General features: G+C 45.4%; 2 protein-coding genes across 2 annotated transcripts; one reads left to right on the forward strand and one right to left on the reverse strand.

The window, feature by feature from the left end:
* The first annotated feature begins 4,114 nt into the window (after positions 1 to 4,114).
* Positions 4,115 to 43,434, forward strand: LOC311223407 (uncharacterized protein). Its single transcript, XM_084308195.1, has 16 exons — positions 4,115 to 4,898; positions 10,424 to 10,575; positions 12,553 to 12,644; positions 14,588 to 14,879; positions 18,310 to 18,484; positions 18,770 to 18,897; positions 20,750 to 21,043; positions 22,320 to 22,760; positions 24,615 to 28,529; positions 29,296 to 29,412; positions 30,753 to 30,866; positions 32,294 to 32,452; positions 34,403 to 34,485; positions 36,890 to 37,034; positions 38,597 to 38,779; positions 41,068 to 43,434. The coding sequence occupies exons 2-16, from the start codon at positions 10,431 to 10,433 to the stop codon at positions 41,139 to 41,141; spliced, it is 6,357 nt and encodes a 2,118-aa protein (XP_084164321.1). The 5' UTR covers positions 4,115 to 4,898; positions 10,424 to 10,430; the 3' UTR covers positions 41,142 to 43,434.
* An 8,042-nt stretch (positions 43,435 to 51,476) lies between these two features.
* LOC311223408 (uncharacterized protein) lies at positions 51,477 to 56,465 on the reverse strand (the record flags this gene model as incomplete). The annotated part of the gene is made up of 2 exons (XM_084308196.1): positions 51,477 to 54,141; positions 56,136 to 56,465. The coding sequence occupies 2 exons, from the start codon at positions 56,463 to 56,465 to the stop codon at positions 53,800 to 53,802; spliced, it is 672 nt and encodes a 223-aa protein (XP_084164322.1). The 3' UTR covers positions 51,477 to 53,799.
* Between the last annotated feature and the right edge of the window lie 15,624 nt (positions 56,466 to 72,089).

Below are 72,089 nucleotides of genomic sequence, written 5' to 3' on the forward strand. Positions count from 1 at the left end.
TTCCCTGGTGTGTTGGAGCAGTGTCAACTCCCGGGTTCACCGGTTGAGGGTGCCCCTGCACGTTCATGACGTCTGCCAATCGTGTCAGCCTTCTCTGCCTCGACCCCTCTGGGTGGGGGTTGTTAAATGGAGGCTTGGTCATGCAACACCGCCAGCTTACGCTCCTTCCGCCGGGGCGGCTGTGTTCAGCTGTCCCCTCTGGCGCCTGTCTCGTCCGCAGTCTCCAGGCTAGGGTTAACAGCCTGTTGCCTGGTTTTTCCCCGGTGCGCTGCCTGCTTCCGTTGGTTAACCTTTTTTGTGTGCTTACGGCCATGCTGACTGCCTATTCTGCAGGGTCAGTGTGCCAGGCGGTGTACTATTGGGGGGACGGGACCCGCTCGGCTTACTGGCCTGGTTGGTTCCGCCTGGGAATACCAGGTGCAGTAACTGAGGGGCCTTTTGTCCGAATACGCTGGCGATGTGGGGGGCGGGGCACTACGTGCCCACCTGGTGGGGTCTTGATGCTGGCATCATGGACTTCTCCGGGCCCCCATTCCAGGGAGTCCAGTCCTTTTGGTGGGTCTGGGTCTTCCTTCGTGCTCCGCTGCTACGGCCTTGCCACGGGGTTGGGTTTGCCCTTGACCCCGTGATTCTGGGGGCAGTAACGAGGTTGTTCCTCCGTTCGTTCCCGGGTGGCATGCGGGTTGTGCGTGTGTGTAGTCGTGGGTCAAGCCACGGTCTGCTCACCCTGTGCGTTAAGTTGCTTGAGAGCTCTTCGCACGGTCGGGTCCGTCGCCTTCCCGTGAAGCCTCTAATAGGGGGGATACCCTCCATTAGGGGGGGTCGGGGGGGCTCGGCCCTCCCTGTTCTGATGGTTTTGGGGGGCTGTCAGCGGGGTGTATTTGTCAGCCAAGTGGCTCCGCTTGGCCTCCCTTGTGCAGAAGGCGAAGCCAAGCTAAGCCACTAACGATACAGAACGTTAGGTTATGACTATAACCAAGTTCTGTTAGTTAGGGGCGATGCTTGGCTTCGGACGGCCGCTGCAGCCCTTGACCTCACCTTGTGGTGAAAGCTTGGGAAGGAGGAGAGCAGGTGACCACACACCTGCTTATGAAGGTAAGCTGATGAGGGGTGTGGTCAGACTAATACTGGTATTAGAGGTACATTTGTGGTTTATTCAGTACGCGTGCACGTACGCGAGATAGTGCAGAAGGCGAAGCCAAGCATCGCCCCTAACTAACAGAACTTGGTTATAGTCATAACCTAACGTTCTACTCTGTTCAGTTCTACTCTGTTCTGTTTGATTGATTGATTGACTTTATTTGACATAATAAAATACAATGTGAATACACCGGTGCATACAGTATAAAAATACATCAGGATAGCGCAAGAAAGTCCTTAGATTTAATTCCATTGTGGTCCCAGGATAAGGCAGGCAGAGCAAAAGAGGGACGTGCACAGTATGCTACTCCTCCTACTTGACAACCCGGAGTCAATCACACACCTCCTCAATTAACCATAACAATTACAATAATAATATAAAAAGTACATAAAAAACACATCATCTTAATATCAGACTCAAAGATATAGGCTACACTACCCTAAGTTGCTCAGCAACGATTTTTTTCAGTTGGCTTTTGAACCCATTCAAGGACTGGGCAGATTTGATTTCACTGTGGGATTTTGAATACAGAGTGCCACCAAGCCCCTTCAACTCATCCGCCTGATCTCAAACCTACCGAAGTCGGTCCATGTCACCCCACTTCTCAGGGACCTGCACTGGCTCCCCATTGCCGCACAAATCCGCTTCAAGGCCCTCGACCTGGCATATCATGCGGCAAAGGGAACCGCTCCCGCCTACCTCCGGTCAATGGTCTCTAACTACACACCCTCAAGACCCCTACGCTCTGCATCTTCTGGCCGCCTCAGACCTACTCCTATCCGAGCTCCGGGAGGGTCATCAAGGAGAAGCCGCCTATTCTCAGTCCTTGCCCCACAATGGTGGAACGAACTTCCCACCACAGTTAGGACAGCCGAAACACGTCCAATCTTTCGCCGTCGACTAAAGACACACTTCTTCAACCATTATCTGAAATGAAAAAATAAATAATAATAAAAAAAATTAAAAAAAATTAAGAAAAGTCTAACCCTAAGTAACTAACCTTACTGTCATGCACTTGTCCTAATAAACTAACCTACACTGTAGCACTCAACACTTTGATGAACATTGTTACTCAGCTGATTTGTGCCCTTCCTGATGACTTGTTGTACAAAACTTGTAAGCCGCTTTGGATAAAAGCGTCAGCTAAATGACAAAATGTAAAATGAGTACAAACACTGGAGCAGTCGAGGGGTTAAGTGCCTTGCTCAAGGGCCCTTCAGCGGTTGGGACTGAGGGACTGCGGTTGTACTGGCAGCTCCAGGTGTGAATGTGTGTAGCTGTGTCAGGCAGGGGGGCGTCGCCGGGAGGCAGACAGTAGCTCAGTGTTTCCTGGAGGAAGAAAAGGTAGAAACCAACCAACCAGTGACGTCACGGTTTGGAAAACAGGATGAGGTGTCTGAATGGCTGCTTCTATTCCCGCTCAACGGCTGTGTGGGCGTCGGCGATGGAATGATGTAACTTCCTGTAGAATCTGAAGGCTCATAGAGACGGGATTCTTGGTAGTAAACAGCTAAAGGGTTAAACTCCCATCCATCCTGGAACAGTTTGATCTGTTGATGGGAAAACACGCTTTCTGGAACTTTCTTTACCCAATCAGAGCGCAGATTGCTTTCACATGTAAACAAGCCTTTTAACAGCCACAGAAAATATATTTAGTAGGGCTGTCAAAGTTAATGCTTTAACTTTGGAGATTAATTTAAATTATTTAAAGCATTATTTAAAATAAATTAATCTAGATTAATCTATGGAGTGAAAAATCTTCAACGTTCGGAACTTTCAGCAGTATATTTGCTTGTTTTTTTTTTTGCATCGACTCATGCACCTTTTTGAAAATCATCTGGCATGAAGATGGAACACATTTTTGTTGTTAATATGATTTATATTGCTGGTAGTTCATACAAGACATTATCGTCCTCTAAGCCAATCTGCACTTTAACATAGGCCTGGGTTGTTTTTATTTCTGTTAGCGCCGTGGATATAAGAAAGAGGTCTAGCTGAGTCAATGTTGATGGTTTTGTTGAACATTTGTATTTCACAGGAGAGAAACTGTATTCAAAGAAAGTTTGAAAGTTAAAATAGTATTTGAATCTAAATATACTTTCTTTGTGTTGATTTTACATTAATTCCATGATTTTACTCAAGTAAATATCTGTTACAAGCTTCGGTCTTAAGTAGAAAAATGCTATCTTTAATCTAGATTAATCTAGATTAATTACAGAAAATTGTGAGATTAATTAGTTAATTATTTTGTATCTATTGACAGCACTACTATTGTATCTAGAGCTCAGTCAGTCAACTAGAGAATGACAGCATGTTGTCTAGTGTTAGTTCTTGTATCTAGAGCTCAGTCAGTCAACTAGAGAATGACAGCATTGTTGTCTAGTGTTAGTCCTTGTATCTGGAACTCAGTGAATCACCTAGAGATTTTTGGAGCCACCCAGTATGTTTATTTCTGGATTACAAACGAGGTCTTTTAGAAGCCAGTCATGTTGACGATGATGTTCCGGCTGCAATTCAGGAAACGTCTCACGAAGACGGAGTTGAAAAAGAGCTGAAACACGAGTCTCCGTTTTTCCACACAGGGCATATTCCATACTAATACAGTGCTATTATGTTATATATCCGTCTATAGTTGAATATGAAGAATAATATCTTTCTATATCTTTATTAACAGAATATTTATTGTTATCCTATTTAAGGTGTTTTCTTTACTGAGCAGTATGGCCTGCTGCTCTACTCTTGTATTTGAACAGTACAGTGGGGTCACAGGGGGGTCACACACATACACGTCCCCCTCTGCCCTGTTTCAGTAACATTACAGCCCTCCTCTCTGGACCAGCCAGGAGTCCCCAGTGTCCCCCCCCCCCCACCCCTCAGGAGGGTCTGACAGCCAGCACCCCCCCCCCCACCCCTCTGACAGCCAGCTAAACGCTCTCTCCTACTAAAATACTTCCAGTTGAGCTGTGAGGAGGAGTGAACAGGCTGCCTGGGATTTAAACACGTTACCAGAAGAAAACAGAAGTGAGAGACTGTTGCTCACGGGTCCAGAACCCAGACTCACAGAAACAGAAGGTTCTGAAGGAGAGAGAACAGAGGAACAGAAGGTTCTGGAGGAGAGAGAACAGAAGGTTCTGAAGGAGAGAGAACAGAGGAACAGAAGGTTCTGAAGGAGAGAGAACAGAGGAACAGAAGGTTCTGGAGGAGAGAGAACAGAGGAACAGAGGCTCTGAAGGAGAGAGAACAGAAACACAGGTTCTGAAGGAGAGAGAACAGAGGAACAGAAGGTTCTGGAGGAGAGAGAACAGAGGAACAGAAGGTTCTGAAGGAGAGAGAACAGAGGAACAGAAGGTTCTGAAGGAGAGAGAACAGAGGAACAGAAGGTTCTGGAGGAGAGAGAACAGAGGAACAGAAGGTTCTGGAGGAGAGGGAACAGAGAAACAGAGGCTCTGAAGGAGAGAGAACAGAGGAACAGAAACACAGGTTCTGAAGGAGAGAGAACAGAGGAACAGAAGGTTCTGAAGGAGAGAGAACAGAGGAACAGGTTCTGAAGGAGAGAGAACCCAGAGGAACAGAAGGTTCTGGAGGAGAGAGAACAGATGAACAGGTTCTGAAGGAGAGAGAACCCAGAGGAACCCAAACACAGGTTCTGAAGGAGAGAGAACAGAGGAACAGAAGGTTCTGAAGGAGAGAGAACAGAGGAACAGAAACACAGGTTCTGAAAGAGAGAGAACCCAGAGGAACAGAGGCTCTGAAACAGGTGGGAGAAACTTTACGCTTTAACCTTCCTAACGTTATGGTCTGTCTTTGTTTCAGTCTTTGTTTCTGCCCTGCGGTGTTGTTGTGTTTATTATATTATTATATATTATTATTTATTTATTGGATGACCAGTGGTGGATAAAGTATAAAGTGCTACCATACGTGAGTAAAAGTAAAGATATCTTATACCTACTTGAAAGTGACTGGATGACAGTAGAACAGAGGATGGCATGTAGCCTGGTAACTTTTTTGTTTAATGTCTGGAATACTGAGAAACTGGAGGGTTTGCACTCACAACTGTACCCAACTAATATGAGACATGGATATACCACACTAGACATTAGATTCATGCTTTACTTTCTGAAAACAAATGCTCTGAAGTCTCAAGAGTATTAATCTGGTGTTAAAGTAGCTGACATTAAATAAAGTATCAAGAGTATTAATCTGGTGTTAAAGTAGCTGACATTAAATAAAGTATCAAGAGTATTAATCTGGTGTTAAAGTAGCTGACATTAAATAAAGTATCAAGAGTATTAATCTGGTGTTAAAGTAGCTGACATTAAATAAAGTATCAAGAGTATTAATCTGGTGTTAAAATGTACTGATGCAGTATTTATACCTACCTACCTGTCTGTACATATCTGCATATAATCCTTTTTACATATCTGTAGATACTATATCTATATCTTATATCCCTTACCTACTCTTCCTAGTTACACTGCTGGCCAGTATGATTTATTACCATAGTGTCTTTATACCTGTTTTTATATATTAATATATTGTATACCCAGTTTAATCACCTGTACACTGTATATTACTATTGCACATTACTGTTACATGTGCACGCTGGTTGGATGCCAAACCTCTTTTCGTTGTACTGTACTTGTGCTGTATAATGACAATACATTTTAATGTAATGTAATGTAATGTAATCTACTGTAGTCTAGTCTAGTCTAGGCTAATCTAATCTAATGTAATCTAATGTAATCTAATCTAATGTATTGTAATCTAATCTAATCAAATGTAATCTAAACATAACTTGATGCACTAACAAAACAAACATTTCGGGCGGCTGATTGGCGCAGTGGGCAATGCGCTCGCCTCTAGCGCAGGAGACGCTGGGTTCGAGCCCAGCCCTCGGCGTTGCTACCGGCTGGCCGGTCGTTCATACTAACACAATTGGCAAGTGTTAGAGGGTGGGAAAGCCGGTGGGTGGGGATTGGACGTTGTGGACAGCGACTCCTACAGGCCGCTTTGGTGACGCCGGTGCGGCGGAAGCAGGAAGTAGCGGGGGCAGCGTGAGCCTCCCACGCGTTACTCCTCGCCACTGAGAGTTTGAGCTGCTGCGGTGAAAAGATGCGACAGGCTGCCTCCTCGTGTACCGGAGGGGACACGTGATGCAAGGCTTCTATCCTCACTACAGCCGACCAGTGGGAGGCATAGTCTAGCAACGTTCAAGACAGGGGAGGGAAGAATTGGATATACGAAATTCGGATGGGAGAAAAATAGAAAATGGGGAGAAAAAGTGGATAAAAAAATTTAATAAATAAATAAATCAAACCATGTCATCATCCTAACCAACAGTTTTTATACAGGATACAATAGTGATCTATAGGAACGTCTGTTTCCCACCACAGTAACTGTATGTGTGATGTGTGTGACGTAGCATTAAGACCATGTGATGTAAGGGTTAGGGTTAGGGTGTCAGGTCTCCTCTCCTCCTGTATGTGTGATGTAAGGCTGTGTGGACGTAGCATCAAGACCATGTGACCTGAGGTTTCCTCTCCTCCTGTGTGGCTCTCTTCTAAAGGAGAGAAGAGTCTGAATGTGAGTGTATTTGGAAATTGAAAGTTACTGTAGCTTCTGTTTAATTTTTGTGAAAAGGGTTGTGTCACTTTCTCTGTGTAGCTCAATGGGTAGAGCATGACACAAATGCTTTGTCTCCACTAGCCAGGGTTTAGCCGTGCTGTGTGGCCTCGTCTCCACTAGCCAGGGTTTAGCCGTGCTGTGGCCTCGTCTCCACTAGCCAGGGTTTAGCCGTGCTGTGGCCTTGTCTCCACTAGCCAGGGTTTAGCCGTGCTGTGGCCTTTTCTCCACTAACCAGGGTTTAGCCGTGCTCTGGCCTTGTCTCCACTAGCCAGGGTTTAGCCGTGCTGTGTGGCCTCGTCTCCACTAGCCAGGGTTTAGCCGTGCTGTGTGGCCTCGTCTCCACTAGCCAGGGTTTAGCCGTGCTGTGTGGCCTCGTCTCCACTAGCCAGGGTTTAGCCGTGCTGTGGCCTCGTCTCCACTAGCCAGGGTTTAGCCGTGCTGTGGCCTCGTCTCCACTAGCCAGGGTTTAGCCGTGCTGTGGCCTTGTCTCCACTAGCCAGGGTTTAGCCGTGCTGTGGCCTTGTCTCCACTAGCCAGGGTTTAGCCGTGCTGTGGCCTCGTCTCCACTAGCCAGGGTTTAGCCATGCTGTGGCCTCGTCTCCACTAGCCAGGGTTTAGCCGTGCTGTGGCCTCGTCTCCACTAGCCAGGGTTTAGCCGTGCTGTGGCCTCGTCTCCACTAGCCAGGGTTTAGCCGTGCTGTGGCCTCGTCTCCACTAGCCAGGGTTTAGCCGTGCTGTGGCCTCATCTCCACTAGCCAGGGTTTAGCCATGCTGTGGCCTGTCTGGCATACAGTGAGTATCTCTATTGTCTTTAGAACCTGACTGAACAGAGAACAGAGAACAGAGAGCAGAGAGCAGAGAACAGAACAGAGAGCAGAGAACAGAGAGCAGAGAACAGACACACCACGCACAACACACGCACAACACACACACACACACACACACACACACACACACACACACACACACACACACACACACACACACACACACACACACACACACACACACACACACACACACACACACACACACACACACACACACACACACACACACACACACACACACACACACACACACACACACACACACACACACACACACACACACACACACACACACACACACACACACACACACACACACACACACACACACACACACACACACACACACACACACACACACACACACACACACACACACACACACACACACACACACACACACACACACACACACACACACACACACACACACACACACACACACACACACACACACACACACACACACACACACACACACACACACACACACACAGGCTGAATGGACACAGTGTGGAGCCGACTGCTCACTCAGCAGCTCCAAAACAACACTTTAGCCCCAAAGCACATATTCAGCCTTTAACCCTTCTCTCTCTGCTGGGTAGAACTACAGTACCCAGACACCATGCTAAGTAGCACTACACTACAGTACCCAGACACCCTGCTAGGTAGCACTACACTACAGTACCCAGACACCCTGCTAGGTAGCACTACACTACAGTACCCAGACACCCTGCTAGGTAGCACTACACTACAGTACCCAGACACCCTGCTAGGTAGCACTACACTACAGTACCCAGACACCATGCTAAGTAGCACTACACTACAGTACCCAGACACCCTGCTAAGTAGCACTACACTACAGTACCCAGACACCCTGCTAGGTAGCACTACAGTACCCAGACACCCTGCTAGGTAGCACTACAGTACCCAGACACCATGCTAAGTAGCACTACACTACAGTACCCAGACACCCTGCTAGGTAGCACTACAGTACCCAGACACCCTGCTAGGTAGCACTACAGTACCCAGACACCCTGCTAGGTAGCACTACAGTACCCATACACCCTGCTAGGTAGCACTACAGTAACCAGACACCCTGCTAGGTAGCACTACAGTACCCATACACCCTGCTAGGTAGCACTACAGTAACCAGACACCCTGCTAGGTAGCACTACAGTACCCAGACACCCTGCTAGGTAGCACTACACTACAGTACCCAGACACCCTGCTAGGTAGCACTACAGTACAGTACCCAGACACCCTGCTAGGTAGCACTACACTACAGTACAGTACCCAGACACCCTGCTAGGTAGCACTACACTACAGTACCCAGACACCCTGCTAGGTAGCACTACAGTACCCAGACACCCTGCTAGGTAGCACTACACTACAGTACCCAGACACCATGCTAGGTAGGACTACACTACAGTACCCAGACACCATGCTAGGTAGCACTACACTACAGTACCCAGACACCCTGCTAGGTAGCACTACACTACAGTACCCAGACACCCTGCTAGGTAGGACTACACTACAGTACCCAGACACCATGCTAGGTAGCACTACACTACAGTACCCAGACACCCTGCTAGGTAGGACTACACTACAGTACCCAGACACCATGCTAGGTAGCACTACACTACAGTACCCAGACACCCTGCTAGGTAGGACTACACTACAGTACCCAGACACCATGCTAGGTAGGACTACACTACAGTACCCAGACACCATGCTAGGTAGGACTACACTACAGTACCCAGACACCATGCTAGGTAGCACTACACTACAGTACCCAGACACCATGCTAGGTAGGACTACACTACAGTACCCAGACACCATGCTAGGTAGGACTACACTACAGTACCCAGACACCCTGCTAGGTAGGACTACACTACAGTACCCAGACACCATGCTAGGTAGGACTACACTACAGTACCCAGACACCATGCTAGGTAGCACTACACTACAGTACCCAGACACCCTGCTAGGTAGCACTACACTACAGTACCCAGACACCCTGCTAGGTAGCACTACACTACAGTACCCAGACACCCTGCTAGGTAGCACTACACTACAGTACCCAGACACCCTGCTAGGTAGCACTACACTACAGTACCCAGACACCCTGCTAGGTAGGACTACACTACAGTACCCAGACACCATGCTAGGTAGGACTACACTACAGTACCCAGACACCATGCTAGGTAGGACTACACTACAGTACCCAGACACCATGCTAAGTAGCACTACACTACAGTACCCAGACACCATGCTAGGTAGGACTACACTACAGTACCCAGACACCCTGCTAGGTAGGACTACACTACAGTACCCAGACACCATGCTAGGTAGGACTACACTACAGTACCCAGACACCCTGCTAGGTAGCACTACACTACAGTACCCAGACACCCTGCTAGGTAGCACTACAGTATGGGGGTGACAGTGGAGGTAGATCGGTCGTCTGGTATTCGGAAGGTTCCTGGTTTGATTCTGGCTCCTCCCGGGCAGCGTGTCAAAGTGTCCTTGAGCGAGACACTTAACCCCTACAACATACTCCTGATGAGGGTGTGTGAGCGAATGGGTGAATGTGAGGCATAAATTGTAAAGCGCTTTGGATACAAGTGTTACATGAATGCAGTCCATGTACCTATTACACCATTTAAAATGCATTTAAATGATATATTTCCCTTGACTGAGCTATAACGTCACGTCACGACTCGTGTATCGAGAATATTTCCCTGACTTTCCCCACGTGGTTTATCTGACTTGGTCGGTCCGCCGTTCGCTTGATGTACAGTAACTGATGTCCCTCTGTTTTCAGACAAACGATGAGCCGGAGGATCGTCTGGGTGTGTCTGTGGCTTCAGATGAGCTCTGCTCTGTCTGACTACATGTGTGAGGAGGACCACTCCTCCCTGGGTGAGTCACATGACCACGCCTTCCTGGGTGAGTCACATGACCACGCCTTCCTGGGTGAGTCACATGACACAGTCACCCCACTATACACGCCTTCCTGGGTGAGTCACATGACACAGTCACCCCACTATACACGCCTTCCTGGGTGAGTCACATGACACAGTCACCCCACTATACACGCCTCACTGGGTGAGTCACATGACACAGTCACCCCACTATACACGCCTTCCTGGGTGAGTCACATGACACAGACAGTCACCCCACTATACACGCCTCACTGGGTGAGTCACATGACACAGTCACCCCACTCTACACGCCTCACTGGGTGAGTCACATGACACAGTCACCCCACTCTACACGCCTCACTGGGTGAGTCACATGACACAGTCACCCCACTCTACACGCCTCACTGGGTGAGTCACATGACACAGTCACCCCACTCTACACGCCTCACTGGGTGAGTCACATGACACAGTCACCCCACTCTACACGCCTCACTGGGTGAGTCACATGACACAGTCACCCCACTCTACACGCCTCACTGGGTGAGTCACATGACACAGTCACCCCATTCTACACGCCTCACTGGGTGAGTCACATGACACAGTCACCCCACTATAGACCTGTTTCGTCCACGTCAGGTGTGGGCACGCTTCAAGGCGGCAAAAAGGAACGTAATCCTGGTCAGAACAACGGGGCAGACTACAATATATTTGCATTTGTTAGCCATGCTAGCGACCTAAACAATCAATCCATGCCAAAGCTAGACGTGTAAAAGGTGAAAGACTCGCACTCACAGCCATGTGCTGATTTTGGCTAAATGACATCCAGACGTTTTCATTTGAAACAACTTTTAGTCAGGGGAGTGTCATGGTTTCTCCATACTTTGTCAGGGGAGTGCCATGGTTTCTCCATAGAGCTCCATTATACTTTTAGTCAGGGGAGTGCCATGGTTTCTCCATAGAGCCCCGTTGTACTTTTTTTTGGCGCAGCAGCTGGCGCAGGTCCGAGGTGACTTAGCCACGTGACTCAGTTGGTATTGCTGATTGGCTCGACCGCGGTATGTTTATAAACAAGAAACAGGTCTATACACAATCCACTCTACATTGCCCTCAATTTTCCTATGTTTTCTTTTGTTCTTAGCTCTATTTATTTTAATAAAAAAAAAATGGTATGTACCTTAGATACTATGTATGTATGTATATGTGCTTCGTTACATGTATATATACATTCATTCCAATTATTCGCCTGTTATATTCTCCATCCATCTATCATCCATTGCAACACTATATTATTATCACGACATCCTGTTGGGGGATCCCCCTTAGAAGGGCCCATCTGAGGTGTCTCTCCTCCACGCCGCATGTGGTGCTTTTTTCCTATTGCTGGGTTTTTAGTGAGTCGTTCCTTATCTTCATTGGGGAAAGTCTGGGAGTGTTGCATATTTGGATTTTATGATTTAAAAAAAAAATTATTATCTATTGTGATGTTTCTTCTTGACTTGTACAAGACGACTTGTACAGCCCATGGGGGCTATTCCATTTGATCTCGGGCTATACAAGTACATTTGATTTGATTTGATATAGAGCCTGTACTACACACAGTGACATACCATCATAAAGTTAAGATACTGAACCTTTGTACTGAAGAGACTGTACTGCTACTAAACCATCATAAAGTTACTGAACCTCTGTACTGTAGAGACTGTACTGCTACTAAACCATCATGAAGTTAAGATACTGAACCTCCGTATTGTAGAGACTGTACTGCTACTAAACCATCATAAAGTTAAGTTACTGAACCTCTGTACTGTAGAGACTGTACTGTGGGGGTTCCAGACACAGTAAGAGTTAATGATTCTAGGTCATTCTGATTTAATGAAGGTCAGAATTTGGGCTGAGAGGGAGACACAGGAGAGAAAGTCCTGGTGGGATCTGATCTCAGGCCATAACCTGCTACTTCTCTCCAGGGTTAGGGTTAGATCTGATCGCAGGCAAGGGGTCTTAACACTGTATTCCTGCTTCTCCTCTCCAGACCCAGAGGACGTTTTGAGTGTCAGTATCCCTCTGGAGCAGCCACAGCGCCCCCTGCTGGGAGACACCCTGCTACTGCCATGCTACTTCCAGGTATGACTGACCGCTAAAGGACAATATCAGTCGGTTTTAAAATGTCTCTGTTATTCCTTTAATAATCTAGGATGATAATATAGGAATATGATGATGATGATGATGATGATGATTCTCATTATTATTATTGTTATTATTAGTGTGGGTGACCTGGCGAAGCCAGGTTGCCACCCACACTATAGTAATCTATACTATTTTTATTCTTCTTTATTCCGCCGATTTTGCAAACACAATTCCTGCCAGAGCGTTTGCGCCCCATACACGTGAAAGGTATCAAAACGACCGGCTTGCTCCAAGTCACAGCGCTATTGCTTTTCGGAAAGTTTCATCACACCGTTTGGCTACAAATCGACTTTAAACGGGAAAATGTAGGTCCCATTGGGAATGCATTGCAAATTAGAGTGGGGCAGCTGAAATAAAAAATGTTCCACTACCTTGGGTAAATTGCGACACTGATCTCAATTTTGGACGTAGATAAAAAAACAACACATCAAAACGATGACACGGCTGTCGGCTCGCTCACAAAAGAAAAATAAATGGAATTGGACATTTCTATCTCAACTGATTTGTTTGAAGGTTCTCCTCCCCATAAACACCAATGTGTTCGCACTCTAAGAATACAATGATTTTTGAGCTTTTCCCCCCTTGTGTTCCGATCGCCACCAAGGCCACAATTGTCGACGGAATGCCACAATATCGCACACAACCCTTCACATACTCCTTCAAGTGCTCATCTGAAAGTCACAACGCTTCATCTCTTATCGTTTGCTTTTAATCATCGTGACAATGCAGTCATGCGTCTGCCCTCATTGAAATACATTCAAAGTGAAAGTGCATAGTCATTCGTGATTGCATCAGCCTAACAGGTGTGTGGCTCATGGCTCAAGGGTACAGCTGACCTGCCAATGACCTCTCATGGAGTTAACCCTTAATCGCCCCTCTGTGTAGCAGTACTGAATTGCTTGACAGCGCCCTCTGTCTTGCGGGTTGTGTCATTGTACTCAGTAGGGATGTGCTCTTTCATGGGTCTATGTTGACCCATTGTACTCGGTAGGGATATCCTCTTTCATTGGTCGATGTTGACCACTCCCCCGATCATTAGAGATCATTAGACCACGCCCCTTAGGCCACACCCCCTTAGTCCAGAAAAAAATTTAAAACTCTGAAAAGTCCGAAATTTTTAAAAAACTCGGAAAAGTCAGAACATTTTTTTAAACTCGGAAAAGTCCGAAAAATGTAAAAAACACGGAAAAGTCAGACATTTTTTAAAAACTCTGAAATTTCTTTTAATACGTTTTTTTAATTTAAACTTTAAAATTTTAGCTCTGAAAAGTTTTTTAATACGTTTTTTTTGTTTGTCATAGAGACTCGCGAGAGACCCTCTCCCGTTGGCCGGCGGTGCACAGGATTCACCCACACTTTCACAATTTCCCCCGCACGGAATTGTCTAGTTATTATTATTATTATTATTATTATTATCATCTTCCCCCAGGCCATCAGAGCCCTGAACACTGAACTCTCCACACACAAGCACACATGAGCACACACACAACACACACACTAGCAGCCACTTTAACATGAGCAAGCACACACTCATGCTGCACACGCCCACACTTATGGCCACTAAGGAAAGGTCACTTTAAAAATAGTATAGTATAACCGGAGATTGTATAAATTAGCATGTAGAAAGACACTACCAAAGGACCTAGTATGTCCTCCATGCTCTGTAAATAACTTATGTACATATACCGATATGCCCTAACATGTTACTTGTTTATTGCACAATGTTACTTGTTTATTGCACAATGTTGATTCTATTATATGTTATTTGCATTGTATACTTGTATGCCGTGACAAATAAATCTCTTGACTTGACTTGACTTGATTATTGTTAATATTGTTATTATTATGATCATTATTATAGTTATTATCATGACCTCTAGGATCACACGGTCCCTGACCCCGGCGCCCCCACCATCCCCCCACTTTCCCACCGTATCAAGTGGAGTCATGTTACCGAAGAGCATGAGCTCACGGTGCTGGTTGCTATGGGGGGGCGGGTCAGAGTGGAGCAGTCCTTCCTGGACCGGGTGCAGCTGGTGGGCTACCCGGCCACACCCACCGACGCCAGCATCAAGATCAGTGAGCTGCGGTCCAATGACAGCGGAGTGTTCCGCTGTGAGGTTCAGCACGGCATCGAGGACAGCCATGACACCGTGCACGTCCACGTCCAAGGTGCGTTCTGGGAACTGTAGTTCTACATTTCACCTTAGTGTGAGAACACGAAGTAAGGGATAATGTATAGCTACGAGGTCATTGTCGCAAAATAATTGACCGACACAGAGTTTAGAATACCGAGCCGCGTCAGTTAAACGTCAGTGAAGGTCAATTATTTTGCGACAATGACCGAGTATAGCTATACATTATCCCGCTTATTACATGGCTAACTTACTAACAATATACCTAATTCATTTTACACCATCGACAAGACGAGATCGCAGTTGTTCTGTGGCTCTGTCAGCCCAAATAAAGTGATTATTATTATCGCCAGCAGCCGGCAGGTGTGTCTGATTGCACTGATGCAGTGTGTGTCAGTGGGCTTGATTGCTCCAGCTGCGAAAAGCAATAATCACTGGTGATTATTGCGCGTTGCCCATGGCAGCGGTCAGTTATCGAAAAATTATTCACCGCTGTCAGGCGCTATTGACCAATCACAATCAAGCATTTCGGCGAATGTTAAAACGCCATGTAATAAGGGAAGATAATTACTGCATAGAACACAAAATAGCAAATAAATAGTAATACAGATACATTTTTTATTATATAAACATATATTTTTATTATATAAACATATAATAAGACAAACAACAACCACAACCATCACACCAGGGATCATCAGCTGAGTGATACCAGAACAAATTTTGTGATTATTAGTTGCCCAATAACAGTATAAAACATTTGGTAGAGCGAGGCCCACACCCAATTTGCATTCTTGTTGTAAAACAGTACCACTAATTTGTTGATGTTTACCTGCCCAAATAAATATAGAAACCAGTTTAAAGACTGCATTTTTTAGTTGTTGACAAAAACAGTGGGATTGAGGGCGACCGGGTAGCGCAGCGGACTAAGCGTCTGTCTACCACCGCAGAGACACTGGTATCGAATCCGGCTGTCAGCGTTACCTCCGGCTTGGCCGGTCGTCATACTGACACAATTGGCAGTGTCAGCGGGTGGGAAGCCGGTGGGTGGTATTCTGGTCGTTGTAAACAGCGACTACAGGTCGGTCAGGGCGCCTGCACAGCGAGGGAAGGAACTGGGTAAGGTAGTGTGATCCTCCCACGCGTTACACTTCCCCAGTGAGAGTCCTCGCTGCCAGGTGAAAAGAGGCTGCTGGCTTTCTCCTATGTCTCAGAGGAAGCATGTGATAGACTTCAGGGCTCCCTAGACCGACCAGTGGGGGGCACATGCGCGCAACGACCAGGAAGGGGAGGGGGGAATTGGCATAACGACTAAATTGGGATGGGAGGAAAATCAGAGAAAAATAGGAGGAGAAAAAGTGGATATATAAAAAAAAATAAACAGTGGGATTGTTTGGAATAGGTAGAGACACGGGGCGGCTAGGTGGTGTAGTGGGCAAGGCGCTCGCCACCAATGCAGGAGACGCTGGGTTCGAGCCCAGCTCTCGGCATTGCTACCAGCTTGGCTGGTCGTTCATACTGACACAATTGGCAGTGTTAGAGGGTGGGAAAGCTGGTGGGTGGGTCCTGGTCGTTGTAAACAGCGACTCCTACAGTTCGGTCGGGGCGCCTGCTCAGCGAGGAAAGGATCTAAGGGGGGTAGTGTGATCCTTCCACACGTTACACCCTCTCAGTGAGAGTCCGCGCTGCCAGGTGAAAAGAAGCGGTTGATTGGCTACACGTGTGTCGGAGGAAGCACGTGATAGCCTCCACTCTCCCAGACCGACTGTGGGGGGTAAGTGCGCAGCGACCAGGAAAGGGATTGGGAATTGGCATAACGACTAACATTGGGATGGGAGAAAAACTGAGGAAAAAGGAGGGGGAGAAAGATAAAAAATAAAATAAAAAAGGAATAGGTAGAGACATTTTGAAAGTATGGTAATTTTTTTACGGTGAGAGGATCATGTGGCCAAGCGGTAGAAAAACGTAGTCGGAGACAGGTTGTCATCACCCGGTGGTTGGTTTTTATTCTTCTGTTTTCTTTTGTTCACCAGTGGAAAAACAGGCTGCAGCACAACTAATTACAATAACGTAGCATTTACAAATAAAGAAATGCCATTTGAAAATAAGAGCAAAAATACAAAACTATAAAATGTTTCATACAAACAAAATATCAAGTAACTAGGCCCTTGGCTATGGGAACTAGCTCCAGCACGGCTGTGTCTCTCTTCCAATCCTGCTTCTACTTCCCCTGAGAGGAGCTTCTATCCCAGGCTTTATCCTGGAAGCTCCTCCTACAGGGACAAACCAACATCACAACAATCAATTAAATATTACAGACATTATTTCACAGCTTAAAGACCTCTGTACCACATGGATACAGCACTACATACTGAGCTATCATCACAAAAACACTAAACAGTGTTCAGAGCACTGTATAGGTATATTCCCTTCGTATCATGACCCCCCCCCCCCCCTGTACTCTAGCACATTTGGTTCCTTCCAAATCTCCCCTCCAGAAAAGGCTTTTGACCTCTCTCAGTTCTGGTTGGGCAGCCAGAGATTCTACAAGGAACCAAGTGGGAGCACAGACAAACAGGGTATTTGTTAACACTTTACATCCACATCACATGTTATGATTTAACAGAAGGTGTTTGTCTTCTGTGCCTGGGTTTTACCAGTACTGTACCTACATACAAAATAAACAATGCCAAAAAATGCCAAGCTAAATCTTTGGTAGTATGACCACATGTGGGGACCAGGGCTAAACTAATTAAGACTCAGGCAACCATTATAGGGCATGGGATAGCCCCATGACATACGGTATTGATTCTGCCAGTTGGGGTCAAGGGTAAATTATTCCATCTCTGAAAATCTGATTTGGTTTGAGATACTAGGGGAGCTAAATTAGCAGAAATGCATCTAGAATCAAGATACTAGTGGGAATAGAAGCTGCAAGATCCATAACATAAAGGAAAATGTCATCAGCATCGATAGACAGTGTTCAATGTCCAAAATCAGGGACCATGATGGAAATAAGTACTTGCACTTTCTCATGTTTTTATCCCTTGGATGCTGTCTTTTACTCCACAATAAAAATCAATCATCAATCAATCAATGTGCCCTCTTGATGAATACCTTAGAATAAGGGGGAGGAGATCAACGGAATTTAAAGGGGTTTAATTGCCAAGACAAAGAGAGTTTGGGGACTCAAAGGGCAACCTTGGCAGGTACCACATGAAAGAGAAAAACAGTTGGATTTTATGTCATTAGCACCGATGAAAGCTTGGGGGTTTGCATACAAAAGACAAATCCAAGCAACAAAACAATCACCAAATTTCTTAAGTGTAAATGTCTTTGGTAAATGTTTTAGTCCAAACACTTTATGAGTGTGTCTGATCAACCACCGCTACTGGTCACTGTGAAAAATGTGACTTGTCAAAATGTTAAGTTCTTCTTTCTAACAGCTGTCCTGCCTTTGTGTCCAGGTATTGTGTTCCATTACCGGGCCATCAGCACCCGCTACAGCCTGACCTTTGAGAAGGCCAAGGCAGCCTGTGTCCAGAACAAAGCGATCATCGCTTCCCCCGAGCAGCTCCAAGCTGCCTATGATGATGGCTTCCACCAGTGTGACGCCGGCTGGCTCTCTGACCAAACCGTTAGGTACGTTTTCTTAGTGATGTTCTCTAAGTGCTAATAATATGTATTGTTACTATGGTTCCTCCAGGAGATAAACTAAAGGTATTATTATTATTGTTATGGTTTAAACACAAGCCAATAATATAATAATGTTGACACTGGCTGTTACTAACTGGCTTCTTACATTCTATGTTTTACACTTTTTGGCCACTTTTTGGAAGGAAAGAAGGATTAGGAGGCCTCCTGAGATTAGATCATTCCAGTATTATTTTACATCCATCATTAAATCTTGTTTTCTGTGAATGCCAGGTACCCGATCCACGACCCCCGTGAGAACTGCTATGGTGACAAAGAGCTGCTCCCCGGGGTTCGAACCTACGGAGTGAGAGACGTCAATGAGACGTATGACGTCTACTGTTTCGCTGAGAAGATGGCAGGTACTGACAAAGACAGACAAACCAATGGGAATGTCTGTTCATTGTTGTAATGTAGGTATTTAGGGGTGTCACTATTCATTGACTGAATCAAATTGATTAAATCGATTACAAAAAATAATTGATTCAAAATGACATTTCATTGGTGGTAGTTAAATCTTCCAAAGCGTCTCGTCAGTTAAATGTTCCAAAGCGTCTAGTCAGTTAAATGTTCCAGTGTCTAGTCAGATAAGTGTTTCAACGTGTCTAGTCAGTTAAATGTTCCAAGTGTCTAGTCTGATGGAAATACAAAAAAGCTTTAGCTTGGTTTAAAAAGAGCCTGTTAAAGTGCAGCTTTAGCTTGATTTCAGTTTGCATTCATGGGGAAAATTGTAATGAAAATTATTTGTATTAGTTAGTTAATTAACAATTAATTAATAATCAGATTTTATTTTATTACCTATATTTATGTCTTTCTTCTATTACCCTGCCCATACCTGGCTGTACCTCCCCTCCCCCATGCTGCTATGACGCCCGAATTCCCCCCAGGCATCAATAAAGGAATATTTTATCTAATCCTAACTCAATCAGCGCCAGACCTGATGATAGTCGGGTTATCTCGCCATGCGTTGAGCGCCAGGACTCCCGAAAACCCGAGTATAGTCGGGTTTTCATCGTTATTTCTTTTGTTCGATATTTCCATAAATTACAACACACAGACTCGGGGTTAACATGGGGAATCATCCTGAGAATGCCAAAGTGCAATACCGGCCGCATCCACCCAGGTGGCAGTATCGAGCACCCTATGAAACATTATATCTTGGCCTGTGCGTCGATCAAAAGTATCCGGTCGGGCTTTTATTTGTCGCGCAAGTGGACCGGTTGTCCCGATCGGATTGAGAAGCGTGAAATGCTCCCGGTGCATGATGTGTGGCGGATTATGTTGGCGACACGATCGACTGGGACTGGGATACTGGGACTCGTGATCAGATAATTGGAATATTCTTTTTGGGGTACATCCTAGTGAAGGTAAGGGCTATATGGTATCAATCCTGCTGTGATCCAACCATGACTTCACTTCTATCACAATATATGTGTGTATTTTACTCCACAACGTGTGCCGTTGGTGACTATACGTCGATTCCACTATAGACGTTGCCATTTCTTGCCTGTATACGCTATTATCCCGAAATCAAATCTATATCATAGCTATTATGTTCCATCATGAATGCATGAAAGGGGGGGGGGGGGGGGTTGTTTCTGATTATTTGATTGTCAGTAACGGCATTCGCATTGAACACTAAAAACGGTTATCAGCCCGATCGGTATGAAAGCATTGCAGCATCAAGCTAAAATTGACGTCAAATCGTCCTTACCTGTGATCGGGAGTATTCCAAAAATAATATTCCAATTGTTTGATCGCCATCTGGTATATCCAATGTCCATTTGGTCGACGGCATAATCCACCACAACATATGGATCGGAGATATTTGACGCTGGAACCGGCAGAACGGCTGCCCTCGCCCGACAAGGAAACATGAAACCGGAGACCTGTGGCCGTCCCACAGAGAAAGATGCAAGGGTATAAAGGGTGCTCGATGCCGCCGTCTAGCGGGATGCGGCCGGTATTGCACTTTTACATTCTCATGATGATTCCCCATGTTAACCCCGAGTCCGTGTGCCTGTAATGCATAGAAATATCGAATAAAAGAAATAACGATCAAATAACGAGTATACTCGTTGGCGTTCAACGATTGGCGCCCAATAACGAGTATACTCGTCGTTGGCAGTGAATGTGTTAATAATTATACATGTTTATCTGTCTCTCTGCAGGCAGTGTTTTAATAATTATACATGTTTATCTGTCTCTCTGCAGGCAGAGTTTTCCACGTTGGCTCCACAGAGAAGTTCTCCTACATGGAGGCTGAGCTGCAGTGCTCCCAGCAGGGGGCGCAGTTGGCCGCCACTGGGCAGCTGTATCTGGCCTGGCAGGCCGGCCTGGACGTCTGCAGCGCCGGCTGGCTGTCCGACCGCAGCGTCCGCTACCCCATCAACACCCGCCGGCCGCAGTGTGGAGGAGGCCTGCTGGGGGTCCGGACGGTCTACCTGCACCAGAACCAGATAGGATACCCTCTGGCCCAGTCTCGCTACGATGCCTTCTGTTATACTGGTAGGTCTCAATAATAATAATAACAATAATGATGATGTTGATAATAATAATAATAATAATAATAATACTGATGATAATAATAATGATGATTATAACAATAATAATAATAATAATAATAATGATGATAATAATAAATAATAGGTCTGATCATAATAATAACAATAATAATACCAACAACAACAACAACAACAACAACAACAACAACAACAACAACAACAACAACAATAATAATATCAATAACAGGGAGGGTCAGGGAGGGTCATCAAAGAGAAGTCGCCTATTCTCAGTCCTTGCCCCACAATGGTGGAATGAACTACCCACCCCAGTTAGGACAGCCGAAACACGTCCAATCTTTCGCCGTCGACTAAAGACGCACTTCTTCAACCATTATCTGAATAAAAAAAAAATTCAAAAAAAATCTAACCCTTACTAACCGTACTGTCATGCACTTGTCCTAATAAACTAACCTACACTGTAGCACTCAACACTTTGATGAACAGGGTTACTCAGCTGATAGAGTTGTGCCCTTCCTGATGGCTTGTTGTACAGAACTTGTAAGTCGCTTTGGATAAAAGCGTCAGCTAAATGACTAAATGTAAATGTAAACAATAGGGCCCCCTCTTATCTTACAAATTATTTTCAGTGGATCAGGGACATGCATACCCATAACACCAGAGCCAGCATTGCCAACCTGTGTATTCCAAGGTTCAAAACAAATATGGGCAAATGTTCTTTTAAATTCTGGGGAGCCACAAATTGGAATGTGCTACCTTCACAGCTAAAATGAAAAAAGTAAAAAGTCAAATCATGGCTTGTCAAAAACTAGATTTTAAAATGGATGAAAATGTTGTCTGATACATTGTTGTCTGTGGCTACGTTTGTACTGCATTTAAAATGTTCCTGTATGTAGTTTGTCAAATTGTTATTTATGGTCATGTTTTGTATCGCTCGTCTGTCTGAGACCAAGGACCACAATGGAAATAAGTCTTGTCTTTTTGTGTAGCATCCTTGACGTTTTTCTGGAATCTTGTATTTTTTTAAATGTCTAATAAAAATCAAATCAAATCAAATCAATAATAGGCCTGATTATAATAATAATAATAGCTTTTTGAGAGTACAATGATGGGTACTGTAGGTATCACGAGTAATATATCTAAGAGCAGAGTGATCTAAGGGCTTAAGGGTGGTAACAGCAGCATGTCTATATCACGTCACCGTCACGTCGCCGTAACCCAAGACTTGATCTCGCTAATCCTCATCCTACGTCACTCCCCAGAGTTCCCAGAGGAGGAAGCCTCCGGCATGGAGTCTGTCATCACGGAGGGAGGTGTGTTGAGCGTTGCCATGGTGACAAGCAGCCCAGATGTCCTGGTCAGGAAGGGCACCACGGAGAGTGAGGCCACAGGGGAGCTGATGACCCACACACCCACAGCCCTGCCGGTCAGCAGCACACAGACACCCACAGCCCTGCCGGTCAGCAGCACACAGACACCCACAGCCCTGCCGGTCAGCAGCACACAGACACCCACAGCCCTGCCGGTCAGCAGCACACAGACACCCACAGCCCTGCCGGTCAGCAGCACACAGACACCCACAGCCCTGCCGGTCAGCAGCACACAGACACCCACAGAAGACAAGCTACAAGCTGCCAGGCGGCCTGACTTAGGCAAGGAGCCAAACACTGGAAATGACACAGGCTGCATCATGTCTCCAACAGGTCAGTGTCTGTTTATTTAGGGTCACGTTCATGTCTTGTTTATTTAGGGTCACGTTCGTGTCTTGTTTATTTAGGGTTACGTTCATGTCTGCCTTTCAGCTCTGTGGGTCACTGCGCGGAGTAGTGAATCGAGCGCTTCTAGCCTCAGTATTGTGTCATGGCGTGCCTGGGTCTCACGCATCGCTTCCTCACGACGTTGCTGATTCAACTATTAGCTGGGTCTCGCTGTAGCGTGCCCACTCTTGGAACAATGCCTTGACATTGACTGGTGTTGCCATTGCTCTTGTGTTTTCTTTAAAGTGTTTGTTTTTGCCCAAAGAACGCTGCTCGCATCCTCCAGCAAATGTGACGAGCCTGGTGGTGTTCAGGGCTCGACACGGTCCAAAAACAAACAAATCCAATTTCCACACAAGCACAATTTCAATAAATAAAATATATTTATCGATTAATAGCACAAAGTCCGATGGGCAATAGAGTAGTCGAATAACAGTCCAGGGTCAAAACATGTATCAGGCTCTCGTACAAAAAGGGAATGTTCAATACTCAGGGTTTGTCGTCCGGTCCAGGGTCAGTTTCACAAGGGGGTATCTCAGCCAGTCCAGGGTCCAGTACCACGAACACCTTCTCGCTTTCACCTCTCCTTTCAACTACCTCTCACCTCACAAACTCCGTATCACACTCTCTCTCTCTGCTCTCTGCTCCTTCCTCACCTCCACTCAACCTTTTTCTCCTCAGGCTTTGAGCTATGGGTGTCTCTGTGTGTGTGTGTGTGGGATGTGGGTGATCACGTGGTGCACAGGTGTGTTCCATCAGTCCTAATCAGCTCCCTAATTGACTCTCCTCTGCCCGTGGCAGTAGTATCTCCCTTCCTCCACGTAGCCATGGGACGGGGGATGATATCTGCCACAGTATGTTTATCCAAAATGCCCATTGGCATGACGCCGGAGAGAGTCTTCTTCTTTCGCCAGAGAAAAAAAACATATATCCTCGGAAATATCCCCCATGTAAGATATCGTAATTACCAGAATTTCATTGGCTACAAAAACGGTCAATCATTTTCACCGTCAGAGGTGACTGGTCCGGTCACTGGGAAGCGAAACCGGAGGTGGTCACTTTTTCCGAAACTGACGCTCGTTGGCTATTTGGTCTTATAATCCGAAATTTTAAGCACGTAATAGGCCAAGTAGGGTGTCAATCCATTTTTTGCTTTTCAACCAATGTGTTTGTTGATAGACAATAACACAGCGTGACGGTGACAGATGAGGGCAAATGCAGGTGGGCCGTCGGAACGTCAAGAGGTTAATATTCTGTTTATTTAACAGAATCTATCATTTTCAGTCACAAGTCAAATGTCTCATTTGCATATATATATATAAGTGATGTTTTGGTTTAAAACGTTGACTTTTGACCATATCCGTTTGAGACAATCTTTCTTTCTTTTTTTATCTACTTTTTTTTTGTTGCTTCCTGTTTCTGCTGTACAGGCGCACCAACCGACCTGTAGGAGTCGCTGTCCACAACGTCCGATCCCCACCCACCGGCTTTCCCACCCCCTAATACTGCCAAGTGTATTAGTATGAACGACCATACCAGCCAAGCCGGAAGCAACGCAGAGAGCTGGGCTCGAACCCAGCATCTCCTGCGTTAGTGTCGAGCGCCTTGCTCACTGCGCCACTTAGCCGCCCCGTTTGAGACAATCTTTCATCTACATTCTCAAGAATGAACAGAAAGAATTAATGAGCAGAAAAAAGCATTTCATATAAAAGTATTCTGTATTTTTGTATGACAACTAATAAAGAAACTTGAAACTTCTCTAATGCACCCCTCCTGTTCCTTCTCTCACCCTCTACACAGGCCGACCTTCCATCCTCCCTCCCATCTCTGTGGAGCCCTCAGGTTCTGGGTCTGGAGCTAGTGGAACCTCTGGAGACCTGACTCACTCTGGGGACCTGTCTCACTCTGGGGACCTGTCTCACTCCTCTGGGGACCTGTCTCACTCCTCTGGGGACCTGTCTCACTCTGGGGACCTGTCTCACTCTGGGGACCTGTCTCACTCCTCTGGGGACCTGTCTCACTCCTCTGGGGACCTGTCTCACTCTGGGGACCTGTCTCACTCTGGGGATCTGTCTCACTCTGGGGACCTGTCTCACTCCTCTGGGGACCTGTCTCACTCCTCTGGGGACCTGTCTCACTCTGGGGACCTGTCTCACTCTGGGGATCTGTCTCACTCTGGGGACCTGTCTCACTCCTCTGGGGAACTGTCTCACTCTGGAGACCTGTCTCACTCTGGGGACCTGTCTCACTCTGGGGACCTGTCTCACTCTGGGGACCTGTCTCACTCTGGGGACCTGTCTCACTCTGGGGACCTGTCTCACTCTGGGGACCTGTCTCACTCTGGGGACCTGTCTCACTCTGGAGACCTGTCTCACTCTGGGGACCTGTCTCACTCCTCTGGGGACTTGTCTCACTCCTCTGGGGACCTGTCTCACTCTGGGGACCTGTCTCACTCTGGGGACCTGTCTCACTCTGGGGACCTGTCTCACTCCTCTGGGGACCTGTCTCACTCTGGGGACCTGTCTCACTCCTCTGGGGACCTGTCTCACTCCTCTGGGGACCTGTCTCACTCCTCTGGGGACCTGTCTCACTCCTCTGGGGACCTGACTCACTCTGGGGACCTGTCTCACTCCTCTGGGGACCTGTCTCACTCCTCTGGGGACCTGTCTCACTCTGGGGACCTGACTCACTCTGGAGACCTGTCTCACTCTGGGGACCTGTCTCACTCTGGGGACCTGTCTCACTCCTCTGGGGACCTGACTCACTCTGGGGACCTGTCTCACTCTGGGGACCTGTCTCACTCCTCTGGGGACCTGTCTCACTCCTCTGGGGACCTGTCTCACTCCTCTGGGGACCTGACTCACTCTGGAGACCTGTCTCACTCTGGGGACCTGTCTCACTCCTCTGGGGACCTGTCTCACTCTGGGGACCTGTCTCACTCTGGGGACCTGTCTCACTCTGGGGACCTGTCTCACTCTGGGGACCTGACTCACTCTGGGGACCTGACTCACTCTGGGGACCTGACTCACTCTGGAGACCTGTCTCACTCCTCTGGGGACCTGTCTCACTCTGGGGACCTGTCTCACTCTGGGGACCTGTCTCACTCTGGGGACCTGACTCACTCTGGAGACCTGTCTCACTCTGGGGACCTGTCTCACTCCTCTGGGGACCTGACTCACTCTGGGGACCTGTCTCACTCTGGGGACCTGTCTCACTCTGGGGACCCGTCTCACTCTGGGGACCTGTCTCACTCTGGGGACCTGTCTCACTCCTCTGGGGACCTGTCTCACTCCTCTGGGGACCTGTCTCACTCTGGGGACCTGTCTCACTCTGGGGACCTGTCTCACTCCTCTGGGGACCTGTCTCACTCCTCTGGGGACCTGTCTCACTCTGGGGACCTGACTCACTCTGGGGACCTGTCTCACTCTGGGGACCTGTCTCACTCCTCTGGGGACTTGTCTCACTCTGGGGACCTGCCTGGAGACCTGTCTCACTCTGGGGACCTGTCTCACTCTGGTAGTGGTAGTGGGGAGGGCCTCAGTGGGGGGTCTGGGTGGGGGCAGAGTGGGGAGGGGCTCAGTGTGGAGTTCTCGGGCAGTGGCAGTGTTCAGCCAGTAGAGGGCTCCTCCTCCGGGCTCCAGGAGGCTGGAGAAGGAAGCACTGGGATCCTCCACTTCCACTCTGGGCTGGGCTCTGGGACCTCTGGGCTGGGCTCTGGGACCACTGGGCTGGGCTCTGGGACCTCTGGGCTGGGCTCTGGGACCTCTTGGCTGGGCTCTGGGACCTCTGGGCTGGGCTCTGGGACCACTGGGCTGGGCTCTGGGACCTCTGGGCTGGGCTCTGGGACCTCTGGGCTGGGCTCTGGGACCACTGGGCTGGGCTCTGGGACCTCTGGGCTGGGCTCTGGGACCTCTGGGCTGGGCTCTGGGACCTCTGGGCTGGACTTGAGCAGCTCCAGCTCCTCAGGTGAGAGTGGGGAGTTCTCTGGGTCGTCATCATCCACCTCGAGCTCCAGCCAGGAGCAGTTCTCTGGGTCGTCATCGTCCACCTCGAGCTCCAGCCAGGAGGAGTTCTCTGGGTCATCATCATCCACCTCGAGCTCCAGCCAGGAGGAGTTCTCTGGGTCGTCATCGTCCACCTCGAGCTCCAGCCAGGAGGAGTTCTCTGGGTCATCATCATCCACCTCGAGCTCCAGCCAGGAGGAGTTCTCTGGGTCATCATCATCCACCTCGAGCTCCAGCCAGGAGGAGTTCTCTGGGTCGTCATCATCCATCTCGAGCTCCAGCCAGGAGCAGTTCTCTGGGTCGTCATCGTCCACCTCGAGCTCCAGCCAGGAGCAGTTATCTGGGTCATCATCATCCACCTCGAGCTCCAGCCAGGAGGAGTTCTCTGGGTCGTCATCATCCATCTCGAGCTCCAGCCAGGAGCAGTTCTCTGGGTCGTCATCGTCCACCTCGAGCTCCAGCCAGGAGCAGTTATCTGGGTCATCGTCCTCCAGTGCTCAGTCAGGAGAGGAGTCGGACAGCGGAGAAGTTCAGATCCTGCTGGTAGACGGTAAGCTGGTGGAGGTGTCGTCTTCTCTCAGCCACAGCCAGCAGGAGCTGGGAGGAGGCCTGCAGGGCAGCGGCTCAGGGGACGCCTCCTCGGGGTCTGGGCTCCTGAGCAGTTCGGCCAGCGGGGACATGAGTGGCTCACGGTTCTTCTTCCCAGGGGTGACCTTTGTGGGGTCAGGGTTCACAGAGGTGACCACAGGGCCACCCACAGGAGAGCAGGAGGCCTCTGGACCGGTGAGCAACGGACATTCGTTTTTTCTCCCCTCCGGTTCTGGGTCAGAGTCGTCCACCAGCGAAGAAGAACAACCCTGTGTGACATTCTTTCCTGGTGACGCCGTGACAGAGGTACCCATGACAACCGCTGCCTCCATGGAGCTAGGGAGGGGCTCTCTGGAATACAGCGGAGAGGGGAGCGCCAGCGGAGAGGGGAGCGCCAGCGGAGAGGGGAGCGGAGAGGGGAGTGCCAGCAGAGAGGGGAGCGGAGAGGGGAGCGCCAGCGGAGAGGGGAGCGGAGAGGGGAGCGCCAGCAGAGAGGGGAGCGGAGAGGGGAGCGGAGAGGGGAGCGCCAGCAGAGAGTGGAGTGGAGAGGGGAGCGCCAGCAGAGAGGGGAGCGGAGAGGGGAGCGCCAGCGGAGAGGGGAGCGGAGAGGGGAGCGCCAGCGGAGAGGGAAGCCCCAGCGGAGCCAGCGGGGACATGAGTGGCTCAGGGCTCTTCCGAGGGGTGACCTTTGTGGGGTCAGGGTTCACAGAGGTCACAGGGCCACCCACGGGAGAGCAGGAGGCCTCTGGACAGGAGGGCAGTGGACATCCGTCTGGTCTTCTCCCCTTCGGTTCAGGAGGTTCGGGTTCTGGTTCTGGTTCTGGGTCAGAGTCGTCCGTCAGCGGAGAAGAGCCCCATGTTGTTACATTCTCTCCTGGTGATGATGTCACGATGACAGAGGTATCCATAGCAACAGTGGAACACAGCGGAGCATCGTCTGCATCATGGGTTCTCTCTGGAGACCTGCCCCCTGTGGTGTTGCCCTCTCCGCCCAGCCAGGTGGAGCTGATGGAGGCTACAGCCGTCCCAGAGGAGGGCCTGGGCCTGGAGGAGAGCCCGGGGGAGACGGAGCCAGCAGGACTGTCTGCAGCTAGCCTGGTGGAACCGCCGGGCTCACTGACGGGTAAGAAACCGCCCGGCTCACTGACGGTCACATGTAATTCATTCACACTAGATTAATTGTTATTAGATTAATTAATTCACTCGATTAATGATTACCTCCTGAGCGACAGTGTCTCGGGAGGTAGAGCGGTCGTCTCTAGTAGTCGGAAGGGTCCCGGTTCGATTCCCGCTCCTCCCGGGCAGCGTGTCGAAGTGTCCTTGAGCAAGACACTTAACCCCTAAATTGCTCCCGATGAGCAGGTCGGCACCTTGCATGGTTGCCTCCGCCGTCGGTGTGTGAATGTGTGAGTGAACGGGTCAAATGTGAGGAACTAAATTGTAAAGCGATTTGGATAAAAGCACTATATAAATGCACCATTTACTATTCACTAAATTAATTAATTCACTAGATTATAAACATCGGTTAGCTACAAAGAAACAACAACTATTATATAACAACTATTACATAGCTAGCTACAAAGTAACAACAACCATTATTGTTATGTGTACTACAGTGTAATGTTACATAGTTATTGCATAGTTCTGCTTAGCGAACTGGACATACACTACAGTAACTATTATTGTTCCTTATATGTATAGTGTAACATTACATTTGAATGTGCAAATTTAATGTTTTGTTTGTGTAAATATATGTTTTGTTTTAGTGTGTAAATATGTTTTGTTTTAGTTGTGTACAAATGTTTTGTTTTAGTGCGTAATGCTTTGTTTAGTAGTGTAATACGTGTACACACACCAGCAGGACAGATGATTCTGGTTCTGGCCTATAGGTGGTGCTAGTCCTGACTGCGAGCCGAACCCCTGTGGGTCTGGGTCCTGCTCCGTAGAGGTAGGGGCTGCTTGGTGCCTCTGCCCCCCCGGGCTGACAGGAGACCACTGCCAGTTTGGTATGTTCATATTTTAATATGTTCATATGAAACCCTTTAATCCCCTCCTACCTCCACATCCCAGCCAGTGTGATTATGAATTGATTTCTTAGCGTCTCAGAGCAAAAGAGACCGCGTGAAGGCACGTCACCGGAGAGCTCAGAGCACAGGGTCGCCCTCACGCATTTGCAGCACTCTTGAAGCAAGTAGGGGTTCAGTGCCTTGCTCAAGGACAAAGGTCAAAGGTCAAACATGTGACCTTCTGGTTACAGGGATGTCTCTCTCTAACCCATCTGGAGAGATTCCAAGGTCTGTACTGATATCAGATCAGCCACGCTAACTACGTCTGTACTGATATCAGATCAGCCACGCTAGCTAACTAGGTCTGTACTGATATCAGATCAGCCACGCTAACTAACTAGGTCTGTACTGATATCAGATCAGCCACGCTAACTACGTCTGTACTGATATCAGATCAGCCACGCTAACTAGGTCTATACTGATATCAGATCAGCCGTGCTAACTAGGTCTGTAGTGATATCTCCCTCTCCTCCTTCTGCATCTGAATACTTATCTTCATCTTCATTCAGTCACTGATTCATCTGAATATTGATCTTCTGCTAGTCACTGATTCATCTGAATATTGATCTTCTGCTAGTCACTGATTCATCTGAATATTGATCTTCTGCTAGTCACTGATTCATCTGAATATTGATCTTCTGATTAATCTGAATACTGATCTTCTGCCACAACTAGTCACTGATTCAGCTGTAATTTACTGTCTTGTCACAATAGTCACTGATTCAGCTGTAATTTACTGTCTCATCACAACTAGTCACTGATTCAGCTGTAATTTACTGTCTCGTCACAATAGTCACTGATTCAGCTGTAATTTACTGTCTCATCACAACTAGTCACTGATTCAGCTGTCATTTACTGTCTCGTCACAATAGTCACTGATTCAGCTGTAATTTACTGTCTCGTCACAACTAGTCACTGATTCAGCTGTAATTTACTGTCTCGTCACAACTAGTCACTGATTCAGCTGTAATTTACTGTCTCGTCACAACTAGTCACTGATTCAGCTGTCATTTACGGTCTCGTCACAACTAGTCACTGATTCAGCCTTAATGAACTGTTAGGTCACAACTAGTCAAACGTTTTGTAGTTTTCTGTAAGACAAAAGAGAGGATGATTATGAGATGATTGTCATCTCCGTTGTCATGGCTACACAGTAAGTAGCATCTCGATCAGATGTTGCAGCAGCGGCAATCATTCAGATCCTATCTTGGGTCCACCAGCCTGCCCCCACGCCTGCCTCGCCCTCTCACCCCCCACCCCCCCCCCCCCGTGTCTTTCAGAGGTTGACGCGTGCCGCTCCAGTCCTTGTTCCAACGGCGCCACCTGCCTGGAAAGTGGCGACTCTTACACATGCTTGTGCCTGCCGAGCTACGGAGGGGAGCGCTGTCAGATCGGTACGAGAGCCACTTCAGCTATAAAAGCTACTAACAAACGCCTCAAAAACAACCGCAACCAATGCTAAGTAACGAGCCAGCGCCAGCAGACAGACACATACGGTGACGGGGCGTTGGCTTGGAAAGACTTGTTTTTGTTTTGCTGGGAATAGCTACGGTAAAGTATCCTATTTTTGTTAAACTGGTGAAGTCATTTAGGCGGGGCAGGGCGGGAGAATGAATGAAACCTTTGAATTTTTACGGAAAAGAAAAACTGTGGAAATGTACTGAGCAGGTGATCCAGTATAGGTTGAGTTTAGTCGCTGAGGAGAAGTGTTCTGTGTGGTTTTCCATCTGGTTTGACCTTTTCTCCATGTTACGATTCTACCATGACACCAGCCTTGATCTGTTAAGACAGCTTTGTTGAAGTAAAAAATATCCCAATTTGTCTGAAGAACTACCTTGGTGACAGTCTGCTCTCTCCATGTGTCCTCTACGGCTAAAATTTATAAACTACAGACCAGCTAGGTCAGATCAATAAACTACAGACCAGCTAGGTCAGATCAATAAACTACAGACCAGCTAGGTCAGATCAATAAACTACAGACCAGCTAGGTCAGATCAATAAACTACAGACCAGCAAGGTCAGATCAATAAACTACAGACCAGCTAGGTCAGATTAATAAACTACAGACCAGCTAGGTCAGATCAATAAACTACAGACCAGCTAGGTCAGATTAATAAACTACAGACCAGCTAGGTTAGATTAATAAACTACAGACCAGCTAGGTCAGATTAATAAACTACAGACCAGCTAGGTAGGTCAGATTAATAAACTACAGAGAGACTAACTAGATGACATTAATAAACTGCAGACTGGCTAGTTTAATAAACAGTTTCAGCCAATACAGAACCAAGAACCAAGGACAAGGTCTCATCAATTGGCAAGGGAACTCAAACAAGGGACTAACGCTTGAAAGGCACCAGGGGCCCCTGCAGGCATGCGTGTGTTTCGTGCGAGAACATATATGATACAACATATACATGATATTATATACCTATGATATTATAGTATGATAATGTATATATATATATCATTATCTACATAATATTATAGTATGATCATGTATATATACCTACTACATAATATTATAGTAAGATAACGTATATATATACCTGCATAATATTGTAGTATGATAATGTATATATACCTACATAATATTATAATGTATATATACCTACATATACATGATATTATAGAAGCTTTCAACATCACAACATAGACATTCTAAATGGACCCACGTTTATTTCCCATTGCAAGGTTTGATGACATCAAACAGGAAATAAGTTATTCTCCCGAAGGAGCAGTGGCCAGTCTGGCAGATAGGTGTGAGGTTAGCTTTATTTGTTTACCTGCTGAGCTTGCGGTTGTGTCCTGTCTGATGAAGACGAGCAGCAGTGTGAGGAAGGCTGGCGGAAGTTCCAGGGAAACTGCTACCTTCACTTCTCTGTGAGAGCCATGTGGCTGGAGGCGGAGCAACGCTGCAGGGACCTGGAGGCTCACCTGGCCAGCATCATCACACCTGAGGAGCAGAGCTTCGTCAACTGTGAGTCTACACTACTGTACTGTACTAAACTATACTAACTATACTCTACTATACTGTACTACTATACTACTATACTAACTGTACTAACTATACTATACTACTATACTATCTATACTACTATACTATAAATCAAATAAAATAAAATGTATTTGTAAGGCCCGACAACACACGTTAATGTCCCCATGGGCCGGACATGTCTTCTTTAAACAAGTCAAGAAGAAACATCACAATAAGTCAAGAACAAAACAAAAACACCATAAAGTCAAAAAAAATTTAAATAAATGCAACACTCCCAGACATACCCCACGCGAAGGTAAGGAAAAACTCACTAAAACCTAGCAATAGGAAAAAATGCACCACAGGCAATGTGGAGGAGAGAAACCTTAGAAGGGCCATTCAAGTTCGATCCCAGCTCTCGGCGTTGCTACCAGCTTGGCTGGTCGCTCATACTAACACAATTGGCAGTGTTAGGGGTGGGAAAGCTGGTGGGTGGGTCCTGGTCGTTGTAAACAGCGACTCCTACAATTCGGTCGGGGCGCCTGCACAGCGAGGGAAGGATCTGGAGGGAGGTAGTGTGACCTTCCACACGTTACACTCTCCCGGTGAGAATCTGCGCCGCCAGGCTGGTTGCCGGCTGGCTGCACATGTGTCGGAGGAAAGCATGCGATAGTCTCCGGCCTCCGGGGGGGGGGGGGGGGGGGGTGCGCAACAACCAGGAAGGGGGTTGGGAATTGGCATAACGACTAACAGTGGGATGGGAGAAAAATCGGAAAAAGGAGGGTGGGAAAAGATAATAAAAAAAAAAGAAAAAAAGAAGGGCCATTCAAGGGGGGGATCTCCCTTCTTAGATGTCGGTGATAGTAGTGTTGCAGTAAAACAGGCGAACAGTTGGTAAGCATGCACTCATATGTGTGGTGAAACACAGATACGTACATGCGATAGCAACTGAACATTTTGAGAGATTAAAGATAGAGCTGATAGCGGATCTATTTGAGGCAAAGGGGCAGCGTTCAATTTGTTCAATTTGGATTTAGTATCACCAGGCGTTCATAAGAACAGATAATGAAATCTACTGTAATCTAGTGTACTTTTTAATTTCCCCCACAGTGCAACCGTTTTGAAACTAATTTCAGATCGAATTGTTCCTACATGCTAACAATAGGGAGGATAAACTAACTGCGTTTCAATATTTGTCAAAAACTTTACTTTTTGTGGCTTATTATCGCGAATCATAACAGTTATTGATATGATTCATTCAGAACGCTGAACTTTGAAAGCCCACAGTATCTGACAGGAAGTGTAGTTTGGAAAAATTCCAATGCTGGTCGACAGCTATGCATGACCTCTACAAAATGGCCGCAAAAAGTCTACAATTCCCATGGTTAAGAATTTCCATTTCCGTTTCTGTCTTGGAATAGACTTAAAACTATCTAATGGCACTTTTAACCTATTGCTAAACTAACGTATTGATGATAATATACATTCTACATGCTTTTGTGACATGTTAGTGATGTTAATACTTGAAAACGTTTGACAAAAAAATCGCAACTTAAAAAAATATGGATTTATGACCAGATGTCATTTTTTGGGGTGGAACAGGTAGAGCTTTTACTTAGCAACGTGACAAATGTACATACAAGCACAAACAATAGGCACAGCCGCGCTGGCTCTAAATACAAAACAAAACCTAACCAGAAGACGTACTGAACACACGAAATAAAAGAGCAATAAAACAGAAAAGTAATATACACTTACTTTAGACAGAACACAACTACAGGGTAGGAATGACGTCTGACACAGACATCACAGGAACAGGTAACAAGGAGGAATGACTCCACAACCAGGTGAGGACAACCCACACTTAAATAACAAGACTAATTACCAATTGACCACAGGTGTGTGTGTGTGTGTATACTGTGTATAATAACAGGTGTGTGTGTGTGTTCTCAGCCAATGCTCAGGACTACCAGTGGATCGGTCTGAATGACAAGACAGTAGAAAACGACTTCAGATGGACTGATGGAACTCCACGGGTCAGAACTTCATACTGTACACAATATTATATATATACTAGATTAAAGTGGAAATGAAGCAGTGCGATAAATACATATTCATAGCATCACATTAGTATTTAGATAAGCCACAGAAGAAGTCACGTTATAAAAATAAGCAGTTTCTAAGAAAAAACGATTTGTTGTGTACATTTCTGAAGCATTTAGCATTATGGGCGCGGCCATTTTGTTGCTGACGTCATACCGGGGGTTGGGTGTATACACTCTGGTTAGCTGCCTATATTGAATGGGTCAGTCAGCAAATAAAATGTTGCCTACAAAACAACGGGACCGCGGTGGTTCTGTTTGTATTGCTCCTGGCTGTTCAAACTAATTTTACCATGTGAGAGAGAGGAAAGTTGGTTAATTTCCACAAACTACCAGTGAAAAAAACAGTGTTGTTGACATGTTGGCTCGGGCTGCCTGCACCCAGACGGCGCGACCAGCCTGTTGGACAGGGAAGGAGGATCTGCAGCGAACACTTCATTGCCTCGGATTATGTTGTTGGGGTGGGATGTTTGTCCAGAAGACCACTAATCAGCTGAAGCCGGACGCGGTTCCCTCGGTCTTCGACAGACAGACCGGCGTTAGCTCTCGGGAGCGATCGCTAGCTAGTTGGCACCAGCCGGGGCCCGGCGTTAGCTCTCGCTAGCTAGCGTTAGCAACCGGAGCGTCGCGGAGCATTCAGCCTGCTGGCTACACAGCTTGTGTAGCCAGCAGGCTGAATGCTCCGCGACGCTGGTTGAAGTGGGTCTAGGTAGCCAGCAGGCTGAATGCTCCGCGACGCTGGTTGAAGTGGGTCTAGGTAGCCAGCAGGCTGAATGCTCCGCGACGCTCCGGTTGCTAACGCTAGCTAGCAAGAGCTAACGCCGGGCCCCGGCTGGTGCCAACTAGCTAGCGATCGCTCCCGAGAGCTAACGCCGGTCTGTCTGTCGAAGACCGAGGGAACCGCGTCCGGCTTCAGCTGATTAGTGGTCTTCTGGACAAACATCCCACCCCAACAACATAATCCGAGGCAATGAAGTGTTCGCTGCAGATCCTCCTTCCCTGTCCAACAGGCTGGTCGCGCCGTCTGGGTGCAGGCAGCCCGAGCCAACATGTCAACAACACTGTTTTTTTCACTGGTAGTTTGTGGAAATTAACCAACTTTCCTCTCTCTCACATGGTAAAATTAGTTTGAACAGCCAGGAGCAATACAAACAGAACCACCGCGGTCCCGTTGTTTTGTAGGCAACATTTTATTTGCTGACTGACCCATTCAATATAGGCAGCTAACCAGAGTGTATACACCCAACCCCCGGTATGACGTCAGCCATGACGTCAGCAACAAAATGGCGGCGCCCATGTTGAAAACAGGGATATTATATTATATTTTTCAGACAAATAAGATAGATTTCACATTTGATTATAGAACCCTGTCTTACACAAGGTACACAACAAACAAACTAGGATCACATTGCTCACTGCTTCATCTCCACTTTAAGGTCTTATTCAAGATATGATGTTTATATACACTTTAATATTATATATATACTAGCTAGATAATATACTGGTTAAGGTCTTATTCAGGATATGATGTGTTTTTTACACTTTAATTATTATATACTTGATAATATCCTTGTTAAGTCAGTTTGAATGTAACTTGTTTCTATCAGTTTGAATGTAACTATTTTCTATCAGTTTGAATGTAACTCGTTTCTATCAGGTTGAATGTAACTCGTTTCTATCAGTTTGAATTAGTGGTAGGACTCGATTAAAAATGTTAATCGAATGAATTCGAGACTTTATAGTTAATTAATCGAAATTAATCACGTTTTAATCGCATATCAATATTTGATGCGAAAAGCAAAATGTTTCAACTCAAATGGATTTTGGTACGAGTGAATCAATGAATATACATTATACATACGTTTAAGTAGCAAAATCCTGTATTAGCTACTACACAGACCAACAGATACATTTTTAACAAAGTGCAGCAATTTTAGGAATAATATATATATAGCGCAAAGGACCTTTTGTAAACTCAAGCACTTTCGAGGTAAAAGTAAAACACAGTAGCCTACTTTCAAGTACATTCCAGAACAGTTGACCATTAAAAAAAAAACTCTTGATTGATCTCAATTTCTCTTTATTTTTTCAGTATTCTGTATGAACAAACCAGACTAAGAAAAAAAGTTATTTGCGATTTATTATACTTTATACTTATAGCACATGCATGAGTTTGGTCTCCTTTGAAAGGTAACATTCTTACACAATAAAGAAACATCATCATGTGATTAAATGCATACATATTTTCTTTACTTTTAATTCTTTCTGTAGTTAATTAATCGGAATTAATGCGATAAAGTCCCAGCCCTAGTTTGAATGTAACTTCCCGTCTCTTCAGCAATATGAGAACTGGAGGCCCAACCAGCCAGACAACTACTTCAGCTCCGGGGAGGACTGTGTGGTGATGATCTGGCACGAGGACGGCCAGTGGAACGATGTGCCCTGCAACTACCACCTGCCCTACACCTGCAAGAAAGGCCCAGGTAGAACCCCAATGGTAACACAAGAAAGACCCAAGTAGAACCCAAATGGTAACCCAAGAAAGACCCAAGTAGAACCTGAATGATAACCCAAGAAAGACACAAGTAGAACCCTAATGGTAACCCAAGAAAGACCCAAGTAGAACCCTAATGGTAACCCAAGAAAGACCCAAGTAGAACCCTAATGGTAACCCAAGAAAGACCCAAGTAGAACCCTAATGGTAACCCAAGAAAGACACAAGTAGAACCTGAATGATAACCCAAGAAAGACACAAGTAGAACCTGAATGATAACCCAAGAAAGACACAAGTAGAACCCTAATGGTAACCCAAGAAAGACCCAAGTAGAACCCCAATGGTAACCCAAGAAAAACCCAAGTAGAACCCCAATGGTAACCCAAGAAAGACCCAAGTAGAACCCCAATGGTAACACAAGAAAGACCCAAGTAGAACCCCAATGGTAACCCAAGAAAGACACAAGTAGAACCCCAATGGTAACCCAAGAAAGTGATTACTGGGTTGTGTTATGTATTTGGCTGGTGTTATGACGTGATTACTGGGTTGTGTTATGTATTTGGCTGGTGTTATGAAGTGATTACTGGGTTGTGTTATGTATTTGGCTGGTGTTATGCAGTGATTACTGGGTTGTGTTATGTATTTGGCTGGTGTTATGACGTGATTACTGGGTTGTGTTATGTATTTGGCTGGTGTTATGCAGTAGAACCCTAATGGTAACCCAAGAAAGACCCAAGTAGAACCCTAATGGTAACCCAAGAAAGACCCAAGTAGAACCCTAATGGTAACCCAAGAAAGACACAAGTAGAACCTGAATGATAACCCAAGAAAGACACAAGTAGAACCTGAATGATAACCCAAGAAAGACACAAGTAGAACCCTAATGGTAACCCAAGAAAGACCCAAGTAGAACCCCAATGGTAACCCAAGAAAAACCCAAGTAGAACCCCAATGGTAACCCAAGAAAGACCCAAGTAGAACCCCAATGGTAACACAAGAAAGACCCAAGTAGAACCCCAATGGTAACCAAAGAAAGACACAAGTAGAACCTGAATGATAACCCAAGAAAGACCCAAGTAGAACCCCAATGGTAACCCAAGAAAGTGATTACTGGGTTGTGTTATGTATTTGGCTGGTGTTATGACGTGATTACTGGGTTGTGTTGTGTATTTGGCTGGTGTTATGAAGTGATTACTGGGTTGTGTTATGTATTTGGCTGGTGTTATGCAGTGATTACTGGGTTGTGTTATGTATTTGGCTGGTGTTATGACGTGATTACTGGGTTGTGTTATGTATTTGGCTGGTGTTATGAAGTGATTACTGGGTTGTGTTATGTATTTGGCTGGTGTTATGAAGTGATTACTGGGTTGTGTTATGTATTTGGCTGGTGTTATGAAGTGATTACTGGGTTGTGTTATGTATTTGCCTGGTGTTATGAAGTGATTACTGGGTTGTGTTATGTATTTGGCTGGTGTTATGAAGTGATTACTGGGTTGTGTTATGTATTTGGCTGGTGTTATGACGTGACTGTGTTTTGTGTTTGTGTTTCAGTTTCCTGCGGTTCTCCTCCAGAGGTAGAAAATGCCAGTATGTTTGGTAAGAGGAGGCAGCGTTACCCAGTCAACCACATCATCCGATACCAGTGTCAGCCTGGCTTCGCACAGCGCCACCTGCCTGTGGTCCACTGCCTAGCAGACGGACACTGGGAGAAACCACAGGTGGAATGTATCGACTGTGAGTACGATACTATTCATCATCTCCCATCGCAGACATTATGGTCACAAACAACAGGTGATTGTAATCAAATAGCAGGTATTATCATTAAATTACAAACATGGCCAATGAGCTGTGGCATTATGATTATCTGATAGCTGTTAGATATGATGGTGTCTAGCTAGCTAACCCTGACACTAGTCTCATACTATAGCTGTTAGATATGATGGTGTCTAGCTAGCTAACCCTGACACTAGTCCCATACTATAGCTGTTAGATATGATGGTGTCCAGCTAGCTAACCCTGACACTAGTCCCATACTATAGCTGCTAGATATGATGGTGTCTAGCTAGCTAACCCTGACACTAGTCCCATACTATAGCTGTTAGATATGATGGTGTCCAGCTAGCTAACCCTGACACTAGTCCCACACTATAGCTGTTAGATATGATGGTGTCTAGCTAGCTAACCCTGACACTAGTCCCATACTATAGCTGTTAGATATGATGGTGTCTAGCTAGCTAACCGTGACCCTAGTCCCATACTATAGCTGTTAGATATGATGGAGCTAACCCTGACACTAGTCCCATACTATAGCTGTTAGATATGATGGTGTCCAGCTAGCTAACCCTGACACTAGTCCCATACTATAGCTGTTAGATATGATGGTGTCTAGCTAACCCTGACACTAGTCCCATACTATAGCTGTTAGATATGATGGTGTCTAGCTAGCTAACCCTGACACTAGTCCCATACTATAGCTGTTAGATATGATGGTGTCTAGCTAGCTAACCGTGACACTAGTCCCATACTATAGCTGTTAGATATGATGGTGTCCAGCTAGCTAACCCTGACACTAGTCCCATACTATAGCTGTTAGATATGATGGTGTCTAGCTAGCTAACCCTGACACTAGTCTCATACTATAGCTGTTAGATATGATGGTGTCTAGCTAGCTAACCCTGACACTAGTCCCATACTATAGCTGTTAGATATGATGGTGTCCAGCTAGCTAACCCTGACACTAGTCCCATACTATAGCTGCTAGATATGATGGTGTCTAGCTAGCTAACCCTGACACTAGTCCCATACTATAGCTGTTAGATATGATGGTGTCCAGCTAGCTAACCCTGACACTAGTCCCACACTATAGCTGTTAGATATGATGGTGTCCAGCTAGCTAACCGTGACCCTAGTCCCATACTATAGCTGTTAGATATGATGGTGTCTAGCTAACCCTGACACTAGTCCCATACTATAGCTGTTAGATATGATGGTGTCCAGCTAGCTAACCCTGACACTAGTCCCATACTATAGCTGTTAGATATGATGGTGTCTAGCTAACCCTGACACTAGTCCCATACTATAGCTGTTAGATATGATGGTGTCTAGCTAGCTAACCCTGACACTAGTCCCATACTATAGCTGTTAGATATGATGGTGTCTATTTAGCTAACCGTGACACTAGTCCCATACTATAGCTGTTAGATATGATGGTGTCCAGCTAGCTAACCCTGACACTAGTCCCATACTATAGCTGTTAGATATGATGGTGTCTAGCTAGCTAACCGTGACCCTAGTCCCATACTATAGCTGTTAGATATGATGGTGTCTAGCTAGCTAACCCTGACACTAGTCCCATACTATAGCTGTTAGATATGATGGTGTCTAGCTAGCTAACCCTGACACTAGTCCCATACTATAGCTGTTAGATATGATGGTGTCTAGCTAGCTAACCCTGACACTAGTCCCATACTATAGCTGTTAGATATGGTGTCTAGCTAGCTAACCGTGACCCTAGTCCCATACTATAGCTGTTAGATATGATGGTGTCTAGCTAGCTAACCCTGACACTAGTCCCATACTATAGCTGTTAGATATGATGGTGTCCAGCTAGTTAACCCTGACACTAGTCCCACACTATAGCTGAGAAAGTGAAGTGAGTGAGAATAGTGCTTAGAGATTGGAGTCGGAGGAGGTGTCTCGAACGAGGACTTAGATTCTTTATTAAGCATTGAGAATACAACTTGCTCTAGCTGTGTCACTAGCCGACTGACTGCCGGTGGCAAGATGGCCACCGGGGTATAATGTCCGGGCGGAACCAATGTTCCTAACAATAGTTCTGTATGTGAATTATGTACAATCACCACAATATAATAATATATTGTGTTTTTTTTAGTAATGACCCAAACGCTGGTTACTTACCTTTTTAATTATTTTTTTAATAATTTTGCCTTTTGCCTTTCCATATCTGACTCCAACATATCTGTTATCCCCTCCCCTAACCCCACCCCTAACCCCTCCCCCAGACCCCTCCAGTAGGACACGCCCCAGCACCACCAGGAGGCCAGACGAGGTCAGCAGCACCAAGCCCCGACCCTAACCCCGCCCGCTCCAACAGGGCCCGCCCCAGCACCACCAGGAGGCCAGACGAGGTCAGCAGCACCAAGCCCCGACCCTAACCCCGCCCCTAACCCCGCCCGCTCCAACAGGGCCCGCCCCAGTGCCACCAGGAGGCCAGACGAGGTCAGCAGCACTAAGCCCCTCCCCTAACCCCGCCCCCTCCAGCAGGACACACCCCAGCGCCACCTGGAGGCCAGACGAGGTCAGCAGCACCAAGCCCCTCCCCTAACCCCGCCCCCTCCAGCAGGACACGCCCCAGCACCACCTGGATGCCAGACGAGGTCAGCAGCACCAAGCCCCTCCCCTAACCCCGCCCCCTCCAGCAGGACACGCCCCAGCGACACCTGGAGGCCAGCAGCACCAAGCCCCGCCCCCTCCAACAGGACACGCCCCAGCACCACCTGGAAGCCAGACGAGGTCAGCAGCACCAAGCCCCGCCCCTAACCCCGCCCCCTCCAGCAGCACCAAGCCCCTCTTAGCCGAGGAGGAGAATTGAGTTATTTCAAAAGAAGATTTTCTAAATCATTTCCTATTTTATTGAAGAGGATGAAATGGACTGAAACAGACACCTGGGTTTAAAAAAGTCCAAAGCAGCTTGAGGCAACAATATTTTATTGGTTAGTTGGTGATAAAGTGTGTGATAACGTTTGTGATTGTGTCCCTTATGAAATATTTTATTATATATGAGAATTATTTAAATACTTGTTTTATTGCTGGGAAGTTGTTATTTTTATGTTGATTGTAAAACCTTTTATTTGGAAAGTCATTGCTGGGATATTTTTACCTAATGCTGCATTCACATCATGTAGGAATAATGAGGAACAACTGCTCAGGTTGGAGTTTGAACTTGTATGAACCTGACTGAGTCCAACTAACCATAACCCAACTCTAGTGGCTCGGGAGGTAGAGCAGTCGTCTGGTAATCCGGAGGTTCCTGGTTCGATTACCGCTCCTCCCGGGCAGCGTGTGTCGAAGTGTCCTTGAGCAAGACACTTAACCCCTAATTGCTCCTGATGAGCAGGTTGCCACCTTGCATGGTTGCCTCCGCTGGCGGTGTGTGAATGTGTGAGTGAATGGGTAAGTGGGTCAAATGTGAGGATCAAATTGTAAAGCGCTTTGGATAAAAGAGTTATATAAATGCAGCCATTTACCATTTACACTGTACCAAAGTCCATTCGCTGTAGCTACATGGCTTCACGGCGATAGCGTCAAACCTGTAGCTGTGTCAAGCTAGCTTAATTATCACACTATCATTCATCACGCTAGCTAACGTTCGCAAGCTAGCAGAAAAGCATAACGGTGGGGACATTGTCTCAAAAGACGAGGAGTTTCTTTGAAGCCACGTACAGCCAGTGATCTTTGGTTCGGCGTGATAAACATCTGCTGCGCGACTCAAACTGAGGAACAGATCTGGTCTGCCAGGCCAAACATATCCGATACCTCCTACACCACCAGAAGTGATCTGCCAGGCCAAACATATAGCTACACCACCAGAAGTGGGAGAAATTAGGGTTCTTACAGTCAGCTTGTATCTGCCATTTCTCCTATATGACGTGAATGCAGCGTTTGTCACTAACTGTTGTGAGTTGTCCAATCACAATATGACATCCTGCCGTCTGTGCCAGCTCAGCCAATCAGAACATAGCTATCTAGAACCATTCCCCACACATTGGCTGTCAACTCGTTAAGTCAGAAAGAGTTTACCACCAGAACGTTGCACTAGAGCGGTCGAAATACCAGCAGTAAACTCCACGACACCCGGGGACATGAAGTGACCTTTCACCTTTTGTGGTGCAGGCGCTGGAACCTCGGACTCCCTGACTGTCATCATCAATATGTCAATAATACTATGTCATTCTTCCAACTAGTCTCTTTCTGGCATCAGAGGAGCGGGGAGAGACGTCCACCCCTTAAATGTTTAGATACCAATTGTGACGCGGAGACCGTCTGCACCCAGTGGAGGTTTCCCACAAGGCCGTGCGGGTCGGTAGAGTCTCTGAGGTTTCCCACAAGGCCGTGCGGGTCAGTAGAGTCTCTGTGGGGCTTTAATTTGTGTTTATTTTGCTTTGTTGTTCCTGTACATGGAGGCTGTGCCTCCTCCCCCCTGCAACACTGTCACAAACTGCAGGTCTATAAATGTTGTATGTAATTGTGTATATGTTTTATAGACTGTATGTATTTACACTATGATGGTAACTGGACCGGGTTGCTGTGAACTACAACCCGTCCAGCAGGTGCTTTTAGCACAGGTCCCGGCAGGAAATAAAATGTTTACCAAAGTAAATGATATTTATTTGACAAAGGGGAATGAAACCCACACACGTAGAACACGTCCTAGCCTACTACAAAAACCTAGGGGTCCGCAAAGACGACTTCAAACTTGAAAAATCGGCTGTCTCTCCATTTAGGAAAAACAGAATCTATTTTATTTTCTACTACAAGGTAAAAAAACAGGAAGGTTTCAAGATACAGTTAGGTAGCTCAGTGGTCACCAGTACCAAATCAGTGGTGTATCTATCTAGGATGTACTTTAGAAAACACACTCTCAGGGGAAAGCATGTCGAAAAAAGTAATAGCCAACTAAGCCAAGGTTAACAACTGAATAAAATTCCTAGCAAGACATTCGAAATACCTGGACAGGAAAGCTCTTAGAGCACTTGCAGGGGCGTTAGTTCAGTGTCATTTTGACTATGCTTGCTTGTCATGGTATGACAGTGCCCCCAGCTACTTATAGACTTCAAACTGCCCAGAACAAGCTAGTTAGGATAGTCCTGCAGCTCCCCACTCGTACTCACCTAGACCAGCCCCACTTCAACAGCCTAGGGTGGCTCAGGGTGGATAAAAGAGTATCCATGATAAAAAAAACTATGCCTAGTGACTATAGGATTTATAAAGGGGAGGTGCCAAGCTACCTTCAAAATTACTTCCAATATGTATAAAACAATCATATGGGTAGAGACACAAACATAGTTCCGTTTAGATTCAAACTCATTTCGTACGGCCAGCAGACCTTCCTTTACTCAGCTGCAGTTCTGTCAGCAGCATTGAATTAATGAATGAATGAATGAATGAATGAATGAATGAATGAATGAATGAATGAATGAATGAATGAATGAATGAATGAATGAAAACTTTATTTAACAGATTGCAGAATGGGTACAATACAGTACGGCTCAATACACACAATTGTTAAGGGGATGCAGACCAGAGAAAGACGTTTGTCTTGTTTACATCAGGGTCCCCCATTAAACAGGCCCCCAGGTTAACTGGCTTCAAAAAGCATGTACGATCATGGCTATCGGCATAGGAAAGAGAGGGTAGCATATTTATTTATTATTCTTTTTATCTTCAACTGTATATGCATATTGTATCCTAATGTTTTATGATGTTGTTTTATGTTGATGTATGTCCTTTTTTTTAATACCAGGGACCATGATGGAAATAAGCGCTTGCATTTTATCATGTTTTTTATCACTTGGATGATGTCTCTAATCCACAATAAAATCAATCAATCAATCAACAGCTGAGCTACTCAGAAAACTGAGCACCCTCCAACCTAACAAGGCCACTGGCCATGACAATATCCCATCCATATTCCTCAAGAGCAGTTGCCATCACCCCAGTCATCACCCACATAATAAACCTCTCCATAAAACAGGGACACGTCCCCAAAGACTTCAAAATAGCGAGAGTGACCCCCTGCACAAAAAAGGCAGCAAATTAGACCCAGAAAAAAAAGAAAACCCTTTATATTTCAGGAACCTCCCAAGTGTATTAGGAATCACCAAAAACCACAGTACAGACAACTGGAGTAGTTGAATAAAAATGTCCTTAACACATTGGTCGCCAAGAACGAGTTACGCCATTTTTGCCCGCCATGCGTTGAACGCCAAGAACGACTTACGCCGTTTTTGGGATTAATATTAAATTTTTTCGCCATGGCATTCATAATTCATCCAGCCAACCTCCAGACTGCAGCGGGACCCTGTATGAGATTGCAACGCCTCAATACCGCCACCTGGTTACACTCTCACCAAAACCGGAAGTGGTGATCGGTGCGTCGAGGAAATCCCTCCGGCAGTCATATCTTGTTACGTGGCTCCAGACAAACACTATAGTGCATTTGGATCGCTTTCTAAACTTAATAATCAATATGATTTCGGCGTTTATTGCACCATACAAACCGGAAAATGGATCTAGGAGATCGGCGTCAAATAATTGGGATATTTTTCCTCCAGTCTCATCGGCGAACGGTAAGAGGACAGTAACGTTATTTTCAGCCCGATTGTTTATTAATTTCACTGCAAACCATCTGATCAATATATCAACCCATACTAAATAAAGCCGTTACTGATGATCAAGGAATTATAAACGACCCCCCCCCCCCTTTCCTTCACACATGATGAAGCATAATGTATACCGATCATATACATTTGAATTTTTTAATATAGCGTGTATAGGAAAGAAACGCCAATCGATAATCTATCATTATGCGTCAGGGCCTATAACTCTCGTTTTTGGAATTACAGCAGAAAATCTTAAAAACATACTTATATTCTAGACGGTATTAACACAACAATGTATGAATGAAAAAATATAACGTTCCCACATCCTGAACGATAGATAATCGATGTTGAATGGGCCATAGTAATGTCAATATAGCAATACAATTTTAAAAGTTATAGCCCTGCAAAGAAGGTAAACATCTCCATAGGCTTACAGTGGTGGCAAACTGGGTATATTGATGGGTATAACCCATGGCGCCCAATGTGTTAATCCCTGCTCAACTCAAATCAAAACAAGTGGGAACACACAATGATGTGTTCGTTCTGATAAATAAATCAACATTGCCACTGTGTGGCGTATGTGCGGTACTACGCTCTGCTACCTGGGGAAAACTCTAACTCGTTTCCAATCTGATCAATTATCCAATGCTGCCCCCTTGTGGCGAATGTGCAATACTGCGCTATTGATTGTTCAGAGCGTGAGTCAAGCGGACTCCCTCAGCTGCAACAGCTGAATTGAAAATGGGGGACCCTGGTGTAAACAAGACGAAAGTCTTTCTCTGGTCTGCATCCCCTTAACAATTGTGTGTATTGAGCTGTACTGTACTGTACCCAGGCATTCTGCAATCTGTTAATAAAGTTTTCAATCAATCAGTCAATCAATCAATCAACACTGCGCTCGTGACTGTTGAACAGTTCCTCTACCATGTCAGCATGACCAACCTCTATCTACCATGTCAGCATGACCAACCTCTATACTGATGATCCTCCTCTACCATGTCAGCATGACCAACCTCTATATACTGATGATCCTCCTCTACCATGTCAGCATGACCAACCTATCTATATACTGATGATCCTCCTCTACCATGTCAGCATGACCAACCTCTATATACTGATGATCCTCCTCTACCAGCATGACCAACCTCTCTATATACTGATGATCCTCCTCTACTAGCATGACCAACCTCTATATACTGATGATCCTCCTCTACCATGTCAGCATGACCAACCTCTATATACTGGTGATCCTCCTCTACCATGTCAGCATGACCAACCTCTATACACTGATGATCCTCCTCTACCATGTCAGCATGACCAACCTCTATACTGATGATCCTCCTCTACCATGTCAGCATGACCAACCTCTCTATAAACTGATGATCCTCCTCTACCATGTCAGCATGACCAACCTCTATATACTGATGATCCTCCTCTACCATGTCAGCATGACCAACCTCTATATACTGATGATCCTCCTCTACCATGTCAGCACGACCAACCTCTCCATACACTGATGATCCTCCTCTACCAGCATGACCAACCTCTAGTCTATATACTGGTGATCCTCCTCTACCATGTCAGCATGACCAACCTCTATACTGATGATCCTCCTCTACCATGTCAGCATGACCAACCTCTCCATACACTGATGATCCTCCTCTACCAGCATGACCAACCTCTATATACTGATGATCCTCCTCTACCATGTCAGCATGACCAACCTCTCTATACTGATGATCCTCCTCTACCATGTCAGCATGACCAACCTCTCCAGATACCTGGACCACGGCACTGGCACCTTGGCACTGCAAGCTAATACAGTGTCCGAACTGGCTGAGTCTCTGGACTCAAGAGTACTGCAGCACTCTGCTGGGATACTAGGACTTTTCCGGGGATGACTGTGCCAGCGCTTTCAAAGGAAAGAGACAGGTGAATCCGTTGAATAATCTGCAGAAGAACCCTAGATTCCAGAAGGCTTTTAGTCAGCTTGGCGCATTGTCGCTGGTAACAGATGAGCTCCAACAGGAGATGGAGTCCTTCACATGCATTATGGATGGCCATGGTCGGATGAAGTCAGTTGATGCTGTGTGAGCCAAGATGCTGCAGAAAATGATGGGTGCTGATAAAATCCTGGATGCAAACTCCAAAGTAGACATTGAACGCCTGCCTACCCCCAAGGTCTGTCTCATCCCACATGTACAGCGAGCCAACTTCATAGTTGCCTGCTACAAAAGAGCAGAACAACCAATATTCAAGAGGCCCAAAGCCTATGATCAAAGTATGGACTGGGAAAAACAATGGATGAGGAGGTGTTAGAACCTGTCTGGATGGTTGGACCCATCCTCCGTCCTTCTCTTGTTGAGGTACTACATGGCACTACGGGGTACTATAGGGTACTACATGGCACTACAGGGTACTACATGGTACTACATGGCACTACAGGGTACTACATGTCTGCTCCTTTGCAGCACCACAAACATGGGAACTCTCTAACTCTTCCCCCCCCCTCCCTCCCCCTTCTCTCTGAGTGCCCGTCTCCTGGCGCTGACTAAGGTGATGGATGCTTCGGGGTCTTGGCCAAGATTGTAGTGACTGCTCTACATGCACCTCCGAGGCCTTGGATCAGTTATTCACCGCCGTCTGTCCGTGGTCCTGTCAACTGATTAACAGTATTAACAGACTGTTAACAGATTAACAGTCAACGCGGTTTCATTGCTGGGTTAAGTACTTCTATTCTATTCACATAATACGCTTACTTCATATATCTACTCCATTCACATATATGCCTACCACTTGTATCTTTTGCTATGTCCGCCTACTACAACCTCATGAGCTGTCTAACGCCTGTCCCGTCTCCCTGTCTCCCTATGACTTGCTGTCCTGGAGTGTTGACCGGAGTGTTGGACGTCCCGTGACGAAGGCCGGGAGATTGTGACCCCCTCTGCGTGCCCCCCTGTCTCCGGAGGTCTCGTAGTGGTGACCGGAGTGCCGGATGTCCCGTGATGATGTCGGGGAGTTCGCGACCCTCTCTGCGCTACCCCCTATCTCCCTGTCTCCGGCTGTCCCTGAGCAACGACCGGAGTGTTTAATGTCCCGTGACTAAGACGGGGAGGACGTGACCCTCTTTGCGCCGCCCCTGTGCCTCAAATAGATCCGCTATCAACTCTATCTTTAATCTTTCAAAATGTTCAGTTGCTATCGCTATTAGCTCTATCTTTAATCTTTCAAAATGTACAGTTGCTATTGCATGCACTCATCTGTGTTTCACCACACACATGAGTGCATGCTTACCAACTGTCCGTCTGCAACACTACTATCACCAACATCTAAGAAGGGAGATCCCCCCTTGAATGGCCCTTCTAAGGTTTCTCTCCTCCACACTGCCTGTGGAGCTTTTTTCCCTATTGTTAGGTTTTAGTGAGTTTTCCCTTACCTTCGCGTGGGGTATGTCTGGGAGTGCTTGCATTCTTTCATTTATTTGCATTCATCTAAAAAATGTTGGACCTTATGGTGTTCTTGTTCTGTTCTTGACTTATTGTTATGTTTTCTTCTTGACTTGTTTAAAGAAGACGTGTACGGCCCATGGGGACATTAACGTGTGTTGTCGGGCCCTATAAATAAATTTGATTTGATTTGATTTGGGTACTGGCCCAGAAAGTGGAGTCAGAAGAGCAAGAAGCTCTTGATAAGGAGGCAGATTACGCAAAAAATAACATGGATGAGGAGGATGGAGAGTACGAGTGTGATGAGGCGGAGGAAGAGATGGAGATCGAAGAGATAGACTTTGACAATTGTTTTAGTGATGATGATGATTTGTAGTTTAGGGTACAAAATACAATAGAAAAAGACTTGAATGTTGTGTCAACAAAGAAGATATCCAGTCCATGATATCCAGTGCATATGAAAACATATAGTTTGAACCTTAACAATAAATAAATCACAAAAACCAATATAAACCTAAATCGATCTCATCCAATGCACTACATTTTAGTAAAAATGGGACATAGAGATGTCATGTGATATACGTTTTTTTCAGCGTTTTTTGCTTTTTCTGTCCTGAAATTTTATAAAGATGTGTTTGAATCTTAAAAATAACAATTGTACTGAATTCCTTGGGGCAAACTTGTTTGGGAAAATGTTTTAATTTGTCTCTATATGTTGTTAACTTCAAAAGTTATGCTGTTTTCTTTTTCAGGTTTTGGTTCAGGATAGGTGTAATAAAGGGTTAAAAATAAACCCCATGGGACATTATTCCAACCTGTTACCTTTCAGAATCTTAAAATAGACACTTCAAGGATTAATAAAAAAAAAACAGGTGGTGAAAAAAAATCCACCCTATGCAGGTGGACCTATGTTTCCATATAAACTATAGTAGGGTCATCTGTGGCACTTCCGTGACCGTGGAGAGCGAAGGTCCGTTTCTCAATGGATTTGTCATCTAGGAGGGTTAATAAACAAATTTAAAAAGGCGGGGGAAATTTGTGAGAGACCAAAATCCAAAATGGCTGATGTGGAAATGAACTTTTTAATGGTTTGACCTACAATGATGCACAATACATGGTTTCAGAGCTTATTTTGTTCAATGAATACATATTTGGTGTTTATATAATGATTTGACCTATTTGACCTGTTCTGTATAGTTTAATAGGAGCCTAATACTGCTCTTCTAAGGCTCACAATGACCTGTAACAATGAAATAGTATAGGCATTTGGCTGCCTGGTGCGCCATCACAGCGCACCAGGCAGCCAAATACGGAAATACAGCCGTTTTGAGCAGTGTTGACCAGTTTGTAAAAGTTATTTAAAATGTTTATTAGCAATGCCGAGCTTTCAAACCCCGCCTCGTGTGTGTGTGAAACCCTGATGGAACGCTGGGTACCTTTGACATTTATATGATATATTTTGGACCCACTGCTAGCTTTTAAGCAGTGCTTGGTGGTGCAAATTAACCTGGCTACTACGGAGGAATAAGTGACTGCGTATTCGAGCCCCTGGCTTGCATCGCAGTCACGAAAGGGGCTAATCCATCCCATAAACTACCCCTTATTTAACCTCATTCTAAACCCGTATTTAACCTCATTCTAAAGCTGTATTTAACCTCATTCTAAACCTGTATTTAACCTCATTCTAAACCCGTATTTAACCTCATTCTAAACCTGTATTCAACCTCATTGTAAACTCCTATTTAACCTCATTCTAAAGCTGTATTTAACCTCATTCTAAACCCCTATTTACTCCACATAATAAGTTTCAGTTTCAAATAACTTGATTTAGAGAATGACCCTTTTGAGTTTTGATTTGAGGTTTATTAGTGACATCTAGTGGTGGTTGTGACATAACACTTACATGAGGGTAATACGTTAGTAACTTCATGACAATCCTTTTTTTCTCCTTTGAAACCAGAAATGAAAATACCATGATTTTTTTTGTTTCATGTTTTTCCAATTTACCTTTTTGAATTGAAGAACGAGATAAAGGAGACAGGCGACATGGAAATAAAAGTAAATATATTAGGATATTTATAAAAAGAAAGGGTCCAAAAACACATTTTCTATTTACAAGTCAAAATCCTAAAGAATGTGTTGTATACAACACAGTACATATGTATACAACACAGTACATAGGAAATGGAAACAAATGTAGCTTTAAAGTGAAACTGAACTTCATGTGGATGAGTTTAAAACCTTTACTTTGAAAACCTGTCCACATTTTAAATGTATTTTAGGACTAAATGTATGGAGAGTGACAGGTATAGTCTACCATCTATTGTTTGATGTACATAGTACTCAATTCCTGGACATCCATCCGACTAAATTAAATCTGTTTTCTCGTTTATAAAACTGAATTACTTAAAAAGGGGAACAACTCACAAATAAATGGTCAACAGTGTCAGCAGCTGAAGTTTGTGAATTTGTATTAAATATTATACAACATGTCGGTCCAAGCTTGCGTTGTGATTAGGGATGGGGACCGAACCCAATGAAGGGTACCGACCGAATCACGTCGGTGCTACCGAGTACCGAGTGAGATCTGCCGGTGCCACATTTCGGTACTGTTTATGTCAGATGACGTCAACGTTTCGTTTACCGCGAAACGAAACCTATGAAATGTGCTGCACGTTCACGCGCACAATATACACGCTTACCTAGGGTTTGACTTGATTCAACAACTAAGCAGTCGGGGCAATGGCAAGCCGAAAACGGTCGCAAGTGTTGTTACTTTACAAAGCTAGATGCAGACAACACTCGCTGCAATATTATATACAGTATATATTAACAAATTGTTCTAAATAAATAATAATGATAATAAATTATTTGAAGTTTGGATTTTTATTTTTTTACAACTGAGGTAGGTAGAGACTAAAGTACAGAAAAAAGGTACCGTTGGGTACCGGTATCGATTCACACAGGTACCGGTTCAAATGTGAAAGGTACCCAACCCTAGTTGTGATTGGACGAGAGACATTCCCTGAATGCTTATAATCACAATAAAGCACTGCTGCCGGGCATTGCTTAGAAACAGGAAGTAGTTGTTGTTTTGTGGAGAGACAGATTAAAGTTTTAGTCTTTGTTTAACATTGTGTCTTAAAGGTTTATGTAGTAACCGTTGTTTGTGAAGTTACAGATTAAAGCTTTAATCTTTGTTTCACCTTGTGTTTTAAAGGATTATGTAAAATGTGTATAAAAGCGGCACAATGGTGCAGTGGTTAGTAGAGTTGTTCCGATACCGATACCAGTATCGGAAATGCCGCAGATACTGCCTAAAATGCTGGTATCGGTATCGGCGAGTACGCCAAAAGTCTAGCCTCCGATACCATATGACTTAATTTATCAACAACACTTCGGTCTACTGAGTGAGCATTATAAAACAAACGTGTTTTTAATTGACCGTGAATTAAAGTGTCAATGCTGTTTGTCATTTTAACAGCAGATACTTTCTTCGTCCCGAGAGAGGGGTGTTGACGGGGAGCTCTGATGTGTTCGTTGCTGGTGTTATTTAGCATTAGCTGAAGCGCTAACCGAAAGCTAGTTTTAGCTTTAACGTTACCTTGGCTAAAGTTGGGGCTATTCATAATCCAGCAATAATGGCTGCAGACCTGCAAGCAAAGTACAGCAAGTTGGCACAGGAGTATTCCAAGGTAAATCACTTTTTCATCAGTAACGTTACATTGTTTGTATTTCCATCTAACGTTAGCTAACGCTAACCTAGTTCACGCTAATGTGGCTAACTGATCGACCTCTCGCACACAATTAATGACATGTTGCGGAAGGCCATATCGGTCACAATGTTTAGCTTTTAGTGCCAAATGATAAGAGTCTGAGGCGGAGTCTCAAAAGAGAATGTTGAATATTTATTGTGCATTAAAAATCACAACAGCGCCTCTGCTACAAACTGAAGTTACAGGAGCCTTCTGGAGTGCAACAACGTATAACGTCCGTGCGGAATCAATGTCCCAACAACCATTCCGTGGGTGAACTCATTGACATAGTTGTCAATTAATGATACTAATACTAATCTATACAATCACCTGTTGTTGAATAAATACCATTACTTTATAGTTATTACTAAAAAACAGTATATATAAAACAGTAGATGTAAAAAAAAAAAAAAATTTTTTTTAGAATTTTATATAATATATATATATATTTTTTAATGTGTGCACTGGTATCGGATCAGTATCGGTATCGGCCGATACCCAAAGCTTAGGTATCGGAATCGGATCGGGAAGGAAAAAAATGGTATCGGAACATCTCTAGTGGTTAGCACTGTCTCCTTACAGCAAGAAGGTCCTGGGTTCAAACCCCATGGTGTTGCAGTGGTTAGCACTGTCTCCTTACAGCAAGAAGGTCCTGGGTTCAAACCCCATGGTGTTGCAGTGGTTAGCACTGTCGCCTCACAGCAAGAAGGTCCTGGGTTCAAACCCCATGGTGTTGCAGTGGTTAGCACTGTCGCCTCACAGCAAGAAGGTCCTGGGTTCAAACCCCATGGTGTTGCAGTGGTTAGCACTGTCTCCTTACAGCAAGAAGGTCCTGGGTTCAAACCCCATGGTGTTGCAGTGTTAGCACTGTCGCCTCACAGCAAGAAGGTCCTGGGTTCAAACCCCATGGTGTTGCAGTGGTTAGCACTGTCGCCTCACAGCAAGAAGGTCCTGAGTTCAAACCCCATGGTGTTGCAGTGGTTAGCACTGTCGCCTCACAGCAAGAAGGTCCTGGGTTCAAACCCGGCTTGAAATATTTCCATGCGGAGTCAAAGATTCTATACATTACAATCGCAATGTATTTAGTCAAATAATTGGCAGAATGGGCCTTTAAAATGAATAGATATCACACCAAAGTGCAGCGTCCGTTCTCAGGTGTTCTGGAACTCTGCTTCATAAAGAACCTGCTGGAACTTCATCCTGACCTCCGACCTCTGCTTGATGGTCAACCTCTTGATGGAAGGGAGAAGACTGAGGAGGAAGAGCTCGTCTTCATCCCTGGGCTTCTGTGGAGCCTCCGGGACCTTCTGTTCGAACGCGGCGCCGTCGATCCGACAAGGGGTCAGTCTCTTCCTCTTGGAGGCGCCGGACTGCTGAGGGGTACTGGGACACGCCTTACACTGCAGGAAGCCACTGGTACTGACCACTGAGGGCGGGACGGACTCGCCATCCAGCTCATCGTCCATCTCTAGGACATCGTAATCATCCAAGACCTGAAATCACAAGGACACCGTTATTGTAGGAAGTCTAGCCTAGCTTTCAATACCACAACATGAAGCCTCGCCTAGCTTTCAACACCACAACATGAATCCTAGCCTAGCTTTCATTATCACAACATGAAGCCTCGCCTAGCTTTCAATATCACAACATGAAGCCTCGCCTAGCTTTCATTATCACAACATGAAGCCTAGCCTAGCTTTCAACACCACAACATGAATCCTAGCCTAGCTTTCATTATCACAACATGAAGCCTCGCCTAGCTTTCAATATCACAACATGAATCCTAGCCTAGCTTTCATTATCACAACATGAAGCCTCGCCTAGCTTTCAATATCACAACATGAATCCTAGCCTAGCTTTCATTATCACAACATGAAGCCTCGCCTAGCTTTCATTATCACAACATGAAACCTCGCCTAGCTTTCAATATCACAACATGAATCCTAGCCTAGCTTTCATTATCACAACATGAAGCCTCGCCTAGCTTTCATTATCACAACATGAAGCCTAGCCTAGCTTTCATTATCACAACATGAAGCCTCGCCTAGCTTTCAATATCACAACATGAATCCTAGCCTAGCTTTCATTATCACAACATGAAGCCTCGCCTAGCTTTCAATATCGACACAACATGAATCCTAGCCTAGCTTTCATTATCACAACATGAAGCCTAGCTTTCATTATCACAACATGAAGCCTCGCCTAGCTTTCAACACCACAACATGAATCCTAGCCTAGCTTTCATTATCACAACATGAAGCCTAGCCTAGCTTTCATTATCACAACATGAAGCCTAGCCTAGCTTTCATTATCACAACATGAAGCCTAGCTTTCATTATCACAACATGAAGACTAGCCTAGCTTTCAACACCACAACATGAAGCCTAGCTTTCAATATCACAACATGAAGCCTAGCTTTCATTATCACAACATGAAGCCTAGCCTAGCTTTCATTATCACAACATGAAGCCTCGCCTAGCTTTCATTATCACAACATGAAGCCTCGCCTAGCTTTCATTATCACAACATGAAGCTTAGCCTAGCTTTCATTATCACAACATGAAGCCTAGCTTTCAATATCACAACATGAAGCCTAGCTTTCATTATCACAACATGAAGCCTAGCCTAGCTTTCATTATCACAACATGAAGCCTAGCTTTCATTATCACAACATGAAGCCTCGCCTAGCTTTCATTATCACAACATGAAGCTTAGCCTAGCTTTCATTATCACAACATGAAGCCTAGCCTAGCTTTCATTATCACAACATGAAGCTTAGCCTAGCTTTCATTATCACAACATGAAGCCTAGCTTTCATTATCACAACATGAAGCTTAGCCTAGCTTTCATTACCACAACATGAAGCCTAGCTTTCATTATCACAACATGAAGCCTAGCTTTCATTATCACAACATGAAGCCTAGCTTTCATTATCACAACATGAAGCCTAGCTTTCATTATCACAACATGAAGCTTAGCCTAGCTTTCATTATCACAACATGAAGCTTAGCCTAGCTTTCATTATCACAACATGAAGCTTAGCCTAGCTTTCATTATCACAACATGAAGCCTAGCCTAGCTTTCATTATCACAACATGAAGCCTAGCTTTCATTATCACAACATGAAGCCTAGCCTAGCTTTCATTATCACAACATGAAGCCTAGCTTTCATTATCACAACATGAAGCCTAGCCTAGCTTTCATTATCACAACATGAAGCCTAGCCTAGCTTTCATTATCACAACATGAAGCCTAGCCTAGCTTGTCGCTTGACTCATAGCTTCTCGTTAGCTAAGTACAGAAGAAGGCTATAGTACAGATAGTTAGCCTAGCGGCAGCCATGTTTACTAACACATGTCATTACATTGTACATTAACAATTGTGTGTATTGAGCCGTACTGTATTGTACCCATTCTGCAATCTGTTAAATACAATTTGCAATAAATCAATCAATCAATCAATCAATCAATCAATCAATCAATCCCACCTCGTCCAGCTCTCTGACTTTGACGTAAGGACAGAGCCAGGCCAACTGGGTGTAGAGAGCAGGGCATGCCCTGTCGTCCTCCTCCTCTCCTCCTCCTCCTCCTCCTCCTCCTCCTCTCCTCCTCGCCATCCTCTTCTTGGCTTTGGAGAATTTGTCGCGGAGGTTCTTCCACTTCTGCCTCGCCTTGTCGTCCGTGGTGTCCAGGCTGTCGCCGACCTGCTGCCAGGCCTGCAGCGCCTTCTGGGGGTCCTTGTAGTCCCGCAGGGAGTGGTTGTAGAGGTGGGGCAGCTCCCGCACACGCTCCGACAGCTTCTGCTCGAAAGCGTTCATCCTGGTGGTTCTGTTCGTCGGGAGAAACAGAACAGAAACAGAACAGAAACAGAACTTCTTCTTCTTCTTCTTCTTCTTCAATGTGTTTAATGGCGGATCGCGACCACAAAAGGCGCATACCGCCACCTACTGTACAATCCATTTTACAATGTCTTCTTCTTCTTTGGAATAAATGTCAGGTCGCAATCACAAAAAAGGCGCATACCGCCACCTACTGTACATCCCATCAACTGGCCGGATGCCTATTGCTTAATAATAGCCGAGCAGTGCTGCCGTTGCTTCCGCGTTTTCCCTGATTGGCTGCGACACGCCCCGCGGCAGGCGCGGCAACCGCAGAGCGGAGCGGCAGAGCTTGCGGCATTATGTAACCGCCCTAATCCGCCATGGTTTTCATTCGGCGCTCAGCTCACCTGGCAGCGCAGCGGTCCTGCGGTCCGTTGTTGACAAGTTCGAATCCCATCAAATTTCTTTTTTTAACGTGATTTTTTTTTTTAACGTGTATTCTTTCGCCGGTTAAGGTTAGGCATGGTTAAGGTTAAGGTTAAGGTTAGGCATTGTTTCGGAGTTGGTTAAGGTTAGAACGGTTAAGTTTAGGCGCTGTTAAGGAGCTGGTTAAGGTTAGAGTTTGTCTTAGAGAATGGCAATATTCTTTCTATGGTTAAGGTTAAGGTTAGGCATGGTTAAGGTTAAGGTTAGGCATTGTTTCGGAGTTGGTTAAGGTTAGAACGGTTAAGTTTAGGCGCTGTTAAGGAGCTGGTTAAGGTTAGCGTTTGTCTTAGAGAATGGCAATAGACAGCCTATTTCCGCACTGCCGCTCTCCCGCGTTGCCGCGGTCACATGGTCAAATTGTCACATTCTTGCACTGCTCCGCTGTTAAAAAGCAACACGCTGGCCGGATAGCTTCTATACTTTAAGCAAGTGCAGTAGTTTGACTTATAACAGTAGTAGTAGCAGTAGTAGTAGCAGTAATAGTAGTAGTAGTAGTAGTAGTAGTAGTAGTAGTAGTAGTAGTAGTAGTAGTAGTAGTAGTAGTAGTAGTAGTAGTAGTAGTAGTAGTAGTAGTAGTAGTAGCAGTAGAAGTAGAAGAATCTTCAGATGATTCAGATGTCATCTTTTGTAGATGACAACAACACGAGGTAAAGGCACTTATTTTGGAGATGTATTGCTTATGTTTAGTCAGTCATACTCTTACTGTACTTGTTGGGTTTGCAAAGAACACTCTTTGGATTGTAAATATGTGTATATGTGCTGTGCTGTGTGCTGTATAAGATAAGAGATTCCTTGTTGAATGTTCTCTATACAACAAGAGGTGCAAATCCAGAGCCTGCAGGATAATGAAAGACCCCCACCACCCCAATAACAGCCTGTTCCAGCTGCTGAGGTCAGGCAGACGCCTGCGAATTCTAGAGACTAAGACGGAGAGGCTTAGGCTAAGCTTCTTCCCCCAGGCCATCAGAGCCTTGAACAATGAACATTGAGAGACACAGAAACTGAACTATCCACACACAAGTACATACACGACACGCACGCTGAGCACGCTCACACACTAGCAGCCACTTTAACACTCATGCCGCACACACGCACACTTATGGCCAGAGGAAAGGCCACTTAAAGTAGTATAACTTCAGGAACAGTGTATTGCACTACTAAAGCTAACTAGCATGTCCTATATGCTCTGTAAATACTAATGTACAGATACCGAGATGGCACACCATGTACCTGTTTATTGCACTGGTTTATTGGATTCTATTAATATGTTGTACCACTGTATTTTTATTGGATTCTATTATATGTTGTACCACTGTATTGCACATCGTCGCGGGCAAGACCAGCCGCATTTCATTGTATACCTGTATACCGTGACAATTAAAACTCTTGAATCTTGAATCTTGAATCTTGAAAATAATGTGCTTTTTATTTTCTACAGTGAGGAGCAAGGAGCAGATGACCTGCCTTCAACCAGTTCAGTGCAGGCGAGACATGGAAGGAGGGCTAACCAAGACAGGTGAGAGACTTATTATTATTATTATTATTATTATTATTATTATTATTATTATTATTATTATTATTATTATTATTATTATTATTATTATTATTATTATTATTATTATTATTATTATTATTATTATTATTATTATTATTATTATTATTATTATTATTATTATTATTATTATTATTATTATTATTATTATTATTATTATTATTATTATTATTATTATTATTATTATTATTATTATTATTATTATTATTATTATTATTATTAGTGCTTTTGTTTAGTTATAACTCTGTTCATAAAAGTTGAAAATAATGTATTTTTACATGTCATTGTCTACAGCAATGATTTGCCTGGGACATCTAGGGGGGCAGGGCGTGCCCAAGCCCGGTCGAGGTCAAGAAATTACCCAGACAGGTGAGAGACTTATAGATTATGGATGTTTATTGCTTTTTGCAATATATACAGAATGGAATATTCCCCATTGCAATGTTTAGTGCAACATGTTTATTCGTGTTGATACACAGGGTCTCCAGATGGTGAAATGAGCATGAAGAGCTGCGATGTCGCCCTCTGTCTCATTATAAACAGAAACTGTTTTGCTGCGTGGCACAATTGAGCAGTGTCTCACACACACACACACACACACACACACACACACACACACACACACACACACACACACACACACACACACACACACACACACACAGACACACACACACACACACACACACACACACACACACACACACACACACACACACACACACACACACACACACACACACACACACGTATGTACACATGTGTGTAGTGTATATATTTTTTTGGATACACCTCAGGCATCCTGCACTCTATATGACTGCACTCTAGTCATATGTGTACTGTATATATGTATATTGAATATCCCACTTTACTTATTTTTTACTTTTTTACCGTAAAACTTATTTTTTTTACTTTCTTTTGTAAAAAACTTACTTTTACTGACTTTTTGTAAAAAAAAAAAAAAAAAAAAAGCATGCTGGTGATTGAGGGGCCTTTCTCACTCACCAATCGGGGTCGAATCAGCGCCCCCGGGGACGGGGGGGAGTGTTCTCACTCAGACGGCTCAAATAAGGGACTAAACACGTTTCGCAATTATGCCACATCAATGTGGAACGCCCTACCCAAAGCTGTAAAGGAATGTGGATCACTACCCACTTTCAAAACCTCTCTCAAGGGACACCTACGGGAGGCAATTCAACACTGGCCCCTGTAAATATCCTAACCCAACCCCCTCCAATGTACAGTCATTTACCTAGTATGGTTTTGTCAATAGTCCAATGTACAATTTTGTTTGTTTGTACAGTGTCTCCCCCCCCCCCCCCCTCAATGTACAGTTTTGCTTGTTTATACAGTGTGCCCCCCCCCCCCCAACCACCTCCAATGTAAATTACCCAGTATGGTTGTCAATATCCCAATGTACCCAACCCCCCCCACCCAACCTCCTCCAATGTACAGTTTCTACGTCAAATGTATATACTCCCTTTTCTTGACTCCTTCTGTATCACAAACAGTACTGTATGTGCAAATCTGGTATGTCATAAATGTATAGATGTAGCAGTACTGACTATCTGTATGTCATGTATGTCATATATGTCCTGATGAATTGAAAATGGGGGACCCTGATGTAAACAAGACGAAAGTCTTTCTCTGGTCTGCATCCCCTTAACAATTGTGTGTATTGAGCTGTACTGTATTGTACCCATTCTGCAATCTGTTAATAAAGTTTTCAATCAATCAATCAATGCAATGTAATTGCCACGAGCGATTAGCTAGCGTTAGCCGTTAGCTTAGCATTTAGCTGCTAGCCACAATGCTATACTGTTATACTGGCATGTTCCATTCACGTTAGCATGTAAGCTAACAAAACGGCGCAGATTAGACTAAACACCGCTTTTGGTGTTCAATTGTGTTGATGTTAGTTTTGTTTCATCAACAAATGAGAGGCAGAACACACAGCTGTATCCGTTTTGTTTATTGCACGTTCTTTGCTGAAAAATAAGTGCTACAGTGCAGTGGAGGCTGCTGACCAAATTTTTAGGTGAAGCACAAATTATTATATTATATTGTATATTAAATTATATTTTTTAAACATCCCCAACGCTGCAACACCCCCATTCCTCCCAGGTGTCAGGCTCCTCATTCGCTTCCATTCATTTTGGGGACCATGTTTAAATATCATACTTGTCATACTGAAGTATAAACAAACTATACTGCTGTGACGATTTCAATAACACAGACCATTCTGAGTCAATGGTATGCAAAACTGTACATTGGAATATCTAACATGTATTTACCACCTTCCTCTGCACGAGGCCACAGATGGGTTTTATGTAACACAAGGACAATGAATGAATGAATGGATGGATGAATGAATGAATGAATGAATGAATGAATGAATGAATGAATGAGAGAGAGAGAGAGAGAGACAGAGAGAGACCACGGCGGGTTTATATTAACACAACAGAACTGAATGAGAGAGAGAGACAGAGAGAGAGAGTGTGTGTGTGTGTGTGTGTGTGTGTGTGTGTGTATGTGTGTGTGTGTGTGTGTGTGTGTGTGTGTGTGTGTGTGTGTGTGTGTAATAACAAGCATACTATAATCACAGGTGTATTATGGTGCAGTGCAGGGTCCATGTGTGTGGCTTGTGTCCAATAACAATAGTCCATGTATCTTTTGTGTGTGCGTGTGTTTAAGACTGTGGTCTTTGATAATGAGAATGTTTTTTTTTTTTTTTTTTTTTTTTTTATAATTTTTTTTATTATTGCAAAACAAAACTTATTAAAAGTCAGTACTCAACACACAATGTATAATGAAACTTTCAGTAAAGGTGGTTAAAATATATGCAAGTACAGAAACAGGATAAAACAAAAATAGTCAATAATAACATTTTAACCGTATACCGTGTATATCCAGCGAAGTTACAATTATATAAATGTTAGTATATAATATACCCCGAATACCTATTTTCTAAAACCCTACACACATATGCTCCAGCTCAAATCCCCCCCTCCCGGACCCCCTCTTGGATAGTACCTCCATTATCCCTCACTCCTAACCAGACATCACCATTATAGGCTAGCTTTTATTCTCTCCACCACTTCTAACCACATTAACATTTTGGATTCATTGAGCCCTAGAATTCTTGCTGTTGATATTTCTTGATATATCACATCAAGATATGTAAGAAACCACACTTTCCGGCACATTTTTTCCGGTTGAAACCAACGTGATGCAATCAGTTTTTTAGCTACTGTGATACCCGATAAAACCAATCTTTTTAGTTGTGGGTTCACTGCAAACTCAAAAACATCATTCAATAGCAATACCGCGGGGTGTACAGGTATATTCCAAAATACGAGTATTGATAATTGTTGGGACACATCTTCCCAGAATGCCTTAACTGGTGGGCAGTCCCAATACATGTGCATAAATGTTCCTTCGTCCCCATTTGTACATTGGGAGCATTTGGAGTTTTGTATAAGCCCCATTTTGCACAGCCTTATAGGAGTCAAGTATGTCCTGTGAATATAGTTCAGATTGATTTGTTGATGATCCGGGTTCCTTGATGTAAGTCGGACATTTGCCCAGGCTCCTTGCCAATCAAAGTCATTTTCCAGGTCTGGTATATCCCTCCTCCAGACATTGTCTAGTTGAAGGGTTTCGTACGAGGACGTTAGTAATTGTGAATAAAAACCTGATACAAAACCTCCCAATGTATTTCTGTCATAGAAAAATGTGTGGTAAATAATGAGAATGTTATAGTTCTTCTTTCTACACATGAATGAATGAACGAACGAATGAATGAATGAATGAATGATGAATGAAAACTTTATTTAACAGATTGCAGAATGGGTACAATACAGTACGGCTCAATACATACAATTGTTAAGGGGATGCAGACCAGAGAAAGACTTTCGTCTTGTTTACATCAATTCAGTGCCACATACACACAGTCCTCATATCCCTCCTAGTTACACACAGTCATCATTATCCCTCCCATACAATACGCACAACACAACAGACTAACTCGTCTTGCTCAATACTTGTTTATGAGTTTTAAGAGACAGCACTGTAATCTCTCTCAACCAAAGCTCTACTAGTTAACAAAGATCTCCACATTGTTATCTGAAACACTGACACCATTATCAACCTAATAATATCAACCTGATAATATTGAAACATTATCAATATAACGTTAGCTACCAACTTTAGCAGGGCTCCTAATAACACAAGATACAGTTCACTATGAATTGAAAATGGGGGACCCTGATGTAAACAAGACGAAAGTCTTTATCTGGTCTGCATCTCCTTAATAATTATGTGTATTGAGCCGTACTGTATATTGTACCCATTCTGCAATCTGTTAAATAAAGTTTTCATTCATTCATGCCTTTTGAAAAGTGACATGGTCGATGTAGGAGTTATGATGCGGTTTCAATTCGGTTACAGTAACGTTACACAAACTGACATTCTAAAGCCAAGAAGACACTTACCCATAAAGACGGTATCTCGATCGATCTCATCTATCGTTGAATAGTGCAGCTTCTCCATGTGACGAGTCCGACTCGAGCCGCGTGCATTAATCCCATGGGAAATGTAAACAATATAGCATCGCGAGCCAGCTTGTTGCATTAAATTGATGTTTGGCTTTTGTCTCCCGAGTGAAGTTAGAACTACTACACTTCGGCTGGTCCAGGCTAAGCACTGCAGGCTTTCGTTTTACAACAACTGAGATAAAAAAAAAATATATATATATCATCAAACAGCAGTCTTTTCATCTTTTGTGATCTAATCGATCCTTCATTTGCGTGAGGATGCTGTCGAAATCCACTATTCTGTTGATGCGTGACTCCCGACAGGTGGTCACTCAGACAGTCACCCAAGCGATTCACCCAAATAAAGTTTTCATTCATTCATGTATTTGTTACTGGGTTGACTTTTTTTTATTACATTGGATGCCATTTTGTCACAGGAAAGATTTGCCTCTAGGATGGAACCCAGGTAGGTAATTTCTTCTTTCCTTGTGACAATATTGTCACCCACTGTAGAGAAGCCGTCGGTCTTGCTGAGTTTGTTATTTGAACCGAAGAGAATGGACTCTGTTTTGCCCAGGTGTAATGATAGTTCTGTATCGTATCGCTCTCGCTCGGCATCGCTCTCTGCACTATCTCGCATACGTGCACGCGCACTGAATAAAGACCACAATGTACCTTTAATCCCAATATTCGTCTGACCACACCCCTATCAGCTTACCCATATAAGCAGGGGTGGGGCCACCCACTCTCCTCCTTCTCGCTTTCACCACAAGGAAGAAGTGCCTCGGTAGATCCCCACACTTGACACCATGATGGAAGAAAGGTTTAGGAGCAGCTTTGGGAAACAAGGATACGTTGACATCATATCTTTATTTTCTCTCTCACTATTTTCGAGAAAATACGGCGATATTGTCTTCGTACTGGAATGTCTGGAAGATGATGATCATTCTAAAAACCCTCCACCGGTTTTCGTATTGGGAGCACGCCGCTGCATGCTTCTCAACTGCAGTTCCTTGCTGTGTTTGTTGGGGTGAAACCTGTCAGGCCACAGCTGAACTGTCGGACATGCCGCTGTTGTGAGAAGCGGTGCGTTCCAGGTTGGGTGAGTAGTGTTTGCTGGCGGGCTCCACTTGTCTGTTAGTGCTATGGGGGCTACTTGACAAAGTTTATGGAAACCGGCCCCAGGCTAGGGTCCTTTGTTCAGCCACCTAGGCGACAGAAGACCTTGGTCTGAAGACCATTATAGTTTTAACTAGTGGGCCGCGACCATTGACACTGGTGATCCCTGTGTGTTCTGGATGAGTGGATTCTCTCTGTCACCGTGTTAAGGCCCCATCTTTCATATCCAAATGAGAGTATTCCTTCACGAGGGGATATGTGCATGTAATGTGCGATAGCGGCAGATTCATGTTCAAAGTCAGCTACACAGGCCAGTTGGTACTGTGCTGATTCCGTCGGATGTGGTAAAGTCACCGTTGTGAAGCGGTGTTGACATCTTGTTTTCTCTTTTCTCTTAAAAAGTGAGGAGAGGTTCAGAACGGCGGCCTGTCTGGGTGAGTGTTATGTCATTGTTTACATGTTCTTAGCTTACGGTTAGCCAGTCAGCTGTTAACTGCTGCGTTAGCCTGCTGGATCGCTGCATGGCCTGCTTAGGGCCTACTATTAGCCAGTCAGCTGTTAGCTGCGGGGCTAGCATGTCGTGGTCGCTAGGTAACGTTAGCTTGCTGCTATGGCCATGGCCTGGCGCGGGGTAGCTTAGCTTCTCGCGCGCCGCCGTGAGCTCGCTTCTGATCGCGTGCGTCGTTAGATCGGCGTCTCGCGAGCAGAAGCAGTAGCACCCGAACGGTTGGAGCGGCCGTTAGCTTGATGCTAGTCTGTTGAACGTGCTTTGATTTTAACATGTTTTACACTCTTGACCACGACGTCATCCTTGACAGGGGATGTTTTCGTCGACCCTGCCCTGAGCCAGGACGGCAAGGTTGCATCAACAGGGGACTGTAGTGCGGGTTGGGGCGGTGACGCTGCCCAGTTCGGACAACACAGGAGCGGCTGTGTTTCCTACGGTGTCTGTGACTGCACTTCGCTGATCTGCGTTCCGGGTAGGAACGGGGTTGACCAGACCTCATAACACGTCTTCTGGTTTTACTTTGCTAAATGTATTGTGAATAACGGTGTTTTTCCCAAAACGTGTGTTGCTACAATGCATTTAGGATACGTTGCGGGTTATGTGTGGGCTGTTTTTGTCACTGGCAGTTAGCTTCTCCGTGCAAACGGGATGTAATGATCTGGTTGTTGTGTGAGAAACACGGCCGTGTACTCACAACTAAGGTAACTAACCTATGAAGCTATGCTTGGTGACAAGTGAGTAAAAGAATGTTCTTTCTCAGACTGTAATGACAATGAACAGTGTGTTCACACATTAACAGGTTTTCCTGTTTTAACTGGCCGTATTGAGGGTAAAATAGGAGGATTGTGTTTCCCCCCCGGTTCCCTGGGGACTTTTTCATCCTCCTATCAGACATGTTGTGCATTAATTGTGTCTTTTGTGTGGTAGGGATACGATGTAACTCTTAGCTTGATTGCTGAGGTTGTGCTAAACCTGCTGGAGAAACTTATTTCCTAAAGGGAAATTGGTTTGGTTGCTGTCATGTGTGCTTAGCAAGGCCTGTGGTCGATACTAATCAAGAATGATGTATTCTCTCATTGTGAAAAAAACGGCGTTCCTCTGTTGAGTGTTTTTGCCATTTTTTGTAGGTGATGATGGGTTGTGTGTGTCATGTGACCTACAACTGGGTTGTACTGGCCACAGAAGCACATGTGTATGTTGGACCGGGGTTCTTAGAGCCCTCTCTATTCTGTGTTTTTCCTTAGTAAAAATCAGATAGCAGGTTAGCTCATGCACTGTGTGGAGCTGTGAAACGCTTCATAGAGCTGACTATGACTGTGTCATATTCTCTTTTTGTCGTTACATCGTATCATGGGTGTGGGGTCGTAAAGGGGTGAACTGGTAACCTTTCCTCTCCCCATTGTTCTGTCGGTCAGGGGTACACCCCCTGTCCTTCAAGGTTCCCGTCACGTGGCGGTTCGGCACGTTACGGGGGGGGGGGGGGGGGGGGGGGGGGGGGAGTTCCTGGTCCCACGGCCTGGTATATTGGGCGTGTGCACCGCAGGAATTCCCCCGCCATAGAGTACGTCACCGTGCGCGTCTCTGTTGGTAGGACTTCCGTGTGCTGTTCAGGTCCATGTGATGGATCTGTTTTCAGGGGGGGTGGTCAGGGCTCCTCCTCACCAAGCGCCTATTCAGGCCTTCTGTGAGTTCGGACTCCTTCTTCCATGTGAGGAAGCCTCCATCAGAGTACAGAGCCTTCCTCCTCAGATTGTCAAAGTGAGTGGACCCTCTAGAAGGGTCCTTTTCTATTGTATGTATATTCGATTCAATTCGTTTATTGAGTGTGTATGGGTTCAGTGCCTCTTCCCCGGAGGCCCTAAAACCAGTTTTTTACATGGCTCAAGGTGCAATATATTCTTTTCAATCTGTACAGCTCGCGTGGGAAGTCTCTCTGGGGATCCCCGTCTCTTTCCTATGGGAGGGTGGTGGGATGTAAAAATGTGAACATTTTTTACCCCGGCTGTGTAGACTGGGATACATACTGTTGATGCTTCCTTCTTTCTATTCCAGAAGTGTTGGAGTTAGGGAGTGTCACACCCCTCTTGTCGTTCCCCTGGGCGCCTTGGGGATTCAATGACAGGTCTAAATAGCCTGTTCATTGATGGGGGTGTGTCCCGACGCACGTATAGTGCTAGCTCGCTGTAAACAGGCGATTGACTGGCACGCCTTGGTTGCTTGTGGTTGAAACAGCGTTTTTATAAAGCAACTGAGATGGGGGTTTTTCCTCTTCCGACGACCACATCCCATGACCTGGGTGGGTTGTCGACGGATTCTCGTTCATGTCTGGGGGATGATGACGGGATGGATCTGAACATATGTGGTGGGGTCTCACGCCCTTGGGGTGGGCCACCAGGCGCGGTTCGTCCGAACGTCTGGGTGGCGCCTTCTTTTCATGTTAAGATCAACACGCATATCTGCCCTTCTCCTGGAGTAGGCATGTCGGCGTGGTTAGGGCACGGGACTGGTTCTGGTCACGCTGGTCCAGATCAGTTGAACCCGTTGTCCGCCGGGGATGCAGATCTGCTGTTCTGGTACCCTGAGGGACTTGGGCTTTTTTCAGGGGGAAAAATGCCAGGTCGGTCTGGGTGTCACAGGGTTAAGCGCTATGGAGACCCTGGTTGGGTATGTTTTTACTCAGCACTGTCGTCATGGCTTACAGCCATGCCATTCTGTACGCGCTCGATCTCGTCGGATCTCGGCCGCTACACAGGTTGGTCCTGGTTAGTACTTGGTTGGGATACCGCCGGGGAATACCAGGTACGGTGTGCTTAGGGGCTGGTTCTCCATTATTTTTCGCTCCTCTCTCACGCATGGTGAAGAGGGGCCTGTGGGGGTGGTTTTTTGACCTCCTCTGGTGACCCTGTGCTTCCCGTACCGCCAGGCCCGGTCCGAAGTGATGTTTGCGACCCGTAGGCCTGGGTTAACCCTTTTTGGAAACTGAAACACTTGTACTGCGGTATAGCCGGTGTATACCCGCAGGTGTGTTTTGGAGTTTTTTCTTGAGGGGTTATAGGAACAACCACCGCATTGGGTAACACCGAGGTGGTTGATTCCCTGGTGTGTTGGAGCAGTGTCAACTCCCGGGTTCACCGTTTGAGGGTGCCCCTGCACGTTCATGACGTCTGCCAATCGTGTCAGCCTTCTCTGCCTCGACCCCTCTGGGTGGGGGTTTTTAAATGGAGGCTTGGTCATGCAACACCGCCAGCTTACGCTCCTTCCGCCGGGGCGGCTGTGTTCAGCTGTCCCCTCTGGCGCCTGTCTCGTCCGCAGTCTCCAGGCTAGGGTTAACAGCCTGTTGCCTGGTTTTTCCCCGGTGCGCTGCCTGCTTCCGTTGGTTAACCTTTTTTGTGTGCTTACGGCCATGCTGACTGCCTGTTCTGCAGGGTCAGTGTGCCAGGCGGTGTACTATTGGGGGGACAGGGCCCGCTCGGCTTACGGCCATACCAACCTGAACACGCCCGATCTCGTCCGATCTCGGAAGCTAAGCAGGTTCTGGCCTGGTTAGTACTTGGATGGGATTCCGCCTGGGAATACCAGGTGCAGTAACTGAGGGGCCTTTGTCCGAATACGCTGGCGATGTGGGGGGCGGGGCACTACGTGCCCACCTGGTGGGGTCTTGATGCTGGCATCATGGACTTCTCCGGGCCCCCATTCTAGGGAGTCCAGTCCTTTTGGTGGGTCTGGGTCTTCCTTCGTGCTCCGCTGCTACGGCCTTGCCACGGGGTTGGGTTTGCCCTTGACCCCGTGATTCTGGGGGCAGTAACGAGGTTGTTCCTCCGTTCGTTCCCGGGTGGCATGCGGGTTGTGCGTGTGTGTAGTCGTGGGGTCAAGCCACGGTCTGCTCACCCTGTGCGTTGAGTTGCTTGAGTGCCTCTTCGCACGGTCGGGTCCGTCGCCCTCCCGTGAAGCCCCTAATAGGGGGGGTGCCCGCCATTAGGGTGGGTCGGGGGGGCTCGGCCCTCCCTGTTCTGATGGTTTGTGGGGGGCTGTCAGCGGGGTGTATTTGTCGGCCGTTGGCTCTCGCTCGGCCTCCCTTGTGCAGAGAGCGATGCCGAGCGAGAGCGATACGATACAGAACGTTAGGTTATGACTATAACCAAGTTCTGTTAGTATAGCGACGCTCGGCATCCGACGCCGCTGCAGCCTTTGACCTCGCCTTGTGGCGAAAGCTTGGGAAGGAGGAGAGTGGGTGGCCCCACCCCTGCTTATATGGGTAAGCTGATAGGGGTGTGGTCAGACGAATATTGGGATTAAAGGTACATTGTGGTCTTTATTCAGTGCGCGTGCACGTATGCGAGATAGTGCAGAGAGCGATGCCGAGCGTCGCTATACTAACAGAACTTGGTTATAGTCATAACCTAACGTTTGTTATCAGCGAGCCATATGCAGATTTTTCCTAGTTCCGAGCTGAGGGTTTTTTCAACCTGTAACTTGTTCTTGTCAGAGACCAGCAGGGCTGAGTCGTCCGCGAACAGGAACAAGTTGCAGTCACAAGCTGACGACATGTAATTTGCATAAATTAGGAACAGTAGCGGTCCTAGTATGCTTCCTTGTGGAACACCACAGCTCACTGTGAGGGGGGGGATAGGGTACCGTTTACCTCCACCATCTGTTCTCTCCCCTCCAGGTAGGATTGCATCCAGCTCACTGATAGACTATCAAAACCAATTGCTTTTAGCTTGTCAATCAGAATGCTGTGATTGACAGTGTCGAAGGCCTTTTGTAAGTCCAGCATGACCATGCCGCAGTATTTGTCCGCGTCCACCTCTTGTTTGATGTGGTCGTTTAAATAGAGAAGACTCTTGTGTCAGTGGAGTGGGATGTTCTGAAGCCAGATTGGAATTCGTAGATTAGATTTTTTCCCGCAAGGTACTTTTCGACCTGTTCGTATAAAAAAAATTACATGACTTTCGAGATGGAAGTAAGGATAGAAACAGGGCGGTAGTTGCCTGGGTCTAATTTACTGCCTTTTTTGTGCAGGGGTGTTACTCTCGCAATTTTGAAGTCCTTGGGGACGTGTCCCTGTTTTATGGAGAGGTTTATTATTATTATTAAGCTTAACCAGTGTAGAAACAGGCGTCGGCCAATCAGAGAGCGTCTGCCAGAAATGCGGCTACCTTTGGTAATCACGCCCCCCGGACCACGGAAGAGGAAGGTCGCTGAGGCTGCTGCTGCAGCAGGCCTGGTGGTGGTTTGATTGATTGATTGATTGATTGATTGAAAATGTTATTAACAAATTGCAGAATGGGTACAATACAGTACAGCTCAATACACACAATTGTTAATAAGGGGATGCAGACCAGAGAAAGACTTTCATCTTTTTTACATCAGGGTCCCCCATTTTCAATTCATCATAACATGTATGACATACCAGATTTACAAATACAGTACTGTTTGTGATACAAAAATAGTCTAAAAAAGAGAGTATATACATTTGACGAAGAAACTGTACATTGGAGGAGGTTGGGTAGGTGGGGGTAGGTTGGGTAGGTGGGGTGGGGTGGGGGTGGAGCCCCCCCGTCAACACGCGCAGTACGCCTGCAGCAAGTGTGGTCATCCTAAGAGGCTGGACACTGGCCACACTCGCATCACAGGCGTGGCCTATACTGCACTGTTGTTGGCGGGAGGAGTGTCGATGAGGGCTATGATGAAGGGTGCTATTGTGAGGACACCTGAGCCCCTAGCTGCGTGGCCTTGGACCTTCTACTCCTACATAAGCACATAAGCACTCACTTGCAAGTGGCATTCAGGAGTTGTTCCAGACTAGAGAGAGCCGATATAGACTTAGGGGAACTTGTGTATTCAATATCGCAAAGGCAAGGACAAATATAAAAAGTCAATGTATATCTGTTAAAGGGGCAAAATTATGGAATAGCTTTGACAAAGAAGTAAAAATGTGTAGTTTGCTACATACTTTTAAGAAATTATTCATAATAAGGTGATACATAAATATAAAACCTCATTATTATCCTAGTTATATTTCATCTATAACATTAGTGACAAAGGGAAAAAGAAGAAGAAAAACATATATATAAAAAAAGAAAAAGTATTTAAAAAATAAATAAAAATGTGTATATACGTTTTGTACATAAAACTATGAAACGTTTGTAACCTTTGCTTGTGAGAATGGGTTTAGGCAGAGCCCAATAGCTGAACACAGGAGAAGAGAGAAAGGGGCGTTTTAGGGTGTTTTAATATTGTTCCCCAAGCAGACAGGTTTGACATCAGGAATGTGCAACAGACAGGGGTTAGAATCTTCTTGGGGGGATGAGGACAGGTGCAGCTGTGAGCAGAAGACACAGGTCTGTGTCAAGACAGAGCAGGAGCACTCCTTGTGCAGCACGAGATGTCCAGGCAGGAAGGTGCACTGGAGCAGGAGTCCTAGGTAACTAGATTAACACCATGACGAGGTCTGGTCAGAATCTGCCGGTAGATGTAGTGTCTTGCTGATCAGAGGATGAGATACAGCTGTGTTGAGTGAGGTGCCTGGCAGCGTGTGAATCAGGAGATAAGGTACAGCCGTGTTGAGTGAGGAGCTTGACAGTGGGTGAAGGGGTGCTGCCCATATATGGATGTGAGGTTTCCGTTGTGAATGTGGGAGAGGATGAGGAGTGAAGAAGGTGTGGGGCTTCCGTGGTGAATGTGGAGGGAGGATGAGGAGTGAAGAAGGCTCTCGCCGTGATTATGACATTGCTAAATGATATACTGAATTATTTTTCTTTTTTGTATTTTATTGTTTTGTGTAAATAGTGTAATGTAATATAAATAGTGTAGGCAATTATAAGCCTCGGCTTCAGCCTACACCTTTTCGGTCATTTTATTTATTTAGTTTTTTTGGAAGTTCTACTACTATGCTTTGTAAAAAAAAGACAGAAATAAAATCATTCATTCATTCATTCTTTCATTCATGCATTCATTCATCCATTCATTCATTCACATAAACCGAGACCTCGATGTGGTGTAGGGGCCTGAGTGTGTCAGTGATCCACAGAGCCATATTGTCGGTAGTCTACTCTTGACTACCGGTGGGCACTCCCCTGTCAAGCGTGTCTGTGGTGAGACACCAGACAAGCATCGGTTCAAGTGACTTTTGTGCTACTTTTGTGCTTGTGATACAATGGACTCTGGACCAACATTGATTCATTCAAGAGTGTGGGCCTGTATTTTTACAGTGTAATTTAAAATGTTCTGCTTGTGATGCTCTTGGACTATGGGCTGTATTTGCCTTTTAACAGTGGGGGCTTTATTTGACTGTGGTTTATTGTCATTTACCACAAATGTGCTGCTTGTGATGTGATACTCTCAGTATGGGGTTTTAACTGTGTGGGGCTTTAAATAATAATAATTTAGGACCTGCTCAGAGGTCATCAATCGGCACG

This window comes from Notolepis coatsorum, assembly GCF_963971535.1.
Source record: "Notolepis coatsorum genome assembly, chromosome: 2".
NCBI classification, from domain to species: domain Eukaryota; kingdom Metazoa; phylum Chordata; class Actinopteri; order Aulopiformes; family Paralepididae; genus Notolepis; species Notolepis coatsorum.

Coding starts and splice junctions, on each gene's coding strand:
- LOC311223407 (XM_084308195.1), top strand. CDS start 10,431: ATGAGCCGGAGGATCGTCTGGGTGTGTCTGTGGCTTCAGATGAGCTCT. Junction 14,880..18,309: donor CGTGCACGTCCACGTCCAAG/GTGCGTTCTGGG, acceptor CTTTGTGTCCAG/GTATTGTGTTCCATTACCGG. Junction 34,486..36,889: donor GGACTGATGGAACTCCACGG/GTCAGAACTTCA, acceptor CCGTCTCTTCAG/CAATATGAGAACTGGAGGCC.